The sequence below is a fragment of the Chanos chanos genome, chromosome 13 (genome assembly GCF_902362185.1).
Source record: "Chanos chanos chromosome 13, fChaCha1.1, whole genome shotgun sequence".
NCBI lineage: Eukaryota > Metazoa > Chordata > Actinopteri > Gonorynchiformes > Chanidae > Chanos > Chanos chanos.
Genome location: NC_044507.1, coordinates 23,666,449 through 23,738,537, shown reverse-complemented (window position 1 = coordinate 23,738,537; position 72,089 = coordinate 23,666,449). Strand labels below are relative to the sequence as shown.

General features: G+C 41.8%; 5 protein-coding genes and 2 non-coding genes across 7 annotated transcripts in view; all 7 read right to left on the bottom strand.

Moving 5' to 3' along the window:
- cacng2a (calcium channel, voltage-dependent, gamma subunit 2a) overlaps positions 1 to 16,887 on the bottom strand; it is a 69,985-nt gene extending 53,098 nt beyond the window's left edge. The window contains exon 1 of the mRNA XM_030790415.1: positions 16,662 to 16,887. Within this exon, the coding sequence (XP_030646275.1) occupies positions 16,662 to 16,887 (226 nt within the window). The remainder of the gene's footprint in view (positions 1 to 16,661) is intronic.
- Positions 16,888 to 26,294: 9,407 nt separating this feature from the next.
- On the bottom strand, positions 26,295 to 31,488 carry rpl3 (ribosomal protein L3). The gene is made up of 9 exons (XM_030790963.1): positions 31,462 to 31,488; positions 30,564 to 30,756; positions 30,028 to 30,196; positions 29,463 to 29,598; positions 28,940 to 29,126; positions 28,523 to 28,683; positions 28,251 to 28,352; positions 27,948 to 28,163; positions 26,295 to 26,406 (listed from the first exon to the last, which is right to left on the bottom strand). The coding sequence occupies exons 1-9, from the start codon at positions 31,462 to 31,464 to the stop codon at positions 26,362 to 26,364; spliced, it is 1,212 nt and encodes a 403-aa protein (XP_030646823.1). The 5' UTR covers positions 31,465 to 31,488; the 3' UTR covers positions 26,295 to 26,361.
- On the bottom strand, positions 26,819 to 26,952 carry LOC115827122 (small nucleolar RNA SNORA54). The gene has a single exon (XR_004025865.1). It is a non-coding gene; the product is annotated as a small nucleolar RNA SNORA54 (small nucleolar RNA).
- On the bottom strand, positions 28,788 to 28,882 carry LOC115827125 (small nucleolar RNA U83B). The gene has a single exon (XR_004025868.1). It is a non-coding gene; the product is annotated as a small nucleolar RNA U83B (small nucleolar RNA).
- A 4,638-nt stretch (positions 31,489 to 36,126) lies between the features above and the next one.
- slc25a39 (solute carrier family 25 member 39) lies at positions 36,127 to 50,032 on the bottom strand. The gene is given in 8 exon segments (XM_030789783.1): positions 36,127 to 36,245; positions 36,543 to 36,623; positions 36,815 to 36,892; positions 38,721 to 38,769; positions 38,771 to 38,835; positions 39,141 to 39,314; positions 41,553 to 41,625; positions 49,988 to 50,032. Coding segments are annotated over 8 exon segments (684 nt in total).
- Positions 50,033 to 50,771: 739 nt separating this feature from the next.
- rpl27 (ribosomal protein L27) lies at positions 50,772 to 52,341 on the bottom strand. Its single transcript, XM_030790316.1, has 4 exons — positions 52,261 to 52,341; positions 51,976 to 52,145; positions 50,996 to 51,106; positions 50,772 to 50,863 (listed from the first exon to the last, which is right to left on the bottom strand). The coding sequence occupies exons 1-4, from the start codon at positions 52,339 to 52,341 to the stop codon at positions 50,815 to 50,817; spliced, it is 411 nt and encodes a 136-aa protein (XP_030646176.1). The 3' UTR covers positions 50,772 to 50,814.
- Positions 52,342 to 55,412: 3,071 nt separating this feature from the next.
- rundc1 (RUN domain containing 1) lies at positions 55,413 to 60,457 on the bottom strand. Its single transcript, XM_030790496.1, has 5 exons — positions 59,942 to 60,457; positions 57,624 to 57,782; positions 57,032 to 57,230; positions 56,679 to 56,774; positions 55,413 to 56,530 (listed from the first exon to the last, which is right to left on the bottom strand). The coding sequence occupies exons 1-5, from the start codon at positions 60,332 to 60,334 to the stop codon at positions 55,659 to 55,661; spliced, it is 1,719 nt and encodes a 572-aa protein (XP_030646356.1). The 5' UTR covers positions 60,335 to 60,457; the 3' UTR covers positions 55,413 to 55,658.
- Between the last annotated feature and the right edge of the window lie 11,632 nt (positions 60,458 to 72,089).

Sequence of the window (72,089 nt, the reverse complement as noted above, 5' to 3'; positions counted from 1 at the left end):
TTATCGTATCAGGTGTCATTGAATTATTGCATGGACTGTCTGCAGCTGTAAACATCTATCAGGTTATGGGTAGGGGAAAACCTGGGGCAAAAACTGGTCAATGTGCAGTGACGTGGGCAACAAATCCATTTCACTGCCTCCCAAGTCAATGTCCAGCAACTCACTGAAATGTCTCTGAAACTGGGAATTGCTCTCTAAACAATTTTAACCAAAATCTCCATTATAGTGGTACCTGCTCTGGCTGGTATTTGGTGGAATGCAGGAGCCCACAGTGTCATGGTTACGGCTATTTTGTCAATTTATTCCTTATGTTTCTAGTGTTTCCCTTTTCCCTGTGCCCCCTGTGCTCCCTGTTTGTTTTGTCTGCTCTGTTTTGTGTGTGTGTGTTGTGGGCGTGGTCTCTCTACACGTCCAGATTGCCTACACACCTGCTATCAGTCATCTCATCACGTCACAGTATTTAAACCCCACTCTTCGCCAGATCGTTGTTTCAGCCTATGTGGTAGAACTCGCTTCTCGGTCACTCTTTGGAATTCTGTTTACTCTAGTTTTTGTAGATTACATGTTTGTGTTTATATCCCTGTTTTTTCGTAAGGATTACCCCAGTGCCATTCGGTATCTCCAGTGTACCCCTCGCCTGCCTGTCACCCTTCAACTCCGTCTCCTTAGTCCCTCTACTCCGCCTCGCTCACAGCTCCACTCTGCAACTTCTCCCATCATCTGCTTCCTTGCCCGCTGCCTTCATCTCCACTACCTCCATTTCCATCACCATACTACAGTGTGTCAATAAACTCTCATTCTTCATTCTAATACCTTAGTAGACTGCCACACACAGTCATGGGACAGTCAGTTCTGTGTGCACTAGTCCATGATGTACTGTGCTTGGGCTCCTCTCAGACAAAGCTAATGCACTGGTAATAATAATAATAATAAGTTTATTTAGAGCCCAGTATCACTACTTATAGTCTCAAAGGGCTTTACAGCATTCTGGACCAGCTGAAGACTATTGATACTAGAGGCAGGCAGGCCAGAGTATAGAACATTGCAGTAATCAAGGTCAGACGTGACGAATGCATGAACAACGGTTTCTGCATCAGCCATACTTAGAAAGGGCCTAATTTTAGCAATGTTACGGAGGTCATAAAAGGCAGTTTTGATTGTGTTCTTGATATGAGTGACTAGCGAGAGACTAGAGTCAAAAATCAGTTTTTAGCTGAAGAGTATTGAGAGATGATGCAGTTGTCAAAATTTAGGGTAAAATCACTAAAAAGATGCTTATGCGTAGAGGGACCAATGACCAGCATTTCAGTCTTGCCTGCATTGGGAAATTTGAAGATATCCAACCCTTAATAGCACAAAGACATGCCTCAAGGTTAGTCAATTCAGAGCGGTCATTGTGCTGGATAGGTAAGACAATCTGAGTATCGTCAGCATAATAATGGAAGTTAATGTTGTAACGATGAATAATGTCACCCAAAGGTAGCATGTAAATAGAGAATAGAAGAGGGCCAAGGACTGATCCCTGAGGAACACCATAGTTAAGCTTACAGTATTCAGAGGTCACATTATTATAGTGGACACACTGCTTTCTCTCAAAGAGATAAGATTTAAACCAAGAGAGTGTGATCGACCACATCAAATGCTGCACTCAGATCAAGCAGAATAAGAATAGAAGTAGCACCAGCATCCATGGCTAATTAAAGATCATTAGTTACTCTAGTAAGGGCAGTTTCAGTAGAGTGAAAACACCTGAAGCCTGACAGAAATATTTCAAATGTTAGAGGACATATGGGATATCAACTGAGCAGCTACAATTTTTTCAAGTATTTTTGAGAGAAACGGGAGATTAGACATCTGCCTATAATTATTTAAGGCCTCAGGGTCAAGGTTCGTTTTTTTAAGTAAAGGCCTGATCACAGCTGTTTTAAAAGCAGAGGGTAAAACACCAGACTTAAGTGACATATTTAGAGTGTTTAAGGTTGTTGGACCGAGAAAAGCTCTATGTAAAGTTTAGCAGGTAGGGGATCAAGGAGGCAAGAGGCTGATTTAGCAGAGCTGGTTTAGCACGTCTAGAGAGATAGGGTTAAACTGAGTTAAAGGGTGCACATCCTGACTAATCCTAGGCGCAGTAACAGAGTGTGCAGGCAGTCTGATTTGATAAATTAATTTGAATATTACGACGAATTAAGTCTATTTTTTGCGAGAAAAATTCAACAAAATTGTTTGCAGTAAAAAGGCTAGATTGAGGGGAGTGATTCTCAATATAGATTGCAAATGAACTGCACCAAGGACCTCAGCCATTTATCACATGCAGATGCAGTAGATTCTAAACATTATTAGTGGATTTTTGGGCTGTGACATCAAAGCCCCCCCACCCTCATCACCCCGCTTTAGGGTGGATATGCAGTTCATGCGTGCGTGTTGCGTGCCTGCATGAATGATCATGTATATAAACCTGCATGTGTGGCATTCTGACCTAGCCTAATATACATGATGCCCTAGAGATCTTCATTTTTAGGAGAGAAATAAACCAATGTTTCCTCCTGTTTTGACAGAGAATGTTCAGCTGGCTGTGAAATAGAATTCACTGTCTATTGTTAAGTGGGTTTTGTTTAGACACATAATGGATTAGGATGAGCACAAGTATAGACAAAGCAGACTCTAGCCTTGCTGTGAAACAGATCCACTATAGTGACAAAGCTGAGGTAAGAATGAATCCTCAATTCAGTTAAACACAGGATCTCCAGTAGATTGCTCATCCCTCCTCATGTGTTCAGAGTGTGGCAGATAAGTGGGTTATGCCTGTTCAGTGCTGACTGTGTGGCACAGTTAGAGTGCAGTACCATTCCTCTACTTGATAACCTAGACAAAACACAAATGAATTTTAGTCAGAAAGAAACTCAATGAGTGGAAATGGATTTTTTTCCTGCCTAGTCTGTTGATAAGGGAACAAGATGGCTCTCCTAGTTTGATTTGATTGGGATAATACTCCAGACCATGTGTAATCCTGTCACTGTAACTGTGTTCTATAAAGCTCTGACTAATGCCACTCAAGTCCGGGGTCATTATTTGGGTTAGTATGCGCTAGGCTGCTAATCCTTATCTAAACAGTGCTGTGAATGTAATCTGGCTCTATAGAAACAGAGCAGCTGTCAAACGCCAATGATGACATAATCCCTCTCTCTCTCTCTCTCTCTCTCTCGCTCTCTCTCTTTCTCTCTCCCCCACACACAAACATTTACACACATAAACCAAAAAACAATACAAACAAAAAGGTCAGGGTAATAAAAAAACAGACAGTGGAGAAGTTTGGAACAGGGGAGGGACATCCCAAAAGGAGGTAAAGACAGTGAATTACATGTTAACATGGAGATTAGTTTGTATGTTACAGTGTAAGGGAGAAAGCAAAATAATGGAATAACTGCTTTGTTTCAGTGACATAAGACTACAAGTGAAGCCAGAAAAGAAACAAATGTATGGACAGCCACCAATCCAGTTACCTTTTAAGTAAGACTGCGAGAAATTGAGTTTCAGTCAGTCAGTCAATCAATCAATCAATCAATAAATCCTCACAAAGTCTGGTGTCCTTAGTTACTATTTGTCATGCTAACATCTCCTCCTCCCTTCTGTTAAACCATTCAGCATTCAGTGTCACTGATCAATAGGTTTCTATTTATTTATCTTGTTAGTTTTTGTGTATAAACACTCTTTGTTTGTTGTTTGAAGTCTGGGTTTAAGATGAACCCTAACTCTGTTTATATGCAATTCCAAGCATTGTTAACCTATAAGTTAATTCCACGTCTGCCTGACCTGTGTCCTGTAATCTTGTCTTGCCTCAGTCTTGTCTTCCTGCTCGATGCTCCGGTTTTACCCCATAACTGGCCCTGAGCCCTGTAGCTTCCTCTCTGTAAAACATCCAGAACTTGTTCATGCATGCAATCTCCCATCAGGTTCCTGGCAATTTTCTTCAATATTTATGTTTTTGTTTTGTAGTTGTTGTTGTTGTTGTCATCTTGAAATTTTTACCAAGGTCTGATCATACCCTATTCTAAAGAATTCATGATTCAACAAAGAAGTTCTTTTTTTCTAACCATTTTTCATTTTATAATGAAATGAACACCCAGAGTTTCATCAATGCATATTTTACTGAATTGGAGTGCATGACTGTATTGTTGTACATTTTGTTCCATTAAACAAGAAACATTCACAGGTCTTTATAAGCACTGTGTAAGATTATAGTGACATCTGAACAGACATGGTTCATGATAGGAGAACTGTTTAACCTGATGGTCTTATTACCATAGATACAAAGAAAGCTTCACACTCTTCACACGGCGCTGCATTACTGCTAGAGCCAAGAGCAATTGATTAAGGCAAAATACAACCGGTAATGGGCGAATGGCAGCCATCACAGACAAAAGGAGACTTTAGCATTAACACCTAGATTCTGATTTGCATCAAGCAACGTTGCACACCTATTGTCTGTTTGCTTCATGGTATAAAAGGCCGATCACGGTAACAGTTCTCTGAGTTAAGCTTTACAGGCAGACACGCTGCCGGATTCCACCACCACCAAATAAAGCTTTTCTCCAAGCGCGCTTTTGCTCCGGTTCATTTACTTGTAAAATCGCAAGAAAATCCAACAACTGTCTATAAGGACACCTGAAATGAATAGGTTCAGTATAGAGTTTTTGGTCCAGGACTGAATTGTTTGTAGGGGATTTAGAAGAGGCAGTTTTCTTAATTGTCGATTTAAACTAAAAATATGAAGGAGTCAGCCACACTGTCAAATCACATTGAGTCATTATGCTTAATGATCTGATGTACTGATATCTATTATGTTGTTCCCATGCTTGTTAACATACACTCTTACCTCCATTTAAAGACAAATATTTGAGCCAGGTTGGGCTTAAAAGCAATGCAATGGCAGTATGTCTTAAAGTTTTTTATGTGTTATTGCAAGAGAAATGTATGAGTGCAGGAAGAGACTGTACCATTGTTTTGTTAATGAGATTAAATATTTGTGAAATACACATGACTCTTCTGTTGTAGGTATTCCCAGTCGTCTATGTTCGCTTCCAGGTGAGCAGAGTCTGAATGAGAAAAAGGTTTTTCATTCCCACTCCTCCCTTAACTACATAAAATGGCTTGAATATCCACAAAACAGTCTTGTGGGGGAAAGAAAGACATGTGATTCTTAATATTCATTTTAAAAATTCAACAGTAAATGCAACGACCTAGCCATGTGTCACCCTGACAACACCATTAGACTGTTTGTACCCTCATTTTGTACCCTCATCTACACTGTTACATATAACTTTACCCCTAGAGCTGCCATTTACTCTCTTCTCTTTTGGGGCTGACTGATATTTCTCTCCCTCGTCCCAAGGTTCTCCACTGGGTTTTTCATTGCCCTCTCCTTTTTCAGTCTCTCAGTTACCAGCAAAGGACAGGCCACTCAGCCTAACATATTCTATGGCATGGTAATTTAATGTGAAGTTTTTATTTCCTCAGGGCTTCCAAACAACACAGGTGTTCTCAAAATCCAGTCTATGAATGGGGTGTTTTAAGGGTACTTGTTTCAGCTAATTTTATATAAGTTGTTACCAAACTGGTGTATGTGTTAAAATTTCAGACACTAATATTACTGGTTTGGCAATGTGGACAAAATGTCCTCTTTTGGACGTCATAACCATAACAACGCCCAATAAAGGCCTCAGGGCTGAAGTGAATGTTAATTGTGCCATAGGCCGCACTTCTCCACAGCTCAGGGTAGTGCATGGAGGTCAGTTGACTGCCCAACATAATAACTTTAAAAACTAGTGTATTTACAAAGATTCAGTTCACCCAACAATACAGCTCCAAATCCAAACTTCTTAAGGCTCTAAATAAGACAATTCAAACCTGTCAAAGCTTTTTGACCAACCAGGGCAGCAGCTGCAGTGAATTACTGTAGATGGGAAATGATTTCCTGAGAGATTTATTGAGAATTATTTGGTGAAGAAACAGTTGGGAGAGCAACAGCCTTGTGTTTCTGTAATTTTTTATATTTATAAATATACATTTTTTATAATTATAGTTTTTTGCATGTTAATGTATTAAAATAATTAAGATTAATTAAATTCATATGATTAATAGTGATTGAATTAATATAGTTAATAGATTTTACTAATATATAAATATATATTTACAACTATATTCAAAACCTGCGTAAACTTAAACATAAAGAAAGAAGCGGAGGTATTTTAACCAATGTAATAATGTCAAGCCATCAACTAAAAAAGAACCATCCACTGCTATACTGCTCATGCAAACAATAAACCAAATACTATTTCGCCCAAGCAACTGGCATATCAATACCATACCAGAACAAAAGCTTCAAAACATCAAAATTAGAAAGCTAGTCAGGCTGTGATAGAGTCCATCAACCTCTGACAGTACATCATCACCTCCCAGGTCCAGGGCACGTCTTAACATTTTGCAAAGCAATATAGTCATGTTGTTGTCTTAAAGCAAGGCCAAAAAGTTTTAATTATTTGCCCTGTGTCTATACTCTGACTGATGTCTACTCTCTAACCAAGTGATGTTGCTGTTATGGGGTCTCACTCCACTCCTCTGCTGTTATGGGGTCTCACTCCACTTTGCATTCACACTGTTTTGGCACTCAGGGTCTGTCACCAACAGTGCTGTCCTCAATAAAGAGGACAGTAAATCATCACACTAAAGTGTGTGTTGTGGGTTTGCACAGAGGCTACAGCCATGAAACTCACTACTGTGCGGGACAATTCTACTTAATATCAGCTAACTGTCAGCTTGGTCTGAGCATGCTCTGTGTTTGCATGCCTTGATTGGAAATTGGCTGTGTAGAGCAGCTCTGTTGATACTCTGGGCTTTCATTTCGTCAGAAAATTAAAAAGAAAAAAAAAAAAGAAAAAAAAAAAACTTTTATTGGCTGTAATTTTATTGCGTGTAATTCTTTATCTCATCAAACACAATAGTCTCTCCTCTCACCACACAACTGCTCATCTGCATGCAGCCAGGCTCTCTTTTCTCTTTATCACCCGGAGAACAAAAAGGTCATGAGAATGTAAGGTGAACTGGAAACACTTTGTGTTCACAATTGTTAAAACCAAGCAAAGCACAAAACCAACCTAGAATAAGCCTTAGACCTTAACCAAAATGAGATGCTCTAGATGATCCTGTCTCTTTCTGGGGCTCTGAGTTTGTTTGCAGCACTCAAACATTGCAAAATTTTGCCCGAAATCCTTTAACTTCACTTAAATAAGCTAAAAAAGACCTAGTATGAAAACATACTTTACCCACTTCCTCTGAAAATATTCACTTCCTCTGTATAACTGACTTGGAATCCAAAATGATGTCCAGTTTTACAGGCAAGAAACCACATCAACAGTGTTTAATCCTGTAACGGTTAGTGACAATTAGCTCTTAGCAATAAGTACAGTATATATGCTGACTTTCTGACCCCCCTATATAATAACTGGGTATATAGATATACTATAGATATGATAATAATAATAATAACAATAATAATAATAATAATAACAATAATAATAATAATAATAATAATAATAATAATTAGAGCTCAGTATCACTATTTATAGTCTCAAAGGGCTTTACATGTCCATAACAAAGCCAAATCAAAATTACACCATCGATAAGTTAGAGAAAACAGATAAGTCTTTAGTCTGGTTTTAAAAGCATGAGGAGAGTTTGCCTGCCTAATTTATGTTGGTAAACCATTCCAGAGGAAGGTAGAGTGGTAGGAAAAGGCTCAGTTGCCAGCGGACTTCTTTTTAACTCTTGGAATGACTAATAATCCAGAATCTTGAGAGCGCAGGGTGCGAGGGGGGTTATAGGGTGTAATTAAGTCAGGTAGGTAGGCTGGCACAAGCCCATGTAAAATTTTATATGTTCATAAGAGGACCTTAAAATCTGCCCTTGTATGAATTGGGAGCCAATGAAGGGAAGCCAGGACAGGGGTAATGTGGTCAGACTTCGTTGTTCTGGTCAGGATTCTGGCAGCAGCATTCTGGACCAGCTGACAACTTATGGTAATATAGGCAGGCAGGCCAGAGTAAAGAACAGTAATCAGTGCAGTAATCGAGGTGAGACGTGACAAATGCATGAACAATGGTTTCTGCATCAGCCGCCATACTTAGAAAGGGCCTAATTTTAGCAATATTACACAGGTGATACAAGGCAGTTTTGGTTGTGCTCTTGATATGAGTGACTAGCAAGAGACTACAGTCAAAAATCACATCAAGGTTTTTAGCTGTAGAGTTGAAGTTGTCAAAAATCAGTTTTTAGCTGAAGAGTTTTGAGAGATGATGCAGTTGTCAAAATTTAGGGTAAAATCACTAAAAAGATGCTTATCCTTAGGGGGACCAGTGACCAGCATTTCAGTCTTGCCTGCGATAAGCATCAGGAAATTTGAAGACATCCAACCCTTAATAGCACAAAGACATGCCTCAAGGTTAGCCAATTCAGAGCGATCATTGTACTTGGTAGGTAAGACAATCTGAGTATCGTCAGCATAACAATGGAAGTTAATGTTGTAACGATGAATAATGTCACCCAAAGGTAGCATGTAAATAGAAAATAGGAGAGGGCCAAGGACCCACCCCTGAGGAACACCATAGTTAAGCTCTCGGTACTCAGAGGTCACATTATTATATTGGACACACTGCTTTCTCCCTGAGAGGTAAGATAGCGCCAGGCTATGAGTGCCAATTTAATTTTCTAGGCGCTTTAACAATATAGTGTGATCGACCGTGTCAAATGCTGCACTCAGACAAGCAGAATAAGAACAGAAGTAGCACCAGCGTCCATGGCTAATAAAAGATCATTAGTTACTCTAGTAAGCATGGTTTCAGTAGAGTGAAAACAGCTGAAGCCTGACTGAAATATTTTAAATAGACTGTTAGAGGACATATGGGATATAAGCTGAGCAGCTACAATTTTTTCAAGTATTTTTGAGAGAAACGGGAGATTAGAGATCGGCCTATAATTATTTAAGGCTTCAGGGTCAAGGTTCGTTTTTTTAAGTAAAGGCCTGATCATGGCCGTATTAAAAGCGGAGGGTAAAACACCAGGTTTAAGTGACATATTTGGAAGGTTAAGTATTGTTGGGCTGAGGTCTGAGAAAAGCTCTATGTAAAGTTTAGTGAGTAGGGGGTCAGGGAGGCAAGAGGCTGATTTAGTTTGTACAGAGCATCTAGAGAGATAGGGTTAAATTGAGTTAAGCGGTGCACATCCTGATTAATCTCAGGCGCAGTGGCAGAGAGCATGCAGGCAGAGTCTGATAAACTAATCTGAATATCACCACGAATTTTTTGTGAGAAAAATTCAACAAAATCGTTTGCAGTAAAAGGGCTGGACTGAGGGGAGTGTTTCTGGGTAAGTTTAGATACAATATCAAAAAGGAACCTGGGATTATCTTTGTTAAGATTAATGATTTTAGAGTAATAAGTGGATTTGGCTGTGTAGAGGGCGCGTTTATAGTCAGGCCATCGTGCCAGGAGAGGCGGAAAACTTCTAGTTTAGTTGCCTGATAGTTTCATTCCAATCTCCTACCCACCTGCCTCAGCACGCGGTTATCATTATTAAACTGAGGTGTTGAGTGTTTACACCTATTTTGTATGGTTAATGGTGCTACCATATCTAATACATAACGGAGGATAGAATTTATACTGTCTGTCAAGTTGTTCAAAGATCCTTGCTGATCATTGAGAGAGTTGAGAGCAGTAGGAAGCAGATCAGCGAGCACAGCAGTGGTGGAAGCATTAACGCGACGGCAGCTACGAACCGCGGTAGAGACAACTGGCGTCAACGGAAGAGTTACTTGGAAAGTAATAAGAAAATGGTCTGAGAGGGCAGCAGAGTAAGGAGAGATGACAACGTGAGAGTTAGAATAAGATCTAAAGTGTTGCCACTGAAATGAGTTGGTTCGTGGACATATTGGTTAAAGCCAAAAGTGTCTATGATAGCTGTAAAAGCTTTATGAAGAGAATCAGAACTGTTATTGATGTGGATATTAAAGTCCCCCAGTATCAGGATTTTAGATTTTATCCACTCTAGTTAGAATAATAGAGATAAATTCAGAGAACTCATTTAGAAATTGACTATATAGATTAGAATTAGAGCTACACCCCCCCCCCCTTCTTTGTTGCCCTAGCAGCACAGGAAAAGGAATAGTTAGGGGGTGAAGCTTCATTTAAAGGGAGAAAAACATCTGGCTTTAACCAAGTTTTGCACAAACCCATCATGTCAAGACTGAGATCACTGATCAGGTCGATGACCAACAACACCTTATGTGAAAGTGATGTTATGTTGATAACACCTAACTTCAGGTTTACCGGGCTTAGACTGATCACATCAGCGGAGGGAGTCAGTTGAATTGGAACTAAGTTGCTACGAAATATGGTCTGTCTGACTCTGGACCGAAGTGAGCTACGTGGGTGTGAAAGTACACTAATGGGAAAATTTCTCCACTAGCTGAATACCTAGTCATATTAGTTTTAACATTACAATGAACATTATTATACACCTGGACATGCACTACCAAAGTAATGGCCCTCCTGAGACAGGATGGAGTAGTGTCCTCAAAAGTATCTTTCACTGCTAAAATGAATGCCTGTGTGACTGTGTGTCTGTGTGCCTTTGTGTCTGTGTGTCTATGTGTGTCTGTGTGCCTGTGTGTCTGTGTGCCTGTGTGCCTGTGTGTCTGTGTGCCTGTGTGTCTGTGTGTCTGTGTGTGTGTGTGTGTGTGTGTGTGTCTGTGTGCCTGTGCCTGTTTGTCTGTGTGTGTATCTGTGTGCCTGTGTGTCTGTGTGCCTGTGTGTCTGTGTGTCTGTGTGTGTGTGTCTGTGTGCCTGTGTGTCTGTGTGACTGTGTGTGTGTGTGTGACTGTGTGTCTGTGTCTGTGTGTCTGTGTGACTGTGTGTCGTGACTGTGTGACTGTATGTCTATGTGACTGTATGTCTATGTGACTGTATGTCTGTGTGACTGTGTGACTGTGTGTCTATGTGTCTGTATGTCTGTGTGACTGTGTGTCTGTGTGTCTATGTGACTGTGTGTCTGTGTGACTGTGTGTCTGTATGTCTATGTGACTGTGTGTCTGTGTGTCTATGTGACTGTGTGTCTATGTGACTGTGTGTCTGCGTGACTGTGTGACTGTGTGTCTGTGTGTCTATGTGACTGTGTGTCTGTGTGACTGTGTGTCTGTGTGTGTGTGTCTCTATGTGACTATGTGTCTGTGTGTCTATGTGACTGTGTGTCTGTGTGACTGTGTGTCTGTGTGACTGTGTGACTGTGTGTCTGTGTGTCTATGTGACTGTGTGTCTATGTGACTGTGTGTCTATGTGACTGTGTGTCTGTGTGTCTATGTGACTGTGTGACTGTGTGTCTATGTGACTGTGTGTCTGTGTGACTGTGTGTCTGTGTGACTGTGTGTCTGTATGTCTATGTGACTGTATGTCTGTGTGTCTGTGTGACTGTGTGTCTGTGTGACTGTATGTCTGTGTGACTGTGTGTCTGTGTGACTGTGTGTCTGTGTGACTGTGTGTCTGTGTGTCTATGTGACTGTGTGTCTGTGTGACTGTGTGACTGTGTGTCTATGTGTCTGTGTGTCTATGTGACTGTGTGTCTGTGTGTCTATGTGACTGTGTGTCTGTGTCTCTATGTGACTGTGTGTCTATGTGTCTATGTGACTGTGTGTCTGTGTGTCTATGTGACTGTGTGTCTGTGTGTCTGTGTGTGTGTGTCTGTGTGACTGTGTCTGTGTGTCTATGTGTCTGTGTGACCGTGTGTCTGTGTGTCTGTGTGTCTATGTGACTGTGTGTCTGTGTGACTGTGTGTGTGTGTGTGTGACTGTGTGTCTGTGTCTGTGTGTCTGTGTGACTGTGTGTCGTGACTGTGTGACTGTATGTCTATGTGACTGTATGTCTGTGTGACTGTGTGACTGTGTGTCTATGTGTCTGTATGTCTGTGTGACTGTGTGTCTGTGTGTCTATGTGACTGTGTGTCTGTGTGACTGTGTGTCTGTATGTCTATGTGACTGTGTGTCTGTGTGTCTATGTGACTGTGTGTCTATGTGACTGTGTGTCTGCGTGACTGTGTGACTGTGTTTCTGTGTCTCTATGTGACTATGTGTCTGTGTGTCTATGTGACTGTGTGTCTGTGTGACTGTGTGTCTGTGTGTGTGTGTCTCTATGTGACTATGTGTCTGTGTGTCTATGTGACTGTGTGTCTGTGTGACTGTGTGTCTGTGTGACTGTGTGACTGTGTGTCTGTGTCTCTATGTGACTGTGTGTCTATGTGACTGTGTGACTGTATGACTGTGTGTCTGTGTCTCTATGTGACTGTGTCTCTATGTGACTGTGTGTCTATGTGACTGTGTGTCTGTGTGTCTATGTGACTGTGTGACTGTGTGTCTATGTGACTGTGTGTCTGTGTGACTGTGTGTCTGTGTGACTGTGTGTCTGTGTGTCTATGTGACTGTGTGTCTGTGTGTCTATGTGACTGTGTGTCTGTGTGACTGTGTGACTGTGTGTCTATGTGTCTGTGTGTCTATGTGACTGTGTGTCTGTGTGACTGTGTGTCTATGTGACTGTGTGTCTGTGTGTCTATGTGTCTGTGTGTCTATGTGACTGTGTGTCTGTGTGTGTGTGTCTGTGTGACTGTGTGACTGTGTGTCTATGTGACTGTGTCTGTGTGACTGTGTGTCTGTATGTCTATGTGACTGTGTGTCTATGTGACTGTGTCTGTGTGACTGTGTGACTGTGTGTCTGTATGTCTATGTGACTGTATGTCTGTGTGTCTGTGTGTCTGTGTGTGTGTGTCTGTGTGTCTATGTGACTGTGTGTCTGTGTGTCTGTGTGACTGTGTGTCTATGTGTCTATGTGACTGTGTGTCTGTGTGTCTATGTGTCTGTGTGTCTGTGTGACTGTGTGTCTGTGTGACTGTGTGACTGTGTGTCTATGTGTCTGTGTGTCTATGTGACTGTGTGTCTGTGTGACTGTGTGTCTATGTGACTGTGTGTCTGTGTGTCTATGTGTCTGTGTGTCTATGTGACTGTGTGTCTGTGTGACTGTGTGTCTATGTGACTGTATGTCTGTGTGACTGTGTGACTGTGTGTCTATGTGACTGTGTGTCTGTGTGACTGTGTGTCTGTATGTCTATGTGACTGTATGTCTGTGTGTCTGTGTGACTGTGTGTCTGTGTGACTGTGTGTCTGTGTGTCTGTGTGTGTGTGTCTGTGTGACTGTGTGACTGTATGTCTGTGTGACTGTGTGTCTGTGTGACTGTGTGTCTGTGTGACTGTGTGTCTGTGTGTCTATGTGACTGTGTGTCTGTGTGTGACTGTGTGACTGTGTGTCTATGTGTCTATGTGACTGTGTGTCTGTGTGTCTATGTGTCTGTGTGTCTGTGTGACTGTGTGTCTGTGTGACTGTGTGTCTGTGTGTGTGTGTCTGTGTGACTGTGTGACTGTATGTCTGTGTGACTGTGTGTCTGTGTGACTGTGTGTCTGTGTGACTGTGTGTCTGTGTGTCTATGTGTCTGTGTGTCTGTGTGACTGTGTGACTGTGTGTCTATGTGTCTGTGTGTCTATGTGACTGTGTGTCTGTGTGTCTATGTGACTGTGTGTCTGTGTCTCTATGTGACTGTATGTCTATGTGACTGTATGTCTGTGTGACTGTGTGACTGTGTGTCTATGTGTCTGTGTGTCTATGTGACTGTGTGTCTGTGTGTCTATGTGTCTGTGTCTCTATGTGACTGTGTGTCTATGTGTCTATGTGACTGTGTGTCTGTGTGTCTATGTGACTGTGTGTCTGTGTGACTGTATGTCTGTGTGTCTATGTGACTGTGTGTCTGTGTGTCTGTGTGACTGTGTGACTGTGTGTCTGTGTGTCTATGTGTCTGTGTGTCTATGTGTCTGTGTGTCTATGTGACTGTGTGTCTGTGTGTCTGTGTGACTGTGTGACTGTGTGTTTGTGTGTGTGTGTCTGTGTGACTGTGTGTCTGTGTGTCTATGTGACTGTGTGCTGGGAAGCTTGCAGTGTACATCCACCACTGCAGCACTAAAGTAACCAACACTGTATTTTAATGGATGCAGGAACCCTACACATTGGCTCATGCACAGAAGTTGAATGTTTTTCCCCAGGTGAGATCAAATGAGATAAAGTGGCAAACGTCCCAATCAACCGTTTTATAAAATGTTATGCTTTTCTCCTCCTCCGTTTGTTGCAGAGCCAGAACCATGACAAAAACTTCATAGCAGTAGTGCAATGGCAGAAGCACTGCGAAAACTGATAAACCAGAATACAAGTGTAAACACACTCATGATCCCACCACAGAACTACCTGGGATTTCACCAGTCTGACCTATGGTGAGGCAGGGGGTTTTCCTGTCTTTAAAAAACATCAGTAAGACAATTCATACAAAACAGTACCACTACTGCTCAGCTATGTTTATGTCTCTCTAGCTCTTTTACATTTTAAAGGAACAATAATACATTTCAGTGCACAGTGTACTGTTTTTTTTTCATTAATTGTCAGTGGTATAATAAGAAGAAAGACATATGAAGAAAAAGCAAACATTTGAAGAAGAAACATTATATCCTGACGCACTTGCATGTACAAGATCTAAATTATCACAATACTAACTATGTACTTATTTGGCACTGTATTGTAAATTGTATTTGATACTGTGCATGTGCCATTTGTTGAATGAATGATTAGAGGTTTTACTGTACTGCACCGTTGTCATCACTAATATCATTACTTGTGTCTTAAGCAATGTATTCATTTTACATGTTCATCTTATCATTACTTCTCCCCGCAATATTGTTCCTGTCAGAATGTGCATTTAGTCTATTAAGTGCCTGAATGTGCTTTTTGTATGTCATTCTGGGTAAGACTACCAAATGAATAAATGGAGATGTAAAGGCTTCATGGCTCTGGTTTGTTAGCTGGTACTGCACAGTGATTTTCTATTGTGGCCTTATCATTTGTCATCGAGTTACTGCTTGGATTTGTTGAGTAGGGCCTGGCTGTGGTGCTTGAGATGAATCTGAAGTTGTAGATGGCTTAAATAATGCTTATTTTGATGTTCGCTCCCTCACAAGGTCTGCAACATGAGAAGAAAGACTAGGCTGGGAAAAACAAGGCTTTTCGGTGCAGTGCACATGTGAGTTGAGTACACAAGCCAAAAAAACTGAAGTAATACTCTAGTGTGTAAATGACGTGACATACCCCTTTAAAGCATGTGTCTGCTTTCATGTTTTCTTCTTCTTATTATTATTATTAGTAGTAGTAGTAGTAGTAGTAGTAGTATTGTTACAAGATTTTTACCCTGTTATTTCACAGTTGGGCATGTCAACATCCCTATACTTGCACCTTGCGCATGCATCCTCCAATACATGTGAATTCAGTCAACCCTCTTCTTCTCACCTGCCACAGGACAGCCATCTCCATGGGAGCAGGAGGGGGACTGGAAAGGAGTCCTACTGATGCTGGGAGTCACTGAAGTGTAAGGAAATGAAGGGTATTCCAAAACACCAAATCTTCCCAAAACACCCAACCAAGCTGGAGGGAACACTGTCAATCAGACTCGGTTCTCAACTAAAAGTGCTGAATGACTAGGACTTTTGGGGCTCATATGTCAGCTCGTGGGCATCTGTGTCTGTTTCTACTTTGAAACCAGTCAGGTTTTCATGACTTTTCATCATTTATGATCTTTTGTGTGTTATGCTAATGCTCTTGTGTGTGAAAGCTGAGCAATAGGATGTTGGATAATTATGGGTGAAACAGGGATTTAAAAAGACTAAAGACTAATGCACAGTCACAAATGACAAATGCACTCCATGCTACTCTGATTTCTGATTTGGCTCAGAGGCCAAACCTCTGAGTCAGTATTGGTCAACTGGATTGCAACCAAACAATGGATATTCCTGTATATGCTACTTGTATTCAGTCTGGCTTAACTGGGAAGCTGAAAGGAAAAGGAATGCCATGTTTTGGATTCTCAAGTGGTCAGACAGACTGACTTGTCAGAGCAGTTGCTCCTGTCTGAGATCCTTGAGGAAGGTTACCTCACGGTCGTCTTACAATCACCCTGTAATACTGAACAGATGCTCAGACCACACAGGCAGATGTGCGCATTGTCTGCAACTTTCCACAGGAGGCTGTGTGTGTGTGTGTGTGTGTGTCTGTGTGTGTGTGTGTGAAAGAGAGAGAGAGAGAGAGAGAGAGATTACAACTGAGAGAGTCAGTGCCTTTCCACTGGGCTTCTTTTTAATTACAACTAAATTCGAAATGTCCAATTAGGGACTGAGGGTCATGCAGTTTTTGGTATACTGCTGCCTCTCCTCTCAGTGTCATTTTCAGTGTATTGTTCCTGTTGCCGCATGTATCAGAATGTGGATGTACCATATCTTTGAATGTCGAACTAGTGGTCCAGCCTTGAATAGTCATTATGGAAAAGAGATGGACACAGGTAGAAAAAGAAATTATCGTGAAGAACTGACATGAACACGTGTGCACGTGTCCTGGTGAAAACTGAACAAGTGGGGGACCGCGCGCTGAATGCCTGAGAGGGAAAAAAATCTCATAAGGAAAAAGACACCGGTACGCGGTTCTTACCTTCCAAGCAACATGTCCTCCATAGTCCTGAATGGGTCATAACTTCCTCGTTTTTCTTACTCGTCTCGTTCTCGTTGTTGGTCTTGATTTTACACACGCCGCGCGAGTACAACCAGTAGTCCGTGCCCACCGCGATGGTCATAAGGCTGAAGGCTGCAAACGCGCCCACCGTGGTCAGTAACATCTGAACTCCGCGGTCAAACACGCCCATGTTTCCGCATTCCATGAAAGGGGGACCCCCCTTCCTCTTGATGTATAGGAAATAAATATTTGAAAATTTTCGGGACCAAACCAAACTAAAAAAATGGGATATATTTGCCCGAAAGGAGGGGGAGGGGGGTAGATGCGGTAGGAACCTTATGGTTGCGTTTGAGTGAGACCGTTTAAAAGAGAAATGGCTATATCTTTGAGGCTGGTTAGGAAGGGTAGCGGTAGTCTACAATTTCGTCCGCCTGCTCGACTTATATAATGCTATTTGAACAAAGAACAAATCAGGCCTCCTCGATCTCCTAAAAAGGCAATGTCTAGCAGCTCCACTAGGTAAAGCTACACTACCAACAGCTGACGTTAAAATTAAACCCTTTTATAAAATATAAAATAGTTTAGACTTATGTCCGGGTCGGTAACAATGGCGGGAATGTAATGAAATCTAATCGTGGTATTCCGTCTTTTGACGAGTGCGGTCTAAAAACAATCTGATGACTAGAAACATCGACACGTTACTAACAGTACGTCTTAAAAAGAGTGATTATACTCGTATTAATCGCAGCCGATGTGTAGAATGATGAGCTGGAGTTAAATATGTTCACTGCATTTAGAGGATGCAATTTTATCTATTTTTGCGTAAAGGAAATGGAATGATGCTAGAGCAATGGCAGGCTCAACAGTAGATTTGCCTAACACTTCAATTCTAATATAAAGATTATATAAATTTACGACAATCGTAGTCCTACAAGCAGCAAAAAAAATCTCCTCGTACGCTGTCCTTTCTGTGTTCATAGCATCCCTTAAGCCTGCTCTGACCGAGAGGGAGAAGGGGTAGAAGAGGTAATGAGAGTGGGCTGAGGAAAAAATGAAGGCAAGGGAAAGTGTAAATAAATAAAGAAAGCAAAATATCAAAGGATTCTTATCATCCACTTCAAAATCAACGAACTGAGTACAGAGGGCTTGAATTGCCGCTTGGATCTGATTGAATGAAGTTAGTGACGGAATGAAAAATCGACTAAATTAATTGATAAACGAAAACGTGTGACTAAAAATGAAAACAAATGAAAGAATCACTTGATATCCTTTTTTCCTAAAATTCTGATCTCCAGTTTCCATATGTGGCTCCTAACTCTTTGAAGGTTTCGACCGAAAACGTGAATTTGCTGTCTGATGAGGCGTCGTCGACGTTCCGGGCAGAGTAGGATACATCCAGTAAAACGAGCCGCCCGGACTCGTCACAGAGCCCAGTAGAGGAGAGCAAAAAGGTGGGAGCACCGGAACTGCTACTCGTGTATTCTACTGTTGCTTGGTTATCCAAATCCGTGATAGTTATAACACACCCAGAACCAGAACCAGAGGCGTCCCGTTTGAATAGTCCTTTCGCCATGTAAAAGAAAAGAAAGGACCTGAGATGAAGTGTTATGTGTTGGAAAATAAAGAAAAATGATCTTTCTCCCACCCGTTGCTGGAGGTTTTAGAAGAAGCCTGTCTAAACGTTTTGAAGCTGAGCAAGAGAAAATACGCACGTGCGCGCACACACACGCGCACACACACACACAGAGCGGAGGGGATTCGCGACAAGCCACACCAAAACGAGACCGTCTATAGCAAGGTAGAGAAATTCGCGGATTTGAGTTTGTACTTTCCTTGCTGTGCTAATGCCACACGTTTGATTTAGGCTCTGTCGGCTCAAACAATGTATTTCCCCTGCTGATGACTCTTGCCTTCTCACACTAACTGCGGTTCACTGGTCACTCTAAGTCTGGAGTCAGCTCTCACAGCGGTCGCTGTGGTAAAACGTTTAACATTTCGGTTGTATATTCAGAGGAAGCGGTGACGATGGAGAAGGATTTGGTGGTTTCGTCGAAACCAAGGGCAGGAGTTCGTCTGAAATAATGATGAAATGTATCTCATGCATGCATGCGTGTCCCACTGCATCTCATTCTGTCCTAAATATAATCAGACGAAAATGACGTAGGCCTATTTAACGGCGTCTAATTTTGCATGGCTTACTGAACAGTCGCTTGCTCTCCTTTTATAATCTGTAGGCATATTCTCAACACATCACCCTCTTTTTTTGGTCATTTTTGTTTTCTTTATCAGTAATTCAAGCTCTTAGGCCTACATTGTCACTCATATCATCAGCTTTTTGCTAACAGTTTAAGAAGACATTGATTCATGAAGAAAAAAAAAGATTGTACCTTTATTACCTAACCCTGCCTACTAAAATAAAGAGAAGAGTGTTGGATTCCTTTACATGTGTGGTTTCAGTGGTTCTGAAATGGACAGCTCCTGCAGAACACGTGTCGATTGTAGGCGAGGTGCGTGTCTTTCTGCCACTTTGAAGAGCCACACTTCCAGTGGTGTGTAGCCTATCTGATTCAAGAGTTAACTGTAACCGTTTTGTGCTGATGATTTCTCCATTGAAGACGGAGTACTGAGGGGCCAGTGTTTTCCTCCCTGATTCTCCCTTTGGTCTATGTCTCTGCATTTAACATTATTTCTCTTCTATGGGGAAAGAATAAAGGAGTGACCACCAAAGTTTTGGCAGAGAATGAATCTAAACTTTCTCCCGCATCCAGTCCACATCTCTGCAGCAGAGGATATAGTTAAAATTCCAGTCGGGTCTTATGCTGACCAATACAGCGATTCAGACGGAACACTGAAGGCAGAGGCGAGGGTGTATTTGGAGATGCAGGGAGAATTGGACATGGATTTATGGGCCCATAGATCCTAAAAAGCATGAAACTGGCTAGAGTAGATGGTGTACGGAAGGGAATAATGGCTAGTCACAAAAACATACACAAGAAAATGGATGTCTAATTGTATCAAGTAGAAATTCCTAATATGTGAATGAATGTGTGAGTGTATAGTTTACTGACAAAATCATAATACAGTGTATGTGCACTGGATATACAGAGCCTATGCTGCATCAATAGGGCAGCAAGAATTTCTGGGAGTGATTGTTCTGTTGAATGCTTTCTGTAGTATTATCTTACACTCCATACACTGAGGCAAAATGGAAATCTGAACACCCTCCAGCCAGCCTAGCATGCTAAATTTGCTGCATTAAGGAAACAGCCTTTCACAATTTTATGCTAATCATGCTAATAAAAGGGGGTTGGTTAGACTTCCAGTGGGGCTCGAAGCTGTGACTGTGAAAAATGGTTACCCCTGTCAAATAATGGAACATTCCAAAAGTCACATGATCAGTAGGAACTTGCATCATCTGGGTCTTTTGAATATCATAGCTAGAAGAAAGGAAAGTTTGCTCTTATTTCTCTTGTCTTCAGTTTTGGATGGAATTATGATGCTTAACTTTTCAATCCTGTTGCCAAAATAAAGAAATGGTCTTTCCTCATTTCATACTTAGTATATAGTCCCAAAGTAGTCTCCCACATCTTGTTCATCTTGTTTTGGCAAATCTCAACCTTGTACCCGGTTTATAGGTAATGCATGCATCAGATTGGTGTCACCAGCTTCATTTAGCTGATGATACACTCTGATGATACGCTTTGATGTTACACTCTGGCATCTCCTTGAAGACAATGTGTCCCTAATTCACCCCAGCCTGTGACTTCACATCACATGAAAACTGGTTTACTAGGGACCAGATATGACAGAACTTCTAATAAATGTCTATGCCCCTTAAACAAGACAAATAAATTGGGTTGAGATGGCATAGACGCCATAATCTAGTATCTAAATATTTCTGGGATATTGCCCAAGAACATCACATAACATGTAAAAAGAATCCACACCATAAACACCTCTTCCAAAAGCTATGTATCGCTTGGCACTGTGGAGTTAAAATATGTCATGCTAAGAAAACATGGAAGTGGTGTATCATATTTGCCGCACACTACCTCCAGGATCTTTGATGTTTAAGTGGGAGGTGATAAAGAGATATGCTATGTTCTTCCCAGCATACCTCTCTCCATGTGAGGGACCTTTTGGGCTGCCAATGAAATATACTGATGTTATTCTGTTCCTCTATAGAGAGCTGAAAACCCCTGCTCTTCCCCATGTTTCTTTGATATAGAGAGCATTTCCTAATTTCATTTCTGAGAAACCATTTCATCTCTTTTAAGTAATTTGACTAATGTTCAGGGAGTTAAATGCAGACATGGTCAACCATACAATCCCCGCAGACATGTCTTCCAAATTTCATTTCATTTCATTTTGTATTTCCACAGTTTAATCATGTATTTGAAGGAATGGGGGGGGGGGGGGGGGGGGGGGGGACGCTGTTGTTGCAGGCCATGTTGAAAACCTTTGAGTGCTCTCTGGTTTAAAAGGGTTCACTAGACCATAACGCCTCACCTCTGCCACCTACTCATTGGAACACCATCTTAGTAACTTTCATATTTTTTCCCTGTTTTTGTTTCTTGCCATGTTTTTAGATGTTATTAAATATTGGGTTATCCCCATCTGCAAGATGTTTCATTAATTCTACATTAGAGAGCAGTACTTGACTGGGGTTCAGTGAATTATTAGTGAAGAATTTCATTGACTCTCCCCCCCATTTAAGCTTCTATTTTTCTCTCATAGCTGGTGGAAGGTCATAGCTATGTGCGACAATTTGTGTTTTATGAACATTCAGTTTGCATCTGGACCAAGATCTACATCAGAATAGTTCTGGTAGTGATTTTGTGGGTTGGCCCAGACATATCAGGACATCATCAGTGAACAGAGCCAACCTTAGTTTGCCCCTTCCAGCAGTAGCTCCATTTCTTCTTGGTTTTGGTAAAGTAACCTCATCCCGTTCACAGTAATATCAATGATCTTATAGGTCCGTGTGGGCCGCATTGTATCTGTTCTCAGTGAGTCCAGTCTCCCATCAAGTTTAATATTCAAGAATCCTTCTGTTTCACCAGCCATTAGGTCAAACAGGGGTACATAATTGTTCAGCAGAGTAATTATAGTACTCTCCACCCTCCCCCTTGGTAATTTATCAATCTTCTCCTATTTTTTCTGAGAGATGATCACAGCAAGCGTGTTCTATCTAAAAATTGCTAGTCCTTTTTTATGACTGGGTCTACAGGAGGACCAGAGGACATGTTTAAACCTCATCCTTTTCAAACTGTATAGTGTTCAGTTTCATATAATCGGCTTTCTTGAAAAAATAGCTAATGGGTGCTTTCTTTAATGTTGAATTTCTTACCCCCTTTTATCCCTTGTTAGTACTACATATTCCTCTAGCCTTTCCTGTTCTCTTAATTCTGCATATACCATACCATAAAATAAAGGATCCCCTTTTAACAAATTTAAACTGTAACCAAAGGCTGCTGTCCAAACAACCATCAATCTTTTGAGATGTAGACTTTGTTACTCAACAAAGATAATGCCAGTTGAGCCTCTACTGCCTACGTTTCTCATGAAATGGTCCTCACCAGTCACAGTAGTCATGTCCACCTGCACCTGCGTCATAACCTGTATGTCTGCCTGATGATCCAACACATTGTTTCAGCCTAGATAGGTGAAGTCTAAAGGCCTTTTCTTAAGTCAAGAGGTAACAATAGAAATTAAGCTAAATCTGTATGCCTTAAGTGCATTTTATTCAGGTTATAAGAGCAAGAATTAAACTGAAAAGACTCTGTGCCTCCGAGTCCACTGGATTCTCTAATTTCATTTGGTCATTTAAACAGAAATGTCCCACTATATATTTATATAGTGTTACTATTCGTCACAGACTGAAGGTGATGCTGGATGCATGTGAAGCTTTCTCAGGTTTATCAGAAATGAACAGGATGAACAAAAGACTTCTTGTTTCTTGACATAGGATTCAGGATTCACAACACATTGACAATACAATTCAACACACCAAATAAAGGAGTATTTATGCAGAGCAGAACAGGACTAGATTAACCAAAACATAGATGCAACAAATGATTGAACTACCAAGCTTGGCTAAGGGATCAGGAGGTGCTTAATCAAAATGAACAACATAAAATGACCCACAGAGGAAGAAAGAGAGTGTTTCAATTTACACATATATATATATATATATATATATATATATATATATATATATATACACACACACAGACATTACTGTTTTAATGGTGTGTACATATATATGTGTGTGCAGTAGGTGATTTTTAACAGGGGGGATAACCCAGTGGATGGCAGGTTAACAATGGAGATCCATTTTGGTCAGGGCCATAGATCTAACTTGTACAAACCTCAGTCAGATAAAGGATCAGTGAGTTGGGCAGACTAGACCAACACATTCAGATAAAACACCCCTCTGCTCCTGCACTCTCTCTGCTACTATGGAGAGGGATGGAGGGGGGGGTGGCAGGTTAACATGGAGAATGCATTTTGATCATTTTACTAACAATCGCATACTGTACATATGTATGTATATACACATATATACATACCTGTTTTGCCTCACTGAGATTATATAGAGATCATATAAAATTAGATAAAGACATCATATATTTGGTTTAGTGAGATTATGTATAGATGAGCTGCATACACACACACATAGTTTCATGTTCTGTGTGTATCTCTCCTCTGCTGGTGGGGCTGTGTGCTCATTCTGGGCACAGCAGTAGTGAGGGAGAATCAATATGTTTTCAGTTTGAAGCAGAGACTCACTCCCATGCGTTCTAATTACAACTTCCTCTGCCCTGTCCAAGTCTCTCTTATGGTGAAAGGAACAGAGAGAGTGAACATCATTCATGGCATCCTTTTATTTCATCCTTTTCATGGGATCCTCTCAATCAGATTCAACATACACACCACAGATGACAAGGGCACTAACATCTGCCTCACATCAGTGCTGTGTAACTGACACTTTCTCTTAACACAGCAGGAATTGGCACCTTCTGATCACACAGACTGACAAGGGCAATTGTTCGATATACATCAGTTTCTATTTCAGCCCGTGGAGTCTGGAATCTGTCTCTTACCCACATGTATTGCTCCCTGTATTGCCCATACATAATACTTCACATTAGGTGGAGCCTCAACCAACTCTGTCTTTCGGTTGCTGCAACGTGTCACTTTAGGTTCCCTGCCTGCTTTGCGATAAATAGCCAAGAAAGGGGATATATAATTCTAGCTAGGATGATCATAATTTTCCCAAAAAGGAAACTGAAAGGATAAAGCAGCGTGTGAGAAAGACATAGGCCTAACACCAGTGGTTTAATGTTTGAGAAACACAGCTGAGAGAACTTTGGTGTTATTTGTATGCCTAACTATGTAAGGCCTTCAGGTGCCCATCGAAACAGATGTTCTTGGGTAAAGATTTGCACTGTGTTCCAATTGGCCTTATTTCTGACTTGTGGGAGTTGACTTTATTTCCTGAAAGCAATCAAAACTGTTCAATACATTCGATGATTTCTGGCAGAGAGCTATCAGATGTTGTAACAGTGAGAGGGATATTGTTTGCATAAAACCATAATTTTTTGTTGTTTGTCATTCAGGTAAATACCTTGCATTCTGGGACTCTTTCTAATGCGTATTGCTAAAGGTGTATTTGCAATGGCAAATATTAATGTGGAGAGTGGGTGCTCCTGAAAATGGCAGAGTTCAGTTGCAGTAAAGAAATTAGGGCGTCAAACAGGATATGTTCATGTTAGTGGTTACTCTTCTTATATCATCCTGATATCAGTTTTCTTTGAGATGTTGTACTGCAAGTGAACATCTGTCTATTCTCTTACGTAAGTTATCATCCTGCACATGCTAAGGGTTCAGTCTTCCAGACCTAAAGCATTCTAAACAATCGGGGGGCATGGTTGTATGGTGCTAGTAACAGACCTAGAGCTTTCTAAAGGGGGGGGGGGGGGGGGGGGGCATGGTGATAGTAACAGGAACATGATCAGAAAGAGTAACAGTGTCAGTGTTCACTACAGTTGTGCAAATTACTGAAAATTAGAAATTAGTTACAGTTAATAGTTACTTCTTTCAAAAGTAATTGAATTACTTTACCAATTACTGCATATAAAAGTAATTAGGTGATGGGAAAGTAACTTTTGCGTTACTTCTAAATGTTTGCTTAAATTCTCTTATTAACGCATCCCAAGCAAATCAAGCCTTGGCTGTTTGGTTGACGCTAGCACTGTGGTCTTTCGCGATTAGCTTTGTGGAAGCGTGGTTTTACCAGGTGCTTTAGAAGATTAGATCTACTGTTCTTTGATGTGTTCTCACACTTGAACATCGACTACAATTCACCAGTGTATTTTTTCCTTGATTCCGAGGAGGAAAAAATAATGTCCATATTTCCAGGACAACAAGCTCTCATTGCTGAAACTGTTGGCTATTGTTTGTTGCTGACTGCCTGATTCACTCATTCACTGCGCCACCTGAGGTCGGGTGACGTTAGATCATAAACAGGAAACTGGAGGAATAGGCTGCATTCGTCTGCTATAGTCTGCAGTTGTCCATTAATATTTTCACACAAGAAAGTAACGAGTAACGAGCCCAGTTAAATCTCAGTAATTGTAACTGTGTTATTTAATTTTAAAATGTAATTAGTGGCTATGATCAAACTGTCCTCCGTTGTGCTGGGAACTAAATTCACTTGATTCTTTTTCCTCGTCCTTTTCAACATTGCGACCTATTTGCACATAACAGTACCCTGCCCTGTAGCGCCCTCAGGCTGTCTCTCACTGCAACAACATAACACCACCACAGACAATGCAAAATGATTGTCATCATCATTACATAAATCCTCCAAGGAGGTGGAAGTAAGTTTTAGAAATGCAGCTCTAGTCAAGAAGTATCTAACCGTATTTAATGCTGCTTTTTTTATGTGGATTCACACACATTCACACAGAGCACAAAGTAAAAACTATACATGCTCAAACATAATTCACACCTACATTAAAATTTTTTATCCTTTCAATTGCAGCAACAGAGAGGAGTCAGACATTTCACAAGATTCACAGTTGCAAAAGGCAACTTTGGGTTCAACAGAGTAACTAGCATCAGAAAGCAGACTCAAATGTACTTAAGTACATTTTCCAAGTATCTGTACTTTGCTTGAGTGTTATTTTTTAGGAAACCCATGACTTTTACTCCACTGCATTTGAAAGACAAACACTGTACTTTTCACTCCACTATATATTACTATGAAGGTTCTCGTTACACAACATGAGCTTTGAACTCAAGACGTCAATTCACGTAGGACCCGGTCCCAATAAGACATGGGGGGAGGGGGGTCAGAGTGCGAAATTATACAATGACAATCGGCAGGGGGTCAACTTTGTCTCCAGGGATATATCGGATAGGATGTATAAATGTTTCGACCCCTCCCCCCAAACTGTTGTTTTTACCTCGTTGGGGGGGGGGGGGGGGGGGGCATTCAAGTCTTAATTAGGGGGAATAGTAAACCAGTCATGACAATGAACTGGGAAGGCACCAACTACCAGCCAACTCTGACCAGCAAAATATGACAAACCACAAAAGACAGGGTTTTTTTTGTTTTTTTTATTGAACATCTCTACCAGACACCAGCCTGAGGCAGAGAGCAGAGAGGAGATCAGGCAGACTCTTCCTTGGCAATGCGATCCTTTTTGAGTGGTCCCTGTTTGAGGAAAGAGAAAAGAGGAAACATTACGCACCATCCCCACGCTGCATGTTTTTCTTGGGGAGACTTGATAAGAAAAAACTGCCACCGTCAGCTTAGATCGACCTAATGTTAAACCGAGAATGGCAGCCATCATTTTCATTTGCATAATTTCCCCAAATAACGACGTGAACTTGGGGCACAACCATCTACATCAAGAAATGTCGCTTTCTGCAAGGACACCAGTCCCATGCACATACCTGTGCTGCATCACAGTCTTTTGACTTAAATGATTGGTAGCACAGCAACGTACTTCATTGTGCCTCATACTGAAACCCTATTCCAGACATGTACACCAAACAGACCAGTGCTCACACTGTGTTTTCAGTATTGACCCTTCCCTGAGTTTCACAGCAGGTCTGAGGCAGGCTCTTGTTCCCAGAGTGAGAACAGGGAGACAGCGTGAAACAGGCACTGCTCCCCTGCCACACTGGAGCACACTGTGGCACTGGAATGGAACCCAAGTTTCAGACTGACAGCTGAAATGGATTACGAACAGTGCAGAGTACCCACTGATCTACTCAACAACTCAGTGGACCCCTGAAAATAGTGACCTACTCAACTCTCAGTGGAAAAGAAAATGAGCCATGCTCTGATCCTTTGGTCCAAATCTGCCTTGTGCTTCTGTGTGCACATCTAAGGGTGTTTTCATACATAGTCTTTCAGACATTTTAAAGGAACCACTCAGCCCTCTTAAAGTGGACCAACAGAAAAGGGACTCAGTTCTTTTTGCATTCACACTGTGCATTTGAAATCCATCACAAATAATGAAACTGTTTTCCCATGTTGACAATTCATTCATTAACACGGGACACTTCGAATTATGTTGTTAGAGAACACAGTTTCATTATTTCGTGATAAAGTCAAGATCTCAAGAAAGCAAAGAAAACACATTTCACGAGAAAACGGAATCTAAATGAGATGTAAATTCATGGCATCTTAGGGCTCCCATGATTACCAGCAGCCATGGTTCCATCTGTTGTCACACACACCCCAGTGCAATTGCATGTGATCTGTCTATGGCAAGCCTACAGGGCCAAAATACAAATGGCAAAAGGTGAAGCAAACCCGGAGCGCTTTGTGTTCACAATGCACGGGTTACGCGAACCGCAACATGGACTTGAAGTGAACAAACTGAGACCAGGCAAGACCCCACAGTGTAAATCAAAGCAAAGCCTTGTGTTCACATGTACAGTGAGATCGCACCTACACCAACTCCAGTAAAGTTAGTCCTGTAGATTTTGACTACTTAATTTACGAGTTTATACATTTAAGTTTAGTTTCATTCACAGTTATTTATGTTCACGCGTTGCGTAATGGAGAACCTGCATCAGGCGTTAACAGAATGCACAGACACCTCCACATCTATACAGTCACAACTCCCGACAAACAGGACCGCCAGGTACAATCTGCAGTAATCTGCGCACCATCGGTCAATGGTCCCAACGTCTGCTATATATCAGCAAAACCCAGAAGGCATCGCTGATCAGTACACTCACCATGAAGACCTTCTTTTCCTCCACAGTCTGGAAGCGGCCATGGCCAAATTTTGAAGTGGTGTCAATGAACTTCAGGTCGATCTTCTCCAGAGCACGACGGCTCGTCTGCACCAGCAGGGACTTGCGCAGAGTCAGCACCCTCTTCTTGGTCCCAACCACACAGCCTTTCAGCATGAGGAAGTCATTTTTCACCTCACCATAGTGCACAAAGCCACCCTACACAAACAACAGTCCGTAAGGAAAAGGATCTAGCGTAGGATAAAATCACCTGTTCTCGTTGGACCGTGTGGACAGCAGACTTACCAGAGGGTTGATGCTCTTGTTGGTCAGATCATATTCAGTGGAGGCATTGCTCTTCACCACCTTACCATCCTTAGTGTGGTAACCCTGGCCAATCTTGTAGATCTAAAACATCAGTAACATACAGAGACTGAACACACAGATGCACTTGGCAGATTCACCATGTAGGCAAGATCATACATTTGAGTTATTTGACCAAGCGTTTGCCAACAGGACCACTAAGTAATGGATACAACAGAACTGTGTTATAGCAACACACTCGAGTGATTTCGCACCTTCTTGTTGATCTCTGTGCGGTGGTGATAACCCTTCTGTCCAGCACGAGCCACAGAGAAGGCCACGCGGGCAGGGTGCCAGGCTCCGATACATGCCACTTTACGCAGACCACGGTGAGTCTTGCGTGGCAGCTTCTTCGTGTGCCAGCGGCTTGTCACACCTGCAGGAACGCCAGAAACAAGAGTCACCAAACCGAGCCCCCACACACACCATCAAGGGAATTTAACAGACAAAACTATTTAACAGACAAAACTACTTAACAGACGTGTTGTCAGAAGGAAGGCAGCATGGGACCTTTCCTCATGCAGTTCGGGGCGCCATGCCTGACGCCATATCACCATGGAATCATCACTGACACGCCCAAGCCACAGCATTACCCAATCACAAGCTACTCTCTGATAAACCTCAGGCCTTACCCTTGTATCCATGTCCCTTAGTGACTCCAATGACATCAATCATCTCATCCTGGGTGAAGACATTGCTGATAGGCACAGCCTGCTCCAACTTCTCCCTCGCCCAGTCCACTTTATCAGACACAGACCCTCCATTCAGCTGGATCTCCATCAGGTGGGACTTCTTCTGTCTGAGGGGCAGCAGACGCATCTGAAACAAACAGAGAAACAAGGCTCTTGCCAATGGAGCCATGCACGGGTTGATTCTGCCTCAAGGGGGCACCAAAGGGTTTACGCCTCTGCTTCACCAGCTACAGTAAAATACACAAATTCGAACGATACACATTTTTGAAAGAGGTCAACGTGAATTTGTGAATGATGTGCCAAACAGAGGGTTTAATGGTTTTGTGAGGTGGTGTATTAAAGAGGACAGAATGTCAGACATGCTTCCATGTGCTGCAGCAGGTGACTTCCTCTGGCTGTGGTCTGAGCATACAAATACAAACGTGTGCATTACATGTGGTTTGCAGGTGAAGGGCTGACTCACCTGTGTGTGGGCAATGATGCGGATAACCTGACAGTATTTCTTCATGGAGGCAAAATCCTTCTCTAGCTGTTTCTTGCCTTCCTCATCCTGCCATTTCTTGCAGTTCTTGGTGAGGGCCTTCTTCTTAGACTTGTACCTGGGGAGAAGTGCCAGGCAGACAGCAGCAGGGGCCAGGGAGAGCAGAGAAAAGGAGAGACAAAGATTGACACAGTTCCTTCATAACCCCAAAGGGGTCAGAGGAAGGACGCTGGCCACTGCTGCTCGCCCATCCTCTCTGTTGGAGGGGGGGGCATAGGCAGCACAGGAGACCCATTTAGGCTCATGGCTCAGTTTCTAAGCAGCCCTTTCCACCGGCCAGAGGAGCCTGGCGCTCATCAGGCCAGACACCTGAGCGGAGCTGCCCCACAACGCCATGTTAAACTGGCTCAAAAACCATGGAAACACTGCAACATACACTCCAGCTCCACACACACACTGCAACATGTACTCCAGCTCCACACACACTGCAATCACCCACTCACCCATAACACACCATCTGTAATTTGTAAACTCTGTATCATCTCACCAGTTCTTATAGAAGCGACGCTTGCATTCGTCACTAACATGCTCAGCGAAGATGGTTTTGATGGCTCGCAGACCACAGGGGGTCATGACGTACCCCACCACGCCGACCACAATCATTGGAGGGGTCTCAACGATGGTCACTGCCTCCACCACCTCCTTTTTGTTGACCTCTGAGAGAAGATTGGGTGGTTCAGATTTCACACATTTACAGTACTTACTTACTGAATTACAGCAACTCGCGATCTGAAGCCCCATCCTTCTTACAGCAGGACTACAAAACAAGTAAACCAGTGACCCAGAACACATTGGAGAACCACCAACGTGGCATCATTCTACCATTTATCAAAATCTGTCTGCACTCAGAAATTCGACATTCAGCAGGGCCTTGGGGCCAAACTAAGTCCGCCCGTCGAGGTGATCATCACTGGCAGACAACAGACTCTGAACTTAAGAGACGGGACATGACTCTTCTTGGATGAACACATTACACAGTTCAAGCAACTAATCCAATGTACTTGGCAGAGACTGTGTACTCACTTGAACCAGGTCTGTCAACCTCACGAACAATATGAGTCATTCCAGCCTTGTAGCCCAAGAAAGCTGTGAGGTGGACGGGTTTGCTTGGGTCGTCCTTGGGGAAGCTCTTCACCTTTCCACGATGTCTTCGGCTCCTCTTGCGGGGGAGGAAACCCAAGGATCCGTGGCGCGGGGCCGAAAATTTACGGTGCGACTAAATCAACAGAATGACAGTTCTCCCCAATTAAATACTTACTTTCAAATCGGTTTATACACTTACTTGTTCATTACCTGAGAACATACCTAATGACACTGGGCATTAAAAATATATCACTGGCCCAACACGTGTAACCATCAACTTAAAACCGTTGGCGTAAAATAAAGCAAACTCACTGACACCGACGCTACAGCTTCCAAAACACTAAATTTATCAAAACTGCCAAAAGCCAATCTCGTTAACAAGTTTAGTCAACTTCACTTCGACAAAACTGTACACTCCACGGTGGCGTTGAGCTACTTACTAGGCCCGAATACATAGCGACAAGCGCCGTTTTTAGGTACAGTGCGCACATTGTTTTTCTGAGTTAATTATGGACTGTTTCACTAATTACAGATTTAACGTGCACTGGATGTGGACCAAAGCTACATTCAATCAGTTATTCAATACCACCAGTCTAACATAACATTGCTACGCAGCAGCTACTTAACCGCACAAGAGAACCGTATCCGCCATTTTCCCTACTAAAGAGTGGTTGTGGAGGCAAATATTGACGGTCATCTTTGCAGTCTAATTGGGTATTCAATAACAGACATGACGATTTAAAATACAAAAATAATTCGCTGTGGTACTATACATAAAAAATTGTGTGATGGCATAGATTCTGGTCTGATTGAATAGTTGTTCCTCCCTTACACTCACCATATTGTCTCGGAGCCGACAGAAAGAGGGCGAATGGAGGGTGGTGCTTCACATTTATAGAGCGCTGACGTGAGGGCGTGACGTCAGTTCTGCGCTGTCTTTACACTTGGGGCATACAGCGCCACCCTGTGTTGATGTAACCTATGGAGGACTTTAAACCCTCCTATCCCCGTCGAAGCGTTAATTCAGAGATCTGATTACAGGACCTATCGCGGAAATAAGTAATTTGTACTGAGTGAGTTTGGTAGTTAGATTGCAGTCCACACGAGAGAAAATGAAACGGGAGATTCTCATGGAGCTCAAGATAGATTGTTAAATTAATTTCCTTCCCTAAGACCGGCACGTTTTAGTTACGTTTATCTGGCTTGCACAGACGCATCCAAATACAGGACGTCTTCTACTGACAATGTGTTTTTGCTTCGGTCAGGGAATGAACCGTCAATCCCGGCACCTAAACGCGACGAAAGTAAGACCGCACCCGGAGGTGATGCTTACGGAGCCCCCTGCACGAGGAAATCAACACAGTGGCATAGAAATCCCACCGCAAACTAGCGTTTTCAAGGTTTCATTACAGAGCAACGCAGACAAAGCAACGCAGAGGTAAACAACTGCGTAGGGCACTCGCGTAGCCTACAGCCCAATTTATACTTCTGCGTCGAATCTACGCCGTAGGTACGGCTTAAGGCTGATTTATACTTCTGCGTAGGCTATTACGCGGAGCCTACGCAGGTGGCCTACGCCGTTGTGAGCATTTATACTTCTGCGTTGGTGTGTCTGCGTCTCTCTGTAATGAAACCTTCAAAACGCTAGTTTGCGGTGGGATTTCTATGCCACTTTGTTGATTTCCTCGTGCATTATAAACGATGCAGTAATGTTAAATAAAAAGTCGTAATTCAGTCCTTGCACAGCAATATCTGTAAACAAGTTCTGCATTTGCAAAAGAAGGACTAGTTTCAAAACTTTGGGGGACAAACAAACGGAGCTCTCAAAATAACGAGCGTTCAGTTCTGCGTGGCCGCTTACCCTACGCCGTGGCATACACCGTAGCCTGACGCGGACCTCATTTCTAGGGTCATGGTGGGGATTTTTTTTAATTTTATTTTTTTCTTATTTATTTATTTATTTATTTATTTATTTATTTTGAGCTACTTTTACGTTTCCTCGTAACAGGTTTGCAGTCCCTTAACATGGGACGGATCAGCTCGGCATGGATCAGCTCGTAGATTTTTACTTTGAGCTTGGCACTGAATATTCGGATATAGTTTTACTGCTTAATGATAAGCATGGCTATAGTTGATTAATTGTTGAAAATGAATTGGCAGCTATTTTGGTAATTGAATGTCAATCAATCAGTGTTTCCAGTTTCTTGAATTTCAAGATTTACTGTTTTTCTCTGTCATTATATGGCAGTAAACTTAATAATTGAATTCTAAATATTTTAATGTCTGCTTGAGCTCTGGGAAGTTGTAACTCTCACACTTTTGTGACAATATGTAAACAAAACAATCAGTTATTTGAGAAAATAATTTGCAGATTTATAGACAGTGATCATAATCATCAGCTGCAGCCCTAACTGTATGGATTGACAGTATAATACAGGCCATGGCTGTGTGTTGTAACTGTATGGATTGACAGTGTAATACAGGTTGTGTCTGTGTGTTGTAACTGTATGGATTGACAGTGTAATACAGGTTGTGTCTGTGTGTTGTAACTGTTTGGATTGACAGTGTAATACAGGTTGTGACTGTGTGTTGTAACTGTATGGATTGACAGTGTAATACAGGTTGTGACTGTGTGTTGTAACTGTATGGATTGACAGTGTAATACAGGTTGTGACTGTGTGTTGTAACTGTATGGATTGACAGTGTGATACAGGCTGTGTCTGTGTGTTGTAACTGTTTGGGTTGACAGTGTAATACAGGTTGTGTCTGTGTGTTGTAACTGTATGGATTGACAGTGTAATACAGGTTGTGTCTGTGTGTTGTAACTGTTTGGGTTGACAGTGTAATACAGGTTGTGTCTGTGTGTTGTAACTGTATGGATTGACAGTGTAATACAGGTTGTGACTGTGTGTTGTAACTGTATGGATTGACAGTGTAATACAGGCTGTGTCTGTGTGTTGTAACTGTTTGGGTTGACAGTGTGATACAGGTTGTGTCTGTGTGTTGTAACTGTATGGATTGACAGTGTAATACAGGATGTGTCTGTGTGTTGTAACTGTTTGGGTTGACAGTGTAATACAGGTTGTGACTGTGTGTTGTAACTGTATGGATTGACGGTGTAATACAGGATGTGTCTGTGTGTTGTAACTGTATGGATTGACAGTGTAATACAGGTTGTGACTGTGTGTTGTAACTGTTTGGATTGACAGTGTAATACAGGTTGTGTCTGTGTGTTGTAACTGTTTGGGTTGACAGTGTAATACAGGTTGTGTCTGTGTGTTGTAACTGTATGGATTGACAGTGTAATACAGGTTGTGACTGTGTGTTGTAACTGTATGGATTGACAGTGTAATACAGGATGTGTCTGTGTGTTGTAACTGTATGGATTGACAGTGTAATACAGGTTGTGACTGTGTGTTGTAACTGTTTGGATTGACAGTGTAATACAGGTTGTGTCTGTGTGTTGTAACTGTTTGGGTTGACAGTGTAATACAGGTTGTGTCTGTGTGTTGTAACTGTATGGATTGACAGTGTAATACAGGTTGTGACTGTGTGTTGTAACTGTATGGATTGACAGTGTAATACAGGCTGTGTCTGTGTGTTGTAACTGTTTGGGTTGACAGTGTGATACAGGTTGTGTCTGTGTGTTGTAACTGTATGGATTGACAGTGTAATACAGGATGTGTCTGTGTGTTGTAACTGTATGGATTGACAGTGTGATACAGGTTGTGACTGTGTGTTGTAACTGTATGGATTGACAGTATAATACAGGTTGTGTCTGTGTGTTGTAACTGTTTGGATTGACAGTATAATACAGGTTGTGACTGTGTGTTGTAACTGTATGGATTGACAGTATAATACAGGTTGTGTCTGTGTGTTTTAACTGTATGGATTGACAGTGTAATACAGGGTGTGACTGTGTGTTGTAACTGTATGGACTGACAGTGTAATACAGGCCATGGCTGTGTGTTGTAACTGTATGGATTGACAGTATAATACAGGCTGTGACTGTGTGTTGTAGAGGGTGTCAGATTAATGTGATGCATGCATTTCAATATCAGGCTACTTCAACCACTTTGTAAATAAAATAAACAGTTATGGTTAGATTGTGAAAATGTGTTCCCTGTGAAACTCAAATTTATAGGAGGCTTTGTTTTGTTCAGATCAAAGTATACAAATGTTTAATTGTTTAATTAAATGTTTAATGCAAACGTTATTGCAAGGGCCTCGCAAAAGTAGCTTGGAAAAACAAAAACCCACCATGACCCTTAGGGGCTCCACAAACCCTTATTTCAAAGTCCATTTAAAACGTTTTTGTGTTAGTTGTAAAATTACATCTTCTTGTTATCATCTAAATCACCCTCTCTCTCTTACATGTTAATTAAATAATTTTCAACATACAATATCAAACATACTAGATGAAATGACAAAGCAAACTTGCTGCACCAAAACAGGCTACAAGTTCTGGATGAAACAGTAAAATCACAGTTAACTTTGTAAAACACTTGTTTAATTCAAGTACAGAACAGTGTTTTAAAACACATCCTAAAACACGACATATCAAGCGGTTTCACCTTTGGCTTTTTGCATCTCTCCAGGAAGGGAATCTATTTGATCCAGTTTTGATTTCAATTAGAACCTGCTCATGTGTACTGTAAATTCAGAATAAAAGTAGATTTGGTATTAAGGTTACAAATGTGTGTTTCAAGCATTTGTTGAGTTTTAATGCTCAACGTAAACGCAAACATTTTTGCGTTTGCTGAGGCATAACATACGCACTATGCTTAGTGTGCAGAGCAGTTTCACAGTGTCTGAAGTTCCCTCGCTGAAAATGGTGATGAAAGAAAAAATGTATTTTTGCACACATTCATTCATTCTCAAAGCCGCTTATCCTAATCAGGGTCACAGGGGCGCTGGAGCCTATCCCAGTGCCCATTGGGCAAAAAGCAGGGACAGGCAGCCTGGACAGGTTCCAAGTCCATCGCAGGATTTTTGCACACATGAGCGTAGTATTTTGTCTCAGTGGCGTCTTAACCTAATGAGCAAGTCTTTTACCATTAGACTTAATACTTTACTCACATGACATCTTTCATTTTCAGAAGCATTCAGAGTAAGCAACAGTAGTGTATAAACATCACATTTGTTACTGATGATGTCTAAGTTTCAAGTTCTGTTGGCATTATCATAAGGCTTCCTACGATTCTTCTGATGTTGTTGTAATCACATCACATTTCTAGGGAATATCACAGGGCTCTTTAGACCTGAAATCTTGAGCCAGTCTTGGAGGCAAAATCATCAAAATATGAAGTCTGTACCCAGGACCAGCTGCTCAGTTAGATATTGAGAACTTTCTGAGGACAGCGTCCAAGACAACAAGCCAACAGCTTTTTCCTCCCCTGTTAAACCTCTAGAAAGCTGTGAGCAGCTGGAGATCGCCTCACAGGTCCTAGTGTGTCAGTGGCAGAAGCCTGAAAATGCTGTGAAACACTCCCACTGGCACTCTTTAGCACCTATGCTGCTCTTGAGCAAGGTTCAGCGTCTGGAAGAACTTCTTCCCAAACTCATAGGTGCTGATCATGACTGCACATGCAGGGGGAACTTTGATCACTCTGGGCAAGAACCCTGGACAAGTGGGATTGGAAAACACATTTTATGTGCAATTACTAAGCATGGTTACGAAGCGTAGAGGACTGGATGCAATGTTAACTCAGAAGCACACACACCACAGGTCAACACAAAAAAAACATGTTCAGCATTTAATTGGTCTGAAAAAAAAACTCTGTTCATTTTGCTGTGTTTGATTTGTCTGACCTTCACTGAGATAGACTGTATTTAATGTTAGATGAGTAATGTCAGTACTATGATTAGAAGATTTTAAACTAAACTGAGCACAGTGTTGACTTATTGCTTGTCACTGACCTGAAAACAACCCTCTGTAGCCCAACTCAGCCCAGACTGTCCTCATTATGAGCCAAGTGGAGGGGGGTTTCTTCACTGTAACTGGAAAAAAGACAATTTAGCATAAAACAGCACACAGTGAGAGGAGGGGAGAAAACAGAGACAAAAAGATGAGATCAAGTTGACTATGCATTCAGTGAAAACGAACGTGAAAATGCTTGGAAATACAGGTTTAAATATAACTTTAGGCACTGCCAAGTTACCAACAATCCCCAGTACTTTCAAACATTAGCCTTCTGCTGGGTAGGATTTCACTAAATAAAATATAAAAATCAAGAGGTCGAACATCCGATTCAAAGTTAACACTGAACCTTTTCAAAGAGATATGCATCCTGCATAATCCCATAACAATGGCAGGATGTGCAGGGACACACTTATGTAAGGACACATGGAGGTCTACCAGAGTGTTCCAAAGACACACTTATCACAGTCATGGTCTCTGTGTTGGGAAGACACAGTTACTAGTGTCATTGTCTCTATGTTCGAGTGACACACTTATCAGAGTTTCTCATGGTCTCTGTGAAAATGAAACCCAATGTAGACCTACTGTGCTCAGTCAAACCTCCAACTGTTTCATACATTTAGCACGTACAGCACTGTCTCATACATGTAGCACATATAGCACTGTCTCATACATTTAGCATGTATAGCACTGTCTCATACAATTAGCACGTATAGCACTGTCTCATACATTTAGCATGTATAGCACTGTCTCATACATTTAGCATGTATAGCACTGTCTCATACAATTAGCACGTATAGCACTGTCTCATACATTTAGCACGTATAGCACTGTCTCATACAATTAGCACATATAGCACTGTCTCATACAATTAGCACGTACAGCACTGTCTCATACATTTAGCACATATAGCACTGTCTCATACAATTAGCACGTATAGCACTGTCTCAGACAATTAGCACGTACAGCACTGTCTCATACATGTAGCACATATAGCACTGTCTCATACAATTAGCACGTATAGCACTGTCTCATACAATTAGCACATATAGCACTGTCTCACACATTTAGCACGTATAGCACTGTCTCATACAATTAGCACGTACAGCACTGTCTCATACATGTAGCACATATAGCACTGTCTCATACAATTAGCACGTATAGCACTGTCTCATACAATTAGCACATATAGCACTGTCTCACACATTTAGCACGTATAGCACTGTCTCATACAATTAGCACGTATAGCACTGTCTCATACAATTAGCATGTACAGCACTGTCTCATACATGTAGCACATATAGCACTGTCTCATACAATTAGCACATATAGCACTGTCTCATACAATTAGCACGTATAGCACTGTCTCATACATTTAGCACATATAGCACTGTCTCATACATTTAGCACGTATAGCACTGTCTCATACATTTAGCATGTACAGCACTGTCTCATACATGTAGCACATATAGCACTGTCTCACACATTTAGCATGTACAGCACTGTCTCATACAATTAGCACATATAGCACTGTCTCACACATTTAGCATGTACAGCACTGTCTCACACATTTAGCATGTATAGCACTGTTTCATGGTAAATTCTTCAGTTATGTGCAGGTATTCTGCCTAACAACTTGATTTTCTAAAGCTTTCAAGATTCAAACTTTCAGCTCCTGCAGTACTGAAAATTGTCCCTGACTGCACCATTCACCGGTCCCGTTTCTCGTCTTAAACAGGAAAATAATGTGCACATGTGTGACATTAGTAAATTTGTCCCTAAATGTGCAGGCTTCTTCTTCAGATCACAGTTTGCTCATATTCGCTGACAAAAGAAACAAAAAATGTTTGTCCATAAGACAATATTCAAGTCTCCCTTCTCTCACTGAGCTAAACTGATCCAGTCTGTTTGACCCAGTCTGTCTGATCCTGACCCAGTCTGTCTGATACTGAACCAGTTAAAATCATGTGCAGCCCAGAGCAGACACCAGCGAACATATACACTTCCCTCTCAACTTCTTGCCCATCCAAATAAGTACAAGCTCTGTGGTAACCCCCAATATTAAAACATGATTTCAGAATGCAGGCTGGACTCTGTGGTGGGTCTGGGTTAGTGTCCTGGATAACAATAGAGAGTTTTCTAATGTAGACTGTTTTTCTAATGAGGAATGAAAATACTCACCATACCAGAGAAGGCTCCTGAAGTGAAGTTAACAGCAAAAGAGCCAATGCATCATCCCCCATTCCTCACACAGCTCTCGTTTCACCTGCTCATAGTTAAACCAGTACAGCGCTGAAGAGAGAGAGAGACATACACACACACACACACGTGAATCTTCACAGCTGTGAAAACAACTTGACTGTGAAAACAAGGGCAGGTATAAAAACAAGAGTAGGTATAAAATTATAGGTTAGAGCATTTTCCAAAAGAAAAAGAAAACTGCAATTTTTCCATAAAGACAATCAAACTGACTCCACGTGGCATCCAATAATGTTGGCAAATGTTGCCATATTTTCTTTTTTACGCTTTACATTAGCAGATCAATCTCTTACATAGCACTCATCAATGAGAATGGAGTATTGGAGACTAAGGCACACCCGAGAGAGGCACATCCCGTAGGACAGTAGGCCCCCAGTCCCTCCCTAAAGACAGCCAACCATCCTTAGCCACCACTGGGCCCATCCACACACTCAGCTCCCTGTGGGAGAGCTGCAGAGATTGGAGCTTAGTGCACACCAACTCCAGGGGACTGATCACAGTCACTGCTCCCACTGAGCAAGAGGAGGATGAGAGGAGGAGAGACAGAGGGAAAGGCTAAAGAAGTACCACAAACTTTCAATAAACGGGTGATTTTTTTCAACATTTAATAAATGACTGAGTTTCTCAACGTTTCAGTTAATAATCACTTCAGTAGGAGATAGTGCTACTGCGCTCTCAAAACTGTAACACAGCTGTTTGTGGGCCAGCATTCTTTAACCGGTTGGTGAATCCCAGTAATGGTGTATACAGGTAACTTAAATAGATAGACCTATGAGTCATGATGTTGGAACTCGTTTTTTTGTTTTTTTTTAAACCAAAAAATAGAAAAAGAGTTTTGAAGAATAAGAGGGCACCCTTGTAAAGAATCTTTCTGAACACTGGACGTGTAGTGTGTTTGTATGTTTGTTTTTAGCCTCAACAGAATTATGACAGTGGAGAGGAAGAGTCTCTCCGGATATTAGGCTCCATATACACCATTACACTGCCTGGTCCCCTGTACACCATTACACTGCCTGGTCCCCTGTACACCATCACACTGCCTGGTCCCATATACACCATTACACTGCCTGGTCCCCTGTACACCATTACACTGCCTGGTCCCCTGTACACCATTACACTGCCTGGTCCCCTGTACACCATCCCACTGCCTGGTCCCATATACACCATTACACTGCCTGGTCCCATATACACCATTACACTGCCTGGTCCCCTGTACACCATTACACTGCCTGGTCCCATATACACCATTACACTGCCTGGTCCCATACACACCATTATACTGCCTGGTCCCCTGTACACCATTACACTGCCTGGTCCCATACACACCATTACACTGCCTGGTCCCCTGTACACCATTACACTGCCTGGTCCCATATACACCATTACACTGCCTGGTCCCATACACACCATTACACTGCCTGGTCCCATATACACCATTACACTGCCTGGCCCCATACACACCATTACACTGCCTGGTCCCCTGTACACCATTACACTGCCTGGTCCCCTGTACACCATTACACTGCCTGGTCCCATATACACCATTACACTGCCTGGTCCCATACACACCATTATACTGCCTGGTCCCATATACACCATTATACTGCCTGGTCCCCTGTACACCATTACACTGCCTGGTCCCATATACACCATTACACTGCCTGGTCCCATATACACCATTACACTGCCTGGTCCCCTGTACACCATTACACTGCCTGGTCCCCTGTACACCATTATACTGCCTGGTCCCATATACACCATTACACTGCCTGGTCCCCTGTACACCATTACACTGCCTGGTCCCATACACACCATTATACTGCCTGGCCCCATATACACCATTACACTGCCTGGTCCCCTGTACACCATTACACTGCCTGGTCCCCTGTACACCATTACACTGCCTGGTCCCATACACACCATTATACTGCCTGGTCCCATATACACCATTAACACTGCCTGGTCCCATACACACCATTACACTGCCTGGCCCCATACACACCATTACACTGCCTGGTCCCATACACACCATTACACTGCCTGGTCCCCTGTACACCATTACACTGCCTGGTCCCATATACACCATTACACTGCCTGGTCCCATACACACCATTACACTGCCTGGCCCCATACACACCATTACACTGCCTGGCCCCCTATACACCATTACACTGCCTGGTCCCATACACACCATTACACTGCCTGGCCCCATACACACCATTACACTGCCTGGTCCCATACACACCATTACACTGCCTGGTCCCCTGTACACCATTACACTGCCTGGTCCCATATACACCATATGGACTAATCCTCCATTCCCTGAATGGTTTAATCAGGTTGGGAGGATGGATTGTAAGGAGGGGAAAACACAGACTCCAGGTGGTGATTTTAATGGCAAATCAAATCAGTGTGGTCTGATATGAGTTCTGGTTTTAGCGTTTGTGTCTGGGATGCCTTATGCACTAGCGGAGCACATTGTGCATAAACAGAAAACCTGCACTGTGAAGAGACAGTGTGTGACATAGCTGGTTTCATACTCACTCTTTCAGGGCTGGATAACCGCTCTCCAGGGCAATGAGTCTGCTAGCAGAGAGAGAGGGAGAGAGCGAGAGAAAAGATGCATAATGACAGACAGGTTAGAGTGAGGGAGCTAAACAACCATGAGTATGTTGCAAAAAGTATGCTGAAGCGAGTTCCCTTTGACTCTCCGTGTATACACCCGTGGGTTCTAACACACAGAGCTTTACGTGCCCACCGGGGCTCAGGCAGGGTAAGGCCTGCAATACCCAGCATCTCCACAGATGAATTACAGGTCAGGACCTGTGGTCACGACACCAACCTGAGACACTGAAAGTCACTCAACTTGTTCAGCCATTGGTCTGTAGTTAAATGTTATTTTTAAAGCCTTCTGGTGGTTATGTTGAGCAAACAATCCTGGAACCTCCTTGGAATTCAAAGTGCAATAAACATCCGCCATCCTTACAGCCTGACAGAGACAGAACCAAAAAGCTCACAGTCTGAACATCTCATGCTTTAACTACATGTTCTCAGGTGTTATTCATCCCTGAATTACCTAGTGTCACATGGTGGTGTGGGGTTATTTTACATCTTAACAACAAAAAATATTCAATTAAGGGCACTTGGCTCTTTCATTGATAGAAGGGCAAATGTCATACTGTGAAGTAAGCAAATGGTGTCTAAGCTGTGTGTTTTTTGGATTTAAAACAAAATCTGCACACCATCTGACACACTCAAGTTGCACTAGCAGGCAGAGAATTAAATAAATAAGCAGATGGAAGTCTTCATGTGGCATATTAATTAGTATTTTTACAAAGTACAGTGAATTCTGTGAAAACATTAAGCCTGCTTAAGTATAGTCATAAAGAAAAACATTTGTTTTGTTTTATTTTTTTTTAACTTGACCCTAACAACTGATGTTCCAAATCAAAATATTACTCTATTTTGTCATTTAATCCATTAGTTATCTGCAATGGGTTGGAAGGACATTAATGTAACTTATTACCCATCTATTTTGCCTATCCTTATATGCATTTCACAATGTTCCCATTTCCTGCTCAAGTTCATGTTTATTTGTATGGCGCTTTTTACAGCCAAAAATGGTCAAATCAGTTTTACCAAGACCAGTGCCTAAACCCCCATTGAGCAAGCACAAGGAGACAGTGGCAAGGAAAAACTCCCTAATGGAGTGAACAGGAGGAAGAAACCTTGGGAGGAACCAACACTCAACAGGAGGAGCCCATCCTCCTCTGGCCAGCACATAGAATAGAGACATCTACAGTATAAAATGAGTCCAGGATAACCAAGTTCAGTCGTTTATAAAATTATTTACAGTATATGATTTGTTTACAGTTTAAAAGATTTAATATACAGAGAATCTAGGGGTTACGGGTGTTATGAAATATGGATTAATTTGACAGCCAAGCAGTGTTTATATCACAAAGTTTGTCTTTGCAAAGGTTGTTCAGGCAGTGCTGTGATTGAGGGTGACTTTGAAGATTCACATGGAGAATGGGAATGACTCACTGAGATCAAGATTTGCTGACCTCCTTAACTCCGTAGGTATTAGTCAAAATGTCACAGGTCCCACTCACCACCATAGTCATACCCTAGACCTGGTTTTGTCCTTTGGGGTTAATGCTAACCAGTGGCGTACCATCAAGGCAAGCACTGCTTGCCTAACTTTCCTACGCGAAAATAAATGTCAAAAGACATATCTTTTGCTAATTTTCTACATATGTACACTACACAATCCACTACTGTCTATTTTAATACATTTCTCCCACGACCCGTCCACTGCCCTCTTGTGGCGTTTTTGTCCTGTTTCGCTTTTCTGCCGAGAATAAGCTGTGCTTGCCTACAGCTCGTTAAACTCAACGGCGGATCTGTTCAGCTGATATCATGGGTCCCGTTGAAAAGTGTAGGTGTAGGCAAGCAGTTTTAAAATCACTTGCCCTCTCCTGACATCAGTTTTTGCATTACAAGTTTGAAAAAACACACTCGTGCCTGCCCATTGCACCCGTATGATGATGCTCTGGGATAACTAGCCGACTAGCATGCTACTTTTAGCAGTGTTTCCACTGAACTCTCTACAGTTGACATTAGACAGCTAACATCAGAAACAGGAAAGGCAAGTGTTCTGAGAACAGTTGTGTATTTGTGTCCTGTGTTGGGCAGTAAAACGATTGAGCCCGAGATCAAAACCGTTACTTTACACGATAGAACAGTTGAGCCCTGGATCCAACCACTCTCTGATGCTCCAAAAATATATATTTTAATAATTAATTTAATATCATAAACCCGACTACTAGTCGACTAGGAAAATCTTTGGTCGGTGGGCAATCCTAGTGTATATTGACATGTATATATCTCACATGACCTATGAGAACTGAAAAATTAACACTGAATCTCTTTGAAATGAGAAAGATAAGAGATCACTTCCTAAACGAATTTCCACCAACGACCGTAAAGTCTCCATTTTCAAAATGTTTTGACGGTATTGCAGAGGCGGATATACCAAAGACTGAAAAATTTCATAACAATGCGTACTTCGCACAACTACTTTTAGATTAGCTTTTTGCAAATTTTTTGCCTACTGTACCGATTTGGTCGAAAATTCTTATCGACCATATGCGTAGATATGAACTTCACAAAATGACAGACGTAAATGTTGATAAAACATAAGTATTTTTAAATGTTACCTCACAAATCAATTAAGCATTATATCTGAATAAGGAAAAAACGTGAATCGATGAATGTAGGCCTACAGATAGATTTGTGACATTACACAAAGCCCGTGAAAGAGAATTCTTTGACAGAATTATGCTGCGTCCAAAACCGCATACTAACGTACTAAATAGTACGTCAAAACAGTACGCCACCATTAGTAGTACGTCCAAATACATAGTATGCATAGAGTAGTATGTGAATAGTACCCGGATGACATACTACTTCCGTTGGAAAAATGAAGTATGCGAGCACTGGACACTTTTCAATCCCGTAAGGCCACATGGTGCGCCTTATGGTGCGGCGTTTAAATGTACCGCTGTCTGTTTACAGGTGGTCGTCATTAAACCGCGATTATAAAGCTCACGCACAAAAATGTGGCGCAGTTTGATTACCTCGTTAGTGCGTCCAAATTCTAGCGTACTTTCTGTCTGAAATCTTTTAGTGCGTACCTCAATGCAACTTTAGCGTGCAGTGTGTAGTATGCGGTTTTGGACGCAGCTTTAGATTGCAATTTAAAAACAAATCTGCTGATCCAGAACCAGAGAGGAGCTTGAATAAAAAACAGAAAGTTCCTCTCAGCTTAAAACAATCTTTTCAAGTTCCACCGTCACCTGAAGCTAGAATATTCCTTTTAAACGAGCAACAGCATAAAGATAAAAATGTGTCCGAGCAAACTAAAGGCAAGTTAAATAAAAAAAGTCCGTGTGCTTCACCGTTAACAGGTTTGAAATCCGTATGATTTACTGTTGGTTTAATGCAATTACGCAGGCAATATTAAACACTGACACATTACAAAAACTGACTAAATCCAAAAAGTGAAATTCCCAAAGCAAAACTGTACCACAAAGCTACATAAATATGTACGACAGGAAGGATGCACAGTGGGTATGTCAGCAATTCTACCGGTGTTAAAGGATATCAGCAGAGAATTTCCAGCAATTGAATTGGGAAAAGAAAATTACCTGGTAGATTTACTGTACCCTTTACATTTGTGGTTTAAAGAAATTCATTTATCTAACTCATTTGAAGTTCGTGATGAACACCTAGCAAAAAACATAAATATCCCAGCTGTACTGACCACAGATTTGACAACTGGACAGACAGCTGAGGAACTCATAATTGGCAGCTTAAATGAACATTTACATTCACTTATTTTTAAAAAGATTCTAGATATTCTAGTTGTAATAATTCCTAAAGCACAGCAAAAATCTGTCATAAGAATACCACTTTCCTCATATATTGCAGTTAAATGGAATTGGCCAAGTTACATACAAGAAAAAATCTATTGTATGCCACAGAGGGACAGCAAAGCAAGGCCACTACTGGGCAGCTCTATTTAAAGAAAATAACCTAATTAAAGCTAATGATCTACAACTAAGCACTGAGGTGGGATGCAGTAAAAACTAGGACAGAAACAGTGTTGTCTTCATTTTTGAAAGGCATAGTATTGACTCTGCCACACCCGTACCAAAAGAACATAAAGACAATAGAGGCACAGACCTATGTCTCGGTTTTATTGCATTCCACATTAGCTTTCAAAAATTCCTTAGCTGATTTAAGCAACATGTCGTCAAAGTGTGAGGCATTTCGAGAGACTCTGGAAAACATGAGAAAAACGCATAGCATGTCACTTTCTACACTCCTACTGACAACACATACAACCAACCACCTATCATTACACAAGGACTAAAATGTCAGTTGTGAGTCATCAGCATAAAAATGGAAGTTAATGCATTGCTTATGGGATGATGTCTCCTAATGGTGGCAAGTACAAGGAGAACAATAAGGGACCTAAAACAAACCCTTGAGGCACACTGTATTTAACCTGAGTGATATCCGATAGTTCCCCATTTACACTTACAAAGTGGTGGCGATCTGTCAGGTAAGATTTAAACCATACTAATGCCTGTCCACAAATGCCAAGGCACTTCTGAAGCCCATCCAGAAGTATACTGTGGTCTACAGTGTCAAATGCTGCACTAAAGTCTAGTTATGCACATGATGAGACATCCACGGTCAAAGGACAAAAGTAGGTCATTAGTTACTCTGACTGGTGCTGTCTCTGTGCTGTGGGGGGGGGCTAAATCCAGACCGACAGTCTCATTTCTCTGGAGGAACGAGCACAATTGAAAAGATGCAACTTTTTCTATTTGGACAAAAATGGGAGGTTAGAGATTGGTCTATAGTTAGTCAAATCACATGGGTGAAGATCAGGTTATACCATCTTGATAAGTGGTCTAATGACTGCTATTTGAATGCGCTCTGTATGTGTCCAAGGTTTAGAGAGGAATTAAGGATGTTTTGTAACGGTTCTGAAATTGCAGGAAGTAACTCTTTTATAGTGTTTCCACATAAGTTCATGACAAACCAAACTCAGTCCTCCTAAAGTGGACCAAAAAGTGGACCAACAGAAAAGGGACTCAGTTCTTTTTTCATTCACGTTGTGAGTTCATTTGAACGAGGACTCAGTTCCCTTTCTGGATGACTTCGGGTCTGATGGAGCCTCAGTCCTCTTTCTGTCCTTGCTATTGTTACCAGCATATGGACTCCAAGATGCCATGAATTTACATTTAATAGACTCTGTTTTCTTGTGATGACATGTTATTTTTTTGTTGTTGTTGTTGTTTGTTTTCTCGAGATCTCAAGTTATTTATGTCATTATCAAGAAACTTTTCTCGAGATAAAGACATAATTAATTTGAGATCAAGAAAACATTTTTCCCTGATAATTAATTAATTGATAGTTATCACGGGAAAACAAAGTTTTGTTATTTCATGATAATGAAATAAATAACTTGAGACCTCGAGAAAACAGGAAACATAACACGTTATCACGAGCAAATGGAATTAAAATAAAAATGTAAACTGATGGCATCTTACTGCTTTCATACTAGCTGCCATGGTACTGGTTCTGTCTGTTTGTTTTTTGTTTTTGTTTTTTTAACATCCCAGTGCAATAGCATGTGATCTGTCTACTGCAAGCCTACAGGGCTAAAATACAATGGCAAAAGGCGAAGAGAACCTGGAACGCTTTGTGTTCACACTGCACAGGTTAGCGAACCCCAATGCGGAATGGAGCGAACCAAATTGAGACCACCTCCTAAAGTTCGTTTCAGAGGGGTCTGAACAGTGGTGGTTCTCGCTTGTATGGCGCCCTAGCTCAGGTCATACAGAACAGCCATGTTCTATAGAACAGCATGTCCCTTATTTTGTGTATTAAGCTGTCTGTGGAATTTTATTGTATTATTACCCTCTGCTTCTCTGGCTGTTTGTCCTTTCTTTCTTTCTTTTGTGACGACACTATATACTCTTAAAGTATATATTTATATTCCTATTCTGCTTGAGAATTTATGTTCTTGGCAGGTAATAACCAGGGGTGGACAGTAACGAAGTACATTTACTTGAGTACGGTACTTAAGTACATTTTTCGAGTATCTGTACTTTACTTGAGTGTTTTTTTGTTTGTTTTTTTTTGGAAACTTATGACTTTTACTCCACTACATTTGAAATACAAATATTGTACTTTTCACTCCACTACATTTCTATGAAGGTTCTCGTTACTCGTTACTTTAACGCATAGCTTTGAAGTCAGCGGAATTCTAAAATGCGATAGGCCATATTGTGTTCATCACAGGGGGAAAACCAATCACAGTAAACTACTCCAATGCTGTCAGTCAAGTGCGTGCTGCATTTTTTTAACAACTGAACTTGGCGGTTTTACTGATGGCTACTGCAATGGAAGATAAAGATGATAAAGATAAAGGTTCCTCACCAGAGCAGCCATGGCCATATCTTAAGTCCATGTCTGAGATTTTTGAAATCAACTGGTTTCCAAGCTAATTGCTTCCCGTATGCGTTCGTGTGCTGTGTTCGCCTGACACTTACAATCATTTGCCTGTGTGAATCCACTGCTGACGCATACTAATAGATAGCGAAAATGCCGCGTTAACGTTACTGACAAAAATCCTTTCAGAAATATATGTTTTAATCTTGTCAGGTAAATACCGTAATATTTGTAAGGTCAGCGGATTCACGTAGGACCCGGTCCCAATAAGACGAGGGGGGCGGGAATCAAGCGGTGACGATGGTCATCCAGCTGTTTCACATTTCAGACAATGCTATGTAGTAGAAGTAAAATTAACCTAGCCCACAACATTATGACGTGTTTATCCTTTTAAGGCCAATCTGAGTTAACCTAGTGCCTGTTTAACTGAAGCTATGCACTGTCTTTTATAGAGGAAGCATTTGGTTCAACTGTGTTTCTATAGGCTTTGTAGCATATTCCACAAGCTTTTTATTCTACAGGTTAAGCAAGTCAGTGCATTCAGTAAGTTGTTTCAGAGTCATTAGACTCTGTAAATGCATTGTTGCAACAATACAACAATGCGATGACATTAAAAAGAAAATGTACTTTTGAATACTTAAGTATTTTTAAAAGCAAGTACTCCAATAACAGGGACTGAACAGGGCCGTAACACAAAGCTGACATTCAGACAGAGTACACACACTGTTACAGAAATGATGTTGAACACCTGTATGATTTTACACAGGAAATGGGAACAATGTGAGATGCGTGAGAGGACAGGCGGATTAGATGGGCAATAAATAACGCATTAATGTCCGCAAAACATACTGGAGCTACTGCAGTAAACTAGTGGATTAAGTGGCAAAATGTGTGTAATATTTAAATCGAAGTGTCAGTAACTGAAGCCAAGTTAAACGCCATCATAAATGAAAAACAATTCATAAATCAGTCCGTGTTTCTTTGTGATTGCACCTTGCCATTATTCAGTACTAATGAATTTACCGCACTCGCAACTTGGAAATCAGCTTGAAAACGTTCTTTACTTATTCACGCAACTCGCATTTGTCTGCCGGCACCCGGCTGTCACGCAAAATGATACACTCACCTTAATCTTAAAAAGTTTCTTCAGAGTATTTTATTCCATTGAGGCGAGGCTGGTCGATTGTCTGACCTGTCAGAATGTGGATCGTGTTGATCTATTGTTGGGACAAGGTCAATCGGACCATGTATTTCACAGTGTTGTCGCACTTACATTGCTTCCTAAATCTTCGTATAAGGTGTTGCTGCAAGGGGCAACTCTAAGGCCAGGTCAAAGGACAAGCACATTCAACCACTAAGTCTTCTGTGTACTTCTCCTTTGTGCAGTAATGCCGCCTTCTCGAACCGCTAAATAGGCGCGCTTAAACATTCCCTTGCCGGTTTATCAGTTGCAACTCTATAACGCCACTGGTCGATGTCTCTTTTCTTCACGCCTCTTCATTGTACTCATTTGGCATCATATGTAGTTTACCTGGTACGCTTTACCTCACACATTACCTTTATTTAGAGACTCTTGGGAGATCTAGACATGCCGGGCTACGAGAAAGACAAGAGTAAAACAATTACGAGCGTCTTCAAACCATGTTGAAAGCACGTCAGTGTAACCAACAATAATTTCAAAGTTTCTTTTAGGACTTGGTTGTCTAATCAGTGGGTGCAGGATATCGGTCAAAAGCAAGTTCACAGTTAAAGTACGAATTTAAGTGACAACTATCGATAATTTTTCTGCACTCAAATTTAATTAGTTTCGGCAGGTACAAGGCCATCCGAACGGTCAAAATTATGGGTATTACTTGTCAAGTAATCTTATTTTAAACAAAGTGATGCCCCAACCGCCCTCTTAACAATTCAGGTCTCAAGGAATGTGTTACATTTAAAACCAAACGCTAACATCCGTAAACTTTAGATTCAAATGTGGCCAATGACAATCCATTAACTCAATTACTTGACACTGTACGTTCCACCTACGGGAATTCTGTCGATAAAGCTATGATTCCGTATTTGCATCAGCTGTGTTGGTGAAAGTATGGTGTTCAAACCAGATGCATCGGAGAATTAAACTCACATTTAAACTAAAGACAATAAATCTCACTCTCAGGATCCAATGGGCCACCAGCCGATTGTCACGAACTCGCATCTTTTCACATATGGATCCTCTGGGCTCAGCTGGCCGCTTGTCCGCACACAGAAAACCACGAGCGCAGTTTCACCATTTGACTGAATTCTTTGTGCCCATGCCAGGGTCCAGCCGGGACCAATAAAACAGCTATTTTACTTAAAACTTTGTAATTCCTACATAATCAAAACGGCCATTTTGGGAGCATTAACTTTGTTTTATTTTCTTCCATAAATCAAACGATTTAACTAGGTAACGTGATAGATATCTTAACAACTTTAATTAAATAGATGGTGTAAGAACAGTCTTAGATGATGGGTTTCATGTTGTGTGTGTCGAGATAGTAAATACTGTTTTTACATGATGGGCGTCGGTGTGTCTTGAGATGTTAAGTCCTAAAATAACAGCTATGAGACAGCACTGAAAGAATGATTTCATCTCAGTCTTTGTACTGATCCAGCTGTACATCTATACATCAAACACACACACTGCTTCTGGCTCTCCTGTCAGTCATGTCCAGTAACCTTAAGGTTCAGTCTTCAATCCTCCATCAGAACATCCATGAGACCAAAAACACTGTTAGACAGGAACTGTAATAGAACAGTAAGTCTAGAAATGTAGTATTCCTGTGAAATTTTCATATTAACAATCCATTTGCTCTAACAATGCCAATTACGTAAAGACTCGGTGGACAAGAGACGCCTCTGAGGGTAGACTGGGTTGAGACTAGAGTTTAGAAAAACAAACACAAATGACATGCTTGGCTTTTTTCCCCCAAATTTATTAGTGAAACCATTGTGAGTCTAGAATCGGAGCTTCTGGAAGAACCACTTATTTTTGCCGGTCTTGTACCTGCAAAAAGGAAATTCCATTAACAGTGATTCAAAATACACAAATACTCAAGAGTCATTTCAACTGGAGCAGACACAGTTTTTTACTACAGATGTTTCTGTGCTTTCTTCACTGAGCCAACAGAACACTCACCTCTCCTCAAACTTGACCTTGGCCTCTCTCCTCGCTTTGCGCTTCAGAGCAGGATCCCTGAAAACATCCTTGTTGACAACAGTTTTGTCCAGGGGAATGTCAACAGAGTATCTGTGAAGATAGGAGGCAAATCTTAGCTCACAAACACAACTCAATTCAAATCATCTTTGTAGAGCAAGTAGGAAACTGAGTCTGAACAAATGTTTGACGGGCAGAGACGGAACAGAATTATTTATTTACCACATCTGTCTCACTCGCTTGCTCAGGCACAGACAAGTCACTACATTTGGTGTTTGGTACTGACAGTTACCAGAATAAGTCAAAAGAACATAATATTTTGTAAATTCAGACATACTGGTCACTGATCACATCAAAATAATTTCAAATTTGTACAATACTTTGTTAATGTGCTTTATACCCCAGTGCAAAAGACCAAAAGATCTCGATGTTGAACGAACAGGATGAGAAATAGACGTATCATGAATCCAAAATTCAGAGAGGCACAGTGCTACGTGGTTTAGTGCATGCAACTTTTCAGAGGAAACTTCTATGGCCCACTGCCACATCTGGAACTACCCACGAGTACAACCTGCCACACTGTTTAAGAACATCCTCTCTAAAATTAAGAGCCAGTGAAAATGCAGCAGCAAAATCAAACCAAGGTAAAGGCTCAGCCAACGACTAATGTGTGGAATATGGTAAACATTATTTGCAAAATGAAAAACTCTTTTCAACAGAGAGCACCTACTAACAGAGAACACTGACACACATTTCAGCATAAACAGTGTCTGCAGTTATTACTAACCACACCAGCCCAAGCCAAAGACTACTGAAGACTTAGCCTGACAAAGATTAAACAAGACAAGAGCAGTCCAGAGAATACTCAGTACATATCAACACAAGACTGCAATACAATTATCAAGTCATATGACTGAAGACTACTCAAAGCTGTCAAGTTCATAAAGTAGGTTTACTCTTACCTTGTTGGCATGAGGTGGTTGTAGTTGAACACCTTCACAAAGGCCTTGATCTTGGACCGCTTGGCAACTTTCTTCTTGCCCATGCTAGTGGTCACTTTCCGTGGGTAGCGGTCGATACCAGCCACCAGAGCGTGGCTGTACTGGCGATCAGCGGTACCATCATCAATGTTCTACACGACACAGAAAAACATATCAATGAAACACCGACACGTTTGTAAAACCATGGACTGCTGTAATGTCACAGTCATTCGTCAGCTGGCAGGGAACCAATGCCTTCGCTCTTACCTTTACGATGACGGCTTTACGTCCGGCGTAGCGTCCAGCTAGGACCATCACAACCTTGCCAGGTTTCATGAACTTGCCCATCTCTAAACACAACACAGACAATAGTTCCAGACAAATGGGCACACAAAACAGTGCACATATGTACCGCACAATCAAAAACAGGACTTATTTCTAATGAACGGTCACAAAAAGCCTTTCAGGCTAGAGTAAACTAGGCGAACAATAGTCAGATTTACGCCGTTTACTTTCGCATTCCCTCCCACAAGGCTACTCCTCTTGCTCAAAAGATTTCTTGAAACGCATCTTAACCCGTGTCTACCGCCCAAGATCTCCAAAGACAGAAAAACGGTAGCTAATTCCAGTAAACACAATGCTAATTGAAAACTTCGCCGTTCCATCTAGTTACTGATCCAACTTGCTAAACTAAATGCAGTACAAACAAGTCTCACGTATTCCCCTAAAACAAAAATCATAACCTCACCACTGTTACAGAGTAGTGTTTTAAAAAAAAAACATATACAAACGCGGTACTGCCATGTTATCACACTAGCACGGACGGGACAGTAATTCAGTGTCACATTATATCATCTCTCTGGTGTTATTTTGGCCCAACTCGGGACAATTGACGACTTGCTTAATCCTTAGATATGTGTTATATTCCCCAAACGTAATAAAAAGGTAAAACATTTAAATTCATAGGCTGATGGAGACGGATATTTTTGTAGAAGCATTACTCACTGATGGTGTCCTATGGCCGACGTTAACAGGAAAGGAAGTTGGAAAGGTTTGTGTGACCTTTCACACCAGGAGAATATGACGTACTTCCTTTCAATTTACAAAACGATGGTATGGAATGATTTTCGGTTTAGTTACTTGTGTTATTTAGGACTTACATATGTGCTTGCGGATTTGTGAGCGACAAACTCAAGACAGTGAGCAATATTTACAAATACAAACACAGATCCGGTGATGTGAGACAAATCTGCATTACACACACGAAGCCCCCTCGGTCGTTTGACCAAACACAAACAAGTTTCCGCACTTCCACTAACAGTGGAAACATTGCAGGATACTACGCGGATGAGGAATAAATAAAAAGCGAGAGAAGTGCAAACATGCTGATTACTCTTTCTGACATCCAGATATAAAGTTGCGTGAGGATTATGGCTGCACCAACTGTATGTTACGCTCCGTTTTGAGACATGGTTGGGTTGAGCTAGCTCTTAGACATTGTTCATGAACCGTCATGCAATTCTTTGAGTCAGCGGAGTTCGCAGCATATAGGTCCAGGTTCCCCTGCTCCCAGCCCCCGAGTCATTACAGAAAACAAAATGCTCTGGCGTTGATCCAGCATGTTTTATTTGGTATCTCACATCCATTTGATTGTGCTGAACACAAAGATAATTTAACAGCTTAGGCCGGACACAGCCGTGATATATCACCCCAGTTCAGACACACAGACACTGAATAAAATCACATGAATGAATCCTAATTAATGATCTTGTCCGAATAAAATCACAATTCCTTCAACTTCAAAAAAACTTGAAAAATTAATATAAATATATATATATAGAGAGAGAGAGAGCTGGGGACTACGGAATACAATATGCGAAATACAAATCACCATTTAATGACCGAAAACAACAAAAACTGGTTAAACTCTGGAAAATAACATATGTCTGGTTGGAACATTGTAATTATAACAAAGGCTCAGGAGGATGACAAAGAACCCAAAATGCCAGAAAAAAGTTATAAACTCTTTTCACCAGGGAATGAGGAACTACTGAGGAACTACGGAGATTACTGAGGAACTACGGAGATTACTGAGGAACACACAGATTATTTGCATTATTTGCACTAACACATACTGTTGGAACATTCAGTATTTCACAATATGAGAATATTTCATATCATTTTCAAAACTTAAAACCATACATTATACAATTCAAATATAATCCATAACTCTTAAATAATGAAAACAAAGTACCAATCTTAAATTTAAATTTCATTATATATTCTGACATTCATCAGGGAAACATCATGTGACCTATTTCCCAAACATGTCTTGATACTTCAAAAGTGTCACAATTCGTGTGAAAAGAATTCTTACTCCTTAAAGCATTGTTTCTTTTGGGGCAGCAGTGGACCAGAATCCAACAGAGAGTAACATAATCCAGCAACCTCAGTAGACCAGTAACAGAGCCACATTGGATCAGGAGGCCATGGAGCACACTGCAGTGTGTGTGACTGCATATGTATAGTGTCATGGTGTACTATTTATTCAATGCTTTCGCTGTCACTAATGTCCACAGATTTACATTCATTCAAGACTATTTATGTGCTCTGGTTCTTCCTCTAACCTGAGCATACTGAAGGGCTGTGTACTCAGACTTCTTGGTGGCCTTCTGCACAAACTGTTGAAATAAGTGTGTCACATTTCAATAAAGAACACAGCACAGGCAAGTCCATGTGCTTCACACCCATCATTTCAAACCTTTGCAGTTCAACAAGCACAGCTCTCTCAGTTAGGAGGCAGGTTGGGGCACAGCTCTGTCTTTTGAAGCGCTGCCTCCAGAGAAGGACCCGGGGTCAAAAGCTTTTCATTGATTAATGTGTAGTGTATGTGTAATGTAAGAGTAGTGTGTAAGTACTGTATGAGGTGTGTATGAGTAGTTTATGTTGTATACGTATGCAGTTATAGTAAGGCTTTAGTGTATAAAAGAAACCTCCCAATTTCTTTTGTGAGAATATCTCATCTCCATAGGGGCGGGGCAACTTCATTCAATGACTGGGACAGCATGAAGCCAGTTCCTTGTTTCTCCCTCATATCCTGTGTAATGCAACATACCATTACAACTTACCATTACATCTCTGGTAACCATGATACAGTTTATGGGATGTCATTGCTTGAAGCAGCATCATTTGACTAACAATGCCTCGTAACCCAGTTTGCCTGATTTTGTCTAACAAGCATCACAGGGATATCACATTAAAAGAATCCAAGGCAATATTGTTAGGGAAAAAGGAAGTCATAACTCATTAGCACAGACAGAGTTAATATACCAGTGAGGAATGTAAGCCAGCATTGAAAACAATGAATGCAGCATATTTCCCAAGGACTTTTTCAACATGCCAAGACCAGGGAAGACAAGTGCTAATTATGAATGTCAAAGATACTGTTTATGTAAACAGATTGCAAAAAACATCCTCCATATAAAATGTTTGCAATATGAATTTTACAATTACTTTGCCATGTTGTGATATTCAGAATTCATCCCCTGTGAAGTCCCCACACATGGTTACCACTTGAACTGGTCTTCCTCCACCCCTGTGCTACAGCTTGATGAAGGAGAAAGTCCTTGTGAGCTGTTTGGAGACTCTACGTGGGTTGACTGACTTCAGAACGCATCCTTGATGTTTTTCAGCTGCCTCACGGCCAGGTCCACAGGCAGCTTAAACTTGAGGTGGCTTAGCCGGCCCAGAATGCGCAGCGCACCCTCAAAACCAGTCTGTGCCATGTAGCTCCAGGGCTGGTAGTGTGAGTGCATCAGGGTGCCTGACTTACACAGCAGGTTGAGCCAGGACACCAGCCGCTGCTCATTCAGCCCCATGCACACCAGGGCCTTGAACTCCGAGTCAGCGCCACGTTTGTAACGGCCATGCTCACGCAGAACCGTGTGCACTGCCCAAAGCAGAGACTGTTTGGGCGTGACCGTCATGGGCCCACCCCCTACCGGCAGGCTGAAGGACTGTGAGAGTTTACGGGCGGGGGACTCCACAAACGCCTGGCCATTCTTGGAGTGGTAGTACTTGACGAAGAGCTCCCAGGGATGCAGGCTCTGCGGGGCTTGGCTGAAGGGCAGCAGGCAGGCGATGGGCGCCAACACCACACTCATGCCATGAGAAGGCAAATACAGGCCATGGGCCAGGAGGTCCCGTAGTGACATGGCCAGCTCTTTGCGTACGGTCACCGTGAGTTCATCTCGTGGCCCACCTGCTGGTGAGGAGCATGTGTAACTGACCACATGCTCTTCCTGGAGCACTGGCTGCCGGCGGGACGCCAGTAAACGCACATGCTCCACTGCCGCCTCCAGCTTCTGCAGTAAGGGTCCGTAATCCTGGTTCCCTTCCCCCTGGGACCACATGCTTTGGGGAACATGGCTGGCTGCACAACCGAACTGACTGACGGCAAAGATCTGGAGCACAGCCAAGGCCCGGTGGATGAGCTGCAGTCCAGTCTCCCGAATCTTCTGGGCTTGCTCTGGGTCCACTGCGATAGTAAGAGCATGAAGTCAAAGCAGTGACACACAGACATGACAATGCAGCATGATAAGGAGGCATGAGCGTGTGTGAGACGGGACGACTGCTTCACCACAGATTTAACAATCTAAAAACAAAAGGCATCTCCAGAGTCTAACCTTTCTTTGGAGCCCCAGGGGTTCTCCTGTTAGATCCAGCTGTCTGTGCATTCTGGGTGTTCTGTCCATCAGAAAGCAGAGGGTTTCCCACCTCATCTTTGCATGATCATAAGAAAAACAAAAAAGCTTAAATAACAGCACATTAAGCTTGTGCACAGAGGAGTGAATACCTACAGCATCAAATGAAAGGAGAATGTTCTGGACACCACCATATGCCCACAAGAAAGATCACCCTGACTTTCGGCCCACTGGCACTGAGTCCATCCATAAGATGGTTACCCTGTGGTAATATCTCTAATTAACAGAATACAGTACACTGTGACAACGTCAAATGGCTCAGACCCAGGTCTCACCCTGTATGAAGTTAATGAACATCTCCAGGTCTCGGATCTGGGTCTTCAGTTGTTCCACCAGCTGCTCTTTGACTCGGGCAGGGTTTACTATCTGTGCAATGGCAGCATCAACTCTCTGCCTGAGCTCCTCTGGGGTGAGGTTCCCAATGTCCTCATTAAGATTCACGTCCAGCTTCTTTATCAGCTCGTCAATTATCACCTGTCACATGACCAAAATCCTTTAACTCATTCCTCATCAACATCACACTCATTACCATTAACCTCTTGATTAATTACAGGTGTCTACGCAGCAACCGTCTCAAATGTGTGAAACTTTAAAAATAATTTCATATCAAGGCATGAGACTGTGAGAACATTCAGAACAGGGTTTATCTGTCACAAGAATTTAAAACATTAAACTCCCCAACATTTATTCTGTAAGAGTGTAAGAGTTGGCAATCCTGTCTAAATCCTAATGTAATGGGACATTGGCAGTATTATACATTATACTTTACATTACATTAATTTAGCCGATGCTTTTATCCAAAATGACTTACAAGTGGGGAAACGATTCAAGCTCCAGTGCAGTGAGCTATTATGTGATGGACATTACCCTCTGTCTCTCCATGACAACAGACTGTGGCAGTGAGTCATAGCTGCCCTCCTGGTATGCAAAGCGCTCCAAATCATCAAGCTGGGTCTTGAGCTGGACGATCAGCTCCTTCTGCTTCTCCCTCTGGGCCTCCAAACGCTCCCTCTTCTCCCGCTCTGTCTGTTATCGCCATGTACACACACACACACACACACACACACACACACACACAGGACAGAAAGCAAGCATGTATGCGCATGCGCACACACACACACACACACAGGACAGAAAGCAAGCATGTACACGCACACACACACACACACCGGACAGAAAGCAAGCATGTACACGTACACACACACACACACACACACACACAGGACAGAAAGCAAGCATGTATGCGCATGCGCACACACACACACACACACGCACACACACACAGGACAGAAAGCAAGCATGTATGTGCACACATACACACACACACAGAGGACAGAAAGCAAGCATGTACACACACACACACACAGGACAGAAAGCAAGCATGCACACACACACACACAGGACAGAAAGCAAGCATGTATGCGCACACAAACACACACACACACACACAGGACAGAAAGCAAGCATGTACATGTACACACACACACAGAGGACAGAAAGCAAGCATGTACACACACACACACACACAGGACAGAAAGCAAGCATGCACACACACACACACACACACACAGGACAGAAAGCAAGCATGCACACACACACACACACACACACACACATACACACAGGACAGAAAGCAAGCATGTATGCGCACACATACATGTACATGTACATACAGAACAGTGAGCAAGCATGCACACGCGCATGCATGCACACGCACACATGCACACGCGCGCACACACACACACACACACACACACACACACACACACACAGCAAAAAGGAGTTGGCTAGTTTAGTTAGTAATCTTTTCAATTTACTGTTTGTAGGTTTATGAAGTTTTGTTCTCTACTGCATCTCATATACAGTATATTAAAAACACAAAGTGATAGCGCTTGCGTCATATAAACATACAGGAGATCACCTTACACCAGGGGGCAAAAAAGAGCATAGAATTATCAGTGAGTAAAATACTTACCAGCTCCTAAGTCCAGCATGTGTTTAAGAGAAAATAAGGAGATAAATACTTTATTTAAACCAGCTGTATCTAATGAATAACCAGCTGTATCTAATGAATAACCAGCTGTATCTAATGAATAACCAGAAAGACAAGTGCATAGAAAGTAGCTACAAGGAAATACATCTGAGTCATGCTGGCCTATTAGCAGTATGCCTCACTATGAAAGACTGCCCCTCCTCTTGCTCTGTCCCTCTCTCGCACACACACTCTCTCTCTCTCTCACACTCTCACACACACACATACACACACATAAACATTCAGAATGAGGATTTTATTGCTAAGTTGGCTAGTGTACAGTGTTGAATAAGCTGTAGGCCTAAGATAGGCTGTTGCTCTGGCTGGGTCTGATGGTAATCACAGATCGGACTGATGAGAAATCAGAGACTGAATGGGAAGCAAACAGACTGATGAGAGATCAGAGACTGAATGGGAAGCAAACAGACTGATGAGAAATCAGAGACTGAATGGGAAGCAAACAGACTGATGAGAAATCAGAGACTGAATGGGAAGCAAACAGACTGATGAGAGATCAGAGACTGAATGGGAAGCGAACAGACTGATGAGAGATCAGAGACTGAATGGGAAGCGAACGGTTACTGAGACAACGACGCAGAGAGAGGTTCTTGCTAAGGCCTTAAGGCAGCTGGATCACCTCATTTTCTGAGGGGAGCAAACAACCCTGCCCTCATTTATAGTACAGATGTTCTTGTGTGTGTGTGTGTGTGTGTGTGTGTGTGTGTGTGTGTAAGCATCCGCCTCACTTTTGATTTGTGTCTCTGTATATGAATCTGATGATACCGTGAATAAGGAGTACAATACCTATTCCTTATTACAGAACAGTAAGGGACTGCTCTATGTGTGTGCGTCGGTGAGGTTTCTTTGAACGGAGTAACTGTGTGAACACGAATGAACACTTCTACAAAAGAACAACGATAAAAAAAAATGGGCAATAGGGTGCAGTGGCAGCCGCTATAGTCAAAGAGCCAGATATCCGGAGAAGCCCCATTGAGCCCCTTACCATCTAACAGTAACTATCAGTCCTGTCCGGTTTAGCCAAGCAGTAACTAAAGCTTTTTACACCAAAATGATAGATTTAGTCACAGCAGATAACCTGTCATTTTATGTTGACCAGTTGCTTAGACTCAGCAAGAATAGAAAACAAACCTACCGAGTTTTCCAACACGTTGGCATCCTGCGCCCTGCAACCGAGGACGTGTGGGCATCCTTTGAAGGCAAACTCCTCCAATTCCACCAGCATCCGCTCTTTTTCCTCGGTCTGAGCGTGAACGATCTGTTTTAGACGAAACTGAACCTGAGCAAAATGAGAGGTCAAGGCTAGGAGCGATGAGTTCAGCTGCTCTTGTTCTTCTTCCAACTTTCGCAGCCTAACAGCCATCTCGGCTTCGCTGCTGGACAAAGTACTCGACCGAGTCGACTCCAGCGAGTCCGTCTTCCCTCGCTCATCATCGGGGTTTGCTACAGCTCCAACGGGAGCCCAACGTTCGCCGGCACCAGCCAATGCAGCTTCGCTGTCCGAAGTTGACAGCTCTTCCGTAGACATATGGTCGTTAGGTTAAATTGACAGACTCGCTGTCCGATGTTAAAAATAATATAGAATACTCAGCGGCTTGATCCTGTAAATATTTATGTCTAGTATATTGTTGATACAATACATGAGTTAAAACAGCTACAGCAGGTGCAACGCCATTTTGAGGCCAAATCTATACGTCAAGACTGATTCATTAACACTGCGACGTACAAGAAAAGCCATCGATCGCAAATGCAAGTGAGTACACTCTCGTTGACCTGTGGCGTACATTAGTCAATCGTTCTGTTTAGACATCAGGCAAGTCAAGCAATAAGGAAGTGCGACGTTCACAGAAGCTGCGCGATGACGTCACGTTTCTAATACATGAAAATTTCCAAATAGGAGAGATCCTCCACTCTCAGAACTTCCTGTTTCACAGGGGACGCTCGCGGGGGAGTCCAGAATCACTGGGGGCCAATGGAGCTGTACCCCCCCCCCAAATAATCTGGCAGTTTTCATTACGCTTTCGATATAAGCGGTCGAAACAATAAATACAGTTCCATTTGTAGATGTTTTACGGCTTTCAATTGTGGTAAAATACCTTTCTGCAAGTATTTGTGACGTCATGCACCACGAGCCACTTTACGGCATAAAGGCTTTACGGCCATATGTGGGATGCAGAATAACAACAACAACAACATATGCCTTAAACCGTAAATTCTTAACCGACCAATCAGCATACATTAGCAGAATGCTAGCGTTTCATGGGCAGAATCGCCCTCCCTGTAAGAAAAACGAAAGGGCATTAGTATTTATTCATTTCAGCTCTGATACATAATTGATCCTATATTTGCAAAAACTAAAATAAAATTTGGCCTTTTTTTCTAGAAGCAGGTGTAAATAATTATTTTAGCCGTTTAGCTCCATTCACTCCCATTCATTGAGGAGTCTCTCGCGAACGCCCTCTAGGTGAACTGCAGCCAGTTCCGGTGTCGTAAGAAATATGGAACGGCATGAAGTCTGGAACGGGTACATCCGGTTAACCATTTCGTGCATCCTGTTAGCCATTTTCACAGGAAATACGTCAAATTCTGTCGACAATACAACGGTGCATTGCAAAATCAAAGTGGGAAAATCAATGAATTAAAATATAGAAGCAACACGATACCTAATCGCTAGACACACTACCAAACTACAAATCCACGACAATAATTCTGTTCGTATAGACATGTAATGTACATCCCATATCGTATTGTCTACAATTAGTTAATTGAGCCAAGGTATAGGGGGAAAGCATCGCTTATCTGTATTAGCGGCTCAGTTAGCCAAACGTATTTTAAAGATTAGATACACCACAAAAGTGGGATTTCATTCTTTCACACTTTACTTTTTGTAAGTATGTTGTATCTTTAACAGCTGTTTCACAGTTTGGTGCCTCCAAATATGATAGTTTACATTCGTAACTGTAGACAGAATTTGACGCATTTCCTGTGAAAATGGCTTACCGGATGCACCCGTTTCAGATTTCATGCCGTTCCATATTTCATACGACACCGGTTAACCATTTTCACAGGTAATACAGATAAGCGATGCTTTCCCCCTATACCTTGGCTCAATTAACTAATTGTAGACAATACGATATGGGATGTACATTACATGTCTATACGAACAGAATTATTGTCGTGAATTTGTAGTTTGGTAGTGTGTCTAGCGATTAGGTATCGTGTTACTTCTATATTTTAATTAATTGATTTTCCCACTTTGATTTTGCAATGCACCGTTGTATTGTCGACAGAATTTGACGTAATTCCTGTGAAAATGGCTGATCAGATGCACGAAATGGCTAACCGGATGTACCTGTTCCAGATTTCATGCCGTTCCATATTTCATACAACACCGGTACAACGGCATTAACAGGAAGTGGACAGGATCTATGTAGATGGTCTGTGACAATACCCTGGCGCGCTGGCCCACACCAGGGGGGTATTTCAGAAAGCGGGTTTAACAAACTCTGAGTTTAATCCTGAACTCTGAGTTGATGAACCCTGAGATGGGAAACTCTGAGTTTTCAGTTCAGAAAAGCTTATCTGAGTTGGTTCGATCAACTCTGAGTATTTTAACTCTGAGTTAAGCGCGTGCATGACAATTATAAAAAGGCATCATCAATGGAGCTCCGATACTACGATTCACCATGGCAACCGGCGAAAACAAAAGTCGTTTTACTTCACTCCGCTGCAGTTAGAAATTCTGATACGTGTTTATGGCGAGTATGAGCACCCCCCCCCCCCCCCCCCCCCCCCCCAAAAAAAAGGGGCAACACAACTGCATCGGCAAAGGCGAGACAATTGGCGTGGGAGAGAATTGCTGACCGAGTCAATGCGTGAGTTTGAATGCAGAAGTCTATTCATTTAACATGTAAGCACACTTTCTTTTAATATTACAGGTGGAAGTGGTGGAATGTAATTGAATAAAATTCTATTTTCTTTTAGGAGCAATCCCATGGGCACAAAGCGCACTTGGTAGCCGCTGAAAATGAAATATAGAAACATAGTTCAAACAGGTAAGACATTTAGCTTAGGCCTATAGGCTCATGATTGTACCTCATTTTCGTTTTAATCATATTTGACATATTAAACAAAGTAAATGTCATTCAGTGGCTATTTCAACTTGGAGTTGCTTTAACCCCCAACAGAATGCTGTTCTTAAGACACACAAATGTCCTGTCTCCTAATATCCTGCTTAGCAGATTAATATTTGGGCTGTAAATACTCCCAGAGATTTTGCCAATTATAGTAGTTTAAAGTATACTGAAACAGAATGCTCTTCATCACAGGATGATGATGAAGACACATTGTCTGCTGCCACAGAGAGGGATTCAGAAAGGCCTACAGTGGTTTACATCTTAATATTATGTGTGGTAGCTACTGATATTTCTCTCCCTATTAAAATGTTGTTACATTCTTGTGTGGAATTTTGAGTTTAAAATGCACATTGAAGGGATGACACTTTCTTATCCTTTTTAACAGAGCATGATTGGGCATTAACAGGAAGAGAGTCCATCAACGTCCACAGCACAGATTGACACAGTGAGATGTTCAATAAATGCCAGGTTAATTCTGCATGTAGAACTGTAGAATTTAATGTCATTCTTATGTTTTCTCAGTTATGAATTAAGGAGCTGTATAAAATGCATCTCCTGAAGAAAATGGCTAAAACTGACATAGAAATGATGCACTTGCAGTGGCAGATTAAAAGGCCTATCTTGAAATTCAATTACTGGAACACCAGTTAAAGGTGGGTGCATGGTCACAGGTGAATTGTTAATTGTTGGAACAATCTAAATATAGTAATTGTTGCATTTGTAGGAAATAAAGAAGACCAAATGAAATGTTACTGATTTTTTCTTTATTTGACTGCGGGGGGTGGTGGTATCTTAATCTGTGAAATGTTTTTGGAAAATTATATCTCGGACGGCTCCTCCATTGTGGACATCTGCAAGGTGGATGGGACTGTCTTCCTCAGGATTGTTCAGAGCAGGCTGGTGCTCTCCTCTAATTGTGGCAATATTATGGAGAACCACACATGGCAAAATAGTGTCACACGCTGTCTCTGGGGTTACTCTGACTTTACGCAGACGCTGGAGCCGGGCTTTGAGCATGCCTATTGTCATCTCAACCAGTGCTCTAGTCCTGCAGTGGGCCACACCAGAACGTTGTTGGGGGCCCAGCTCAGAGTCAGGGCTCAACAGAGAGGGCTGGCATGGGTACTCTCTGTCACCAAGTAGGTGGCCATCAAACCCTCCTGTAATGATACAGTGGATACATTTTAATGGTGTTAAAAGAGGGAGACAAGGGAATGATATTTGTGCAAAGCTCTACTTACCATGTGCAAATTTGTTGCTCAGGGTACACTAATGATACATTCATGAATCATGCACAGAGCCGAGCCACTGGCTTCAACATTTGTGATCAAGTGCGCTGCATCACATATCATCTTGAGAGTGCAGAGAATGAGAAATATTAGTTGCTGTATACTGTGATGTACAGGCTTTGTTATTGTAAGACAATAGTCAGTGTACCCGCACATTAATGCTGTGGAAAGACTTCCTATTAACATAGTCAACTTCATTAACTCAAGGAGCAGTGATGGGGATCTGTGTGCCATCGATGCAGCCCATGACACTGGGAAACGCTGCAACATAAAAACTAACGACTGATCTCAGTCTGAGGTCACAGCAGAATGTCATGAACACGATATAATTTAAAATATCGTTACCTTTAACTGAATGATTCTACATCAGTCACCTGCAATCCTGTGTATTGTCTTAAGTACAAGGGACACTTTTTCACGGCTCTACAAACAGTTGCTTTCCCAATATACTCGGCGTCGCCAGTGTTATAAAGGAAACTCCTGTCGGCAAAAATAAAAAATGAAGAGCAAAGAATTTGCTCCGATCTGAGAGCAAGAAGTCCACGGTGTCTAATATTAGAGATGTAGGCCGCAGTTGTTCGGCTAAATGATAGATTGTGATGAAAAACGGTAACGCTCGATTACGTAGTCATCAGGGAATGATAATACATCTAATCGGGGTCTCAAAAACCTCTCCCGACATAAGGCTATGTGAATTAATTTGGCTTCAACACCGATCGGGTTAGTGACAAAAGGAGACGCCATGTTTGACAGCTGCTTCAGGTTCAGCCGAAGGGAGGAGCTAGGGAGAAACTCAGGGTTTGTTGAAGAAAACCTGCCAGCGAGCAGGTTAGGTTCACAGAGTCAGTTACCACGGTAACTGAGCCAGAGTTTGAGTTACCTCGCTCTCTGGAACGGAAAACCCAGAGTTTCCTTCATCTCAGGGTTAACAAACTCAGAGTTTTCACTAAACCCCTTTCTGAAATACCCCCCAGGGATAGTAGTGCCTGTGTTTGTTGTCTTTATTGCTCCAAACATGTGTCTTGCTTTCATCATCCATTTACTAGGGATGGAGGGAAAGGTTAAACTAAGCGGTTAATGCTCTGGAAATAGTAAACTATACATGGCAGCAAAACGCAGTGACAGCTGAATCCCAATTTATACTTCTGCGTCGAATCTACGCCGTAGGCTACGTAAGTAAAGTTAGCCAGCGGTGTTGTTACTTAATCATTAAGATGTCAGTAAAAATGCATGTCTGGTTTCTTGAGGCAGACAGTGGACGGGTCGTGCAGTACACTTAAAAGAAAGTGTATTTCTCAAAAATATGTTGAAGATTATTCCCCAAACACCTGTATAGTCTTTCCAACTTTCCCTAATGAATTAGGAGTGACTGACGTTAACTCTAGCTACTTATTAAATTAACGAGCGTTACTCTCGTCCAAAGGAAGCTTGTACCTCTGCTCCAACTACTATGCAATAAACTATTCATTCATCTCATACCTCTGACTTTTCTCAGTTTTTCCTCATCTTCTCTTCTTCTTTTCCTTCTCGGGGCTTTGGTCTTTTTAACATGATATATATACTTTTGAGTTCAGAGGCGCAAGAATGGGGTATGCAACATATGCACCAAATAGGGGCGAGCCAAAAAATGGTGAAAAATATGCATAGCAGTATACAAGATACGAAAACGTATCTTTGTTGTAATTGTCTTTGTTTTGTCATTTAAAATAGGTACATGCTGTATTATAGACATATTTCTGAAGTTACAGCCAGGTTTAGACCGATCAGACGGACAAGACTTCGTTACGGCTGCGGTCCAATGACTGTATTAATGATGAGAGTTAAAATGTTGTCATAAACGATTCTAGAGCGCGAAGCTTTGCGGTACCCAGTGATCTAAGTTATCAGCTTGTCATGACATAGAGAAAATAGTATCAGTAAAAAATAGTCAAAGCTAAACATTTTCAATTTTTTTTCTTTGGTCATTTGGGCCACACATATGGATGGTTTACACTGATTTACAAGATTTCCCACTTAGTTCTTGCAATTTTTCTCTTACAATGACACTTTTTCTACGAAAGAGCATTTCTGCTTGTTAAAAAGACCTTTCTCGCTGAGATAAGCGTTTCTGTGCAACGGTTTACTCCAAATGCATCTCTTACAGGCCAAATAAGCTTTCTTTCACACAAACATTGCAGATGACACAACAAGTGCTTCTCCAGCTCAAATAAGTGTTTTCTCAGCATGTACTTGCAAGTTTCAATGTTTTTACCTAAAGTGAAAGTTGTACAATTAAAACATCTTATTCTTAACAGAGGCACTGCAAATCACACAAAAACACTTTTTTCGGACTGATTTACAACATTTTCCACTTAGTTCTTGCAATTTTCCAACTTTTCTCCCACAATGACACTTTTTCTACTAAAGAGTGGTTCTGTTTGTTACAAAGACATTTCTCACTGAGAGAAGCATCTCTGTGCAAAGGTTCACTCCAAATGCATCTCTTACAGGCCAAATAAGCTTTCTTTCAAGTTGTCAGCTTGTCATGACATACAGGAAACAGCACTAGTAAAAAATAATAAAAGTTAAAAATTTTGATTTTTTTTCTTCCCTCATTTGGGGTGCCCCTACCATTCGCCTATACCACCTATGCGACGGGCATATGAAATATAACAGTTAAAATATATTTTAAATCTACTTTTTTTGGTATGATTTTGTTGATATATGTCCCTTGCAATTGTTAAAACAATTTGTTTAATTATCAATATATTTTAGATAATAGTAATTATGCACTAAAGTTGTGTCCCACAACATGCGCAGAACCCTGTTACCGAAACCTCCTTAGCCTGAGGCACCCTGTGGCCTAGAGACCAGAGAATCGGGCTTGAGCACGTAACCCCCAGGTGCTCCCCGGGCTCAGGTTCGCTGCCCACTACTCCTGTGCTTGGTGTGTGTGTTCACTACTGGTGTGTAAGGATGGGTTAAATGCAGACGATAAATTCACTGCTCACTGTTCACAGTGTGTGTGTGCGTGATCACGGGATTCTATTCTATGACACAGAGGAAATGTTATCATCAAGCCATTTGCTAATACCATGGGTAGACCGAAGGTAAGTCCTCTCTTCTATTTTTCATATTTTCCCAATCTTTTCAGCCTTGACTGAGTGTGTCACTCTAACCAACACAATGCTGTTACTCAACTTACCAGAATAAGACAAATATGAATTTTCTTTATTTATATAACTAAGTTTGTCCTTTACCTTAATAGTAACATTACATTCCACAGTTAGCATCTATTCCTGAGGAAAAGCTAACATTAGTATTGACTTGCAACCCCTGTTACTGTCACCCTTGCAATCCTGTTTATCCTTCGTTGAGAAGATATATAAAATATTATTAAACAGCATTCCTGAGTATTTATTTGTCACATTTATATTGCAGTCTACAAAGTAAGGTACTCATTCAACCCTTTTACTTTTCACAACCCTGTTACTCTAATTTCAACCCTGTTACCATATAATTTTTATTAAAACAATCTTGAAAGATTTTCTTAGCTCATGAGGGTTTAACCTATTGTCCTTTTAATAGTTTGAATGATTAGATGCGTAATGTACCCCATCCTAATCAATGACGAAATGGTTAAAATAGTGGACAGCTTCAAATTACTCGAACTCAGTCTGGACAATAAACTCCACTTTGACCAGCACACAAAGGACATTCAAAAAAGGAGCCATCAAAGACTGTCAGTTATTCATGAACTCAAAGGACTTTATGTTGCCCCCCATCTCCTCCTACTGCTGTACCAGAGTATTGTCCAACCCATCCTGCTCTACTGTTCCACCTGTTTCTTTAACATGCTCTCTGTTACAAACCGTGCCAACTTCATACGCATTACCAATACTGCTGCCAAGATAATAGGTCTCCCGCCACTCAGCCTCTGATGCTTGAGCTGGACGAATTAGTTATTTGACGGTTTATTACATGTTTTTCTTAAATACATAACAGAAAATGATAAAATAAAGGGTCATTTTTTAAAAAGTTTTAATGCCTAAATTGTCCTCCAATTCTGACATGACCATGCATGTACATGAAGTAGGGTGGTGCAGTGGGTAGCACTGTCACATCACAGCAAGAGGGTCTCGGGTTCGATTCCCGGCCAGGGGAATCAGAGTTTGCATGTTCTCCCGGGAGCAGGTTAGGTATGAATGTGTGTGTCTGCCCTGTGATGGACTGGCGACTATGAGCGCTGGGATAGGCTCCGGCGCCCCCTGCGACCTTAATCAGGATAAGCAGCTTAGATAATGAGTGAGTGAGTGTACATGAAGTATTTACCATGCATGTACATGAGGTATGTAAACTAATGGCAGTTCTTTCTGAAACACAACCGTCCTTTCTGAAGGACGGTTTGACATTTAGGTATTTAGCTTTGTAAGCAGAGAATTTCTCTAAAAAAGTAACTTTTTACAAAAGTATCTTTTTTTCATAAGAATACCATAAGAATCAGAATAGAATGAAACAATGTCTTTTGAGAAACTTGAAACTCCAAAAATCTTACATGGGAGCCAGTCACACACATGAATCTAGAAGCTTCCAGAATAAATAAATAAATAAATCTTAATGTCATTAAATCCCTGGATGACTGTATGTCATTAAGGATGTTTGTGAAGCTGATTTGTTTTGAAAGGTATCGGGAATTTAAATGTGATTTGGGTGAGAATGTGTGATACAAAGTTTCTGTTGGACTGGATTGGATGTAAAAGCTCATTAAACAGGTCTGAGAGCATGGTGTTGGATATAAAACCAGAGGTGGGTCAAGTAAGCAAAAACTGTATTCAAGTATTTTTACTTTATAATAATAATGACTCAAGTAGAAGTAAAGTAAAAGTACTCATCAAAAAAACGACTTGAGTATGAGTAAAAAAGAATCTCATAAAATGACTACTCAAGTAGAGAGTAACTTCATATGAGGATTTCTTACATCTGTAATGTATTACATTCAAACGTATGTGGGGCAGTCTAATGGTTAGAGAAGCAGGCTTGTGACCGAAAGGTCGCTGGTTCAGTCCCCTGGACTGGCTGGAAAAATGTGAACAGAGGGAGTGGTTGATCAGCGCTTTCCCCTCCCTCAACATCCACGGTTGAAATCCGCTTGAGCAAGGGACTTAACCCCCAACTGCTCCTTGGGCGCAGGTGTGCTGCCTACTGCTCCTGCACCTGGTGTGTGCTCACTACCAGGTGTACAGGATGGGTAAAATGTAGAAGTCAAATTCACTGCTCACAGTGTGTGTGTGCAATCACAGAGATTCTGTTCTATTCTATGTATCAGAATATCAGTTATGCCCAAAATGAAAATTTAAAGATGCCCTACTGAAATATCAGCAGTGAAACAGACATTCATTACAAACTCATCTTAAGTTGGCAACACCCTGTCTTTCAGTGATTTTCACTGTAATTTTTATTTTAAAAAGGTATGTATGTGTGCAGGGTTAGCTAAGAATTCTGAGCCCCATGCTCCATTACCAAGGGGTGGGTTATGGCTAACAACATTTTTTTGAGTTTATTTCATAACATAAAGCAACCAATAAGAAGGTCTCTCCTCTGTTGTTTACTTGGGGACATTAGAACATGAGACGGAGAATGTTGCTACACTCCGCGACAGACAGAGACCAGAGGATGCGGGTAGACAGCTTTCTGAAAGTTTGGCTCTGGAACATAGGTATATCACTTCGCCGGACGTTGTTCCTCCAGAGACACTCACTGTCAACTGATGTGTGGGCACAGGAGATGACAACAACAAACAAATTAAAGAACTAACTAACTAAAGAACTAATGTCAGTGTATATACATTAAGCAAATGGTTTCAAACCTCAAGCCCTGCGAACAGTTTCACACACAGCAACGAAACTTTAAATGAACGAAGGTTAAGCTGACCTTGCTGATTGTTTTGTTTAGATAGCTAGCCAGCTACCTGCTAATTTTAAAGATTCAGCAAACTGGTGGTTTCTTCGCAATGCCCTTCTTATCTACTTCAACTCACATAACTAGCTGAAACTGTGCCGACATTTCAAAACATTCCGTAGTTAACTTACCTATCCACATTATCATTTCTGGGGTCCACCGACGAAACCCTAAAATGTATTCAACTGAGAGGTCTGCATGAAAATTTATTCACAGGAAAGAGGAACGTGGCCAAAAGTGGATGGATGTAAGTTCATAATTTTGGTTAATGTCGTCTGGAATGTGTGGTTGCCTATATAATGTGTCTTTGTCTCTGTCTATACAACTTTATACAATTCAATACAAGCTTTCTTTGGAAACATATGCATGTAGATTCTTTTGTAGACATGTGGGTCTGGAAGGCTGCGTGACAGTAGTGCAGACATCCCGCAAGTGGGAAAACCTTAAAAAAAAAAAAGATATTTGAGTCGCTTTAGGTAGTGGCTACATAAGCCGGGATCCTGCCTGTCAGTTTGAGACACACTTGGGCAGTATTTACTGTATTCAATAACTAATGTGTGTGACTGATATGTGTGCATCTGCCTTGTAGGAAATTTAATAAACACCCCACAGGGTCTGGCACCACAGAAGGCACTCCAGTGTCATGGCTGTATTACCTGGCAATGGAGGAGGCCACTGGACAGAAGGCCTCAATATCACCTCCTGGCTTAATGGCCTACCTGGAAATGAGTGATGAGGACGAGACCCCTACTGCTCCATCCACCTCTCCGTCCACGTCTACCCTCAGTGAGGAACCCTCTACACCCACAACCTCCTCCCCCACCTCAATGTTAATCCCATCCAGCAGCAAGCCACCCAGCAGCAGAATGGCCACTGGCCCAACCCAAAATGAAAGAGAATGAGAAAGTGAACTGCTGCTCGGCTTTTAGATTTCTTGAGAGAGGAAGCAAGACAAGAGAGAGAGGAATAGGAAATTGGAGGAGTTTAATGAAAGGTTTGTGGGGCTGTTTAAATCATTTCTAAAGAAATAAGTTATTTATTTATCTATCTAATTATCTATCTATTTATTTATTCCATCCATCCATCCATTGTCTGCCGCTTATCCGGGACCGGGTCGCGGTGGTAGCAGGCTGAGGAGGGTAGCCCAGACATCCCTTTCCCTGGCTACATCCACCAGCTCCTCCTGGGGGATCCCAATGTGCTCCCAGGCCAGCCGAGAAATATAATTCTCCCAACATGTCCTGGGTCTTCCCTGGGGTCTACTCCCGGTTGGTCGTGCCCAGAACATCTCCACAGGGAGGCATCCTGACTAGGTGCCCAAACCACCTCAACTGCGGAGGAGCAGCGGCTCTACTCAGAGCTCCTCCCAGGTGTCTGAGCTTCTATTTATTTATTTAGTAATGTATGTATTTGTAATGACACCAACATCACCATTAAAACAGATAGTTGAATTTACACATTCACATAGTGTGTGGACAATTTTTCCCCCCTTTTTGTAATTCATGACAAAAAAAGATTAACACAGTGGGTTATATAATAAATAGAATACATCGATCAGTCATGATCTTGCAGGACTATGTGTCTCTGCTGAGGAGCAGAAATTAGTGCTGCGAGTTGGTCCCTCCTAGCAGACCCCCCTCCCTCAGCTGCATTTTGTCCCTGTCCTCGGGGCTCCCTAAGCTCCTCTCCACTATCCCCGACACCCAGGCAGATATTATGTAGTAATGCACACCAAATGATGACCTTTGGAAGAATCAAGGATCCAGAGGCACCGTTTGCAGGAATATGGCCCCCATCTACATTTCATTTGGCCAAATGCCTTTTCAATTATGTTTCTTGCTTTGGCATGGTGAACATTGAAACACCTCTGCACAGGTCCCTCAACTGGCTCTCAGTATGGTGTTATTATAGCAACTGGCGT

Coding starts and splice junctions, on each gene's coding strand:
- rpl3 (XM_030790963.1), bottom strand. Junction 29,127..29,462: donor GCATCATTGCCCACACACAG/GTGAGTCAGCCC, acceptor TGTTTGTTTCAG/ATGCGTCTGCTGCCCCTCAG. Junction 28,684..28,939: donor TAAGGGACATGGATACAAGG/GTAAGGCCTGAG, acceptor GCGTTCCTGCAG/GTGTGACAAGCCGCTGGCAC.
- rpl27 (XM_030790316.1), bottom strand. CDS start 52,341: ATGGGCAAGTTCATGAAACCTGGCAAGGTTGTGATGGTCCTAGCTGGA. Junction 51,107..51,975: donor AACCACCTCATGCCAACAAG/GTAAGAGTAAAC, acceptor CTATCTTCACAG/ATACTCTGTTGACATTCCCC. Junction 50,864..50,995: donor AAGGTCAAGTTTGAGGAGAG/GTGAGTGTTCTG, acceptor TCCTTTTTGCAG/GTACAAGACCGGCAAAAATA.
- rundc1 (XM_030790496.1), bottom strand. CDS start 60,334: ATGTCTACGGAAGAGCTGTCAACTTCGGACAGCGAAGCTGCATTGGCT. Junction 57,783..59,941: donor CCAACGTGTTGGAAAACTCG/GTAGGTTTGTTT, acceptor TGGCGATAACAG/ACAGAGCGGGAGAAGAGGGA. Junction 57,231..57,623: donor TTGTCATGGAGAGACAGAGG/GTAATGTCCATC, acceptor GTCATGTGACAG/GTGATAATTGACGAGCTGAT.